This window comes from Pygocentrus nattereri, chromosome 20 (assembly GCF_015220715.1).
Source record: "Pygocentrus nattereri isolate fPygNat1 chromosome 20, fPygNat1.pri, whole genome shotgun sequence".
In the NCBI taxonomy this organism is placed as follows: Eukaryota; Metazoa; Chordata; class Actinopteri; order Characiformes; family Serrasalmidae; genus Pygocentrus; species Pygocentrus nattereri.
The window spans coordinates 31,226,872-31,284,635 of record NC_051230.1 but is presented as its reverse complement, the minus strand read 5'-3'; the positions used below and the strand labels follow the sequence as shown (position 1 = coordinate 31,284,635).

The 57,764-nt window shown below is 37.6% G+C and overlaps 1 protein-coding gene and 1 long non-coding RNA gene across 2 annotated transcripts; one reads left to right on the top strand and one right to left on the bottom strand.

The window, feature by feature from the left end:
- Window positions 1–5,910: 5,910 nt before the first annotated feature.
- On the top strand, window positions 5,911–19,264 carry LOC108434274. The gene is made up of 3 exons (XR_001858356.2): window positions 5,911–6,051; window positions 6,306–6,404; window positions 19,230–19,264. It is a non-coding gene; the product is annotated as an uncharacterized LOC108434274 (long non-coding RNA).
- On the bottom strand, window positions 8,547–52,793 carry LOC108434273. Its single transcript, XM_017709282.2, has 33 exons — window positions 52,738–52,793; window positions 51,210–51,370; window positions 51,000–51,112; window positions 48,799–48,866; window positions 48,481–48,603; window positions 48,110–48,238; window positions 47,674–47,793; window positions 46,836–46,912; window positions 46,352–46,463; window positions 46,185–46,276; window positions 45,922–46,007; window positions 45,316–45,470; window positions 44,313–44,405; window positions 43,447–43,530; window positions 41,279–41,365; window positions 37,702–37,767; window positions 34,954–35,040; window positions 33,517–33,588; window positions 31,154–31,222; window positions 23,230–23,310; window positions 20,839–20,928; window positions 20,139–20,219; window positions 19,626–19,685; window positions 16,259–16,363; window positions 16,040–16,149; window positions 15,761–15,822; window positions 15,298–15,446; window positions 14,914–14,994; window positions 12,509–12,618; window positions 12,014–12,075; window positions 11,488–11,636; window positions 10,857–10,922; window positions 8,547–9,876 (listed from the first exon to the last, which is right to left on the bottom strand). Exons 1-33 carry the CDS (start codon window positions 52,759–52,761, stop codon window positions 9,715–9,717), a joined length of 3,186 nt encoding a protein of 1,061 aa, XP_017564771.2. The 5' UTR covers window positions 52,762–52,793; the 3' UTR covers window positions 8,547–9,714.
- Between the last annotated feature and the right edge of the window lie 4,971 nt (window positions 52,794–57,764).

The following is a 57,764-nucleotide window of genomic DNA, read 5'->3' as shown; positions in this document are numbered from 1 at the left end:
CAGCAGCAGCTGTTAAGTAACATCGGAACACTCCGAGTCTGAATGCTGCCTTTTGTCTGGAGTTTCCACATGGAAACTTTGTGCATAATTGCCTAGTAGTTGGTTTAAATGAACGGAAACCAAGATGCATCCATTCCGAAATGAAACATCTCTTTGAGCTGGATTTTTGGGCTTTTAGAGCGAGCGACTTTGACCTTTGCCAAGTGTTAGAAAACATTCTTCTGTTTTTATCAGAAAACATTCACAAACATGCATATATGAAATATTTTCCCATGTTTTACTTGCACAGATTGAAGACTCGCAACTTTTGGACTTTTCTTAAACGGTTTAGCAAAAGTCTAGGTGGTAGTTTCCCTGCCTCAACTTTGTTTTATAGAAAGGCTTGTGGTCAGAATGTTTGAATATTCAAAAAGCCAGGAAAGCGTTAATATATTTGAATTATCAATACGAAAATCAGCTTTATCTGAGCTCTATGATCCACCAGAGAGCAGTGCAGGACAAGTATCCAGAGTGTGTAATTGTTTAGTCCAATGAAGGATGCATAGAAAGACTACTGCAACCAGCTAAAGGCTGCCACATGCTGGACAAGAAGCTCTGTGCTGTCCCTGAAGAGGGTCTCTAGTGGTGGGTAGCAGATAGTACACAGTGCAGCTATAGCACATACGATGCCGTGCTGAAAAAGCACTGATAAAATTCAGCTCAAATTTATCTTCACACTTTACTTGCGTAGATTTTATGGAATAAAACGTTCAATGTTAATTAGTGCAGTGGTTTCGCAGACGGTTCAGATGGTCCCTGAGGATCGTTTTGAGAACCGCTGTACATATTTGGAAGTTGACAATGTTACTGTTATACTGTTTAGCTGTGTAACACAGCATAATGGAGCTGAAACAAAATAATGACCTCAAAATGCAGACCTTCAGCTTTGATTTGAGGGTATATATTTTGAGGGTATTCATATATAACCCCCCATTTCTGGGGGCAAGTAATATACAATCAGCTACTCAGCTGTTCCATGGCCAGGTGTATGTTATTTCCTCATTATTTCACTTACAAGTAAGCAAATAAACGTCGATCTGTGGCATTTTTGCAAACTCTCAGTATGAAGTCCAAATCATTTTGATGCCATCATTATGCTGAAAAATCAAAACAACCTCATCAGAAACACAGAAAAAAATGATAGGTGTGGCCAAAATCAACAATTTAGTATATTGCTCAAAGGTAAGAACACACCCAGACTCACCGAAATATCCAGAAGACTATCTGGTAAAGAAAAGCCCCTTCACAACAGCTGGCCAGATTAAAAACACCCTCCAGGAAGGTGCCAAAAAACATCTAAAAAAGTCTTATGTACAGATGAGCCAAATATTAACTGGAAAGAGAAAAGTATGGAGAAGAGAAAGAATTGCTTACGACCCAGAACATATCACCTCCTTTGTTGAACATGGTGGAGGTAGTGTTACAGCGTTGGCGTGTGCGGCAGCCAGTGGAACCTGCTCACTTGAGTTCATTCAGTGACTGCAGACAGAAAAATTAAATATATAGGACTATATTTCTTTTAATACATCTTTTCAGATTCAGGCAAATGCGTTAAACTCATTGGATGGTGCTACACAGTCCAGCTGGATGTATATAAATATATTGCAAAAGCAACTCAAGACTTTTTAAAGACAATAGTGTGGATTGTTCTTCAATGGCCAGGTCAATCACCTGCCCTCAGTCCAATCAAGCATGCATTTTACTTACCGAAGGCAGAACTGCAGGTAAAATGAACCAAGAACAAGCAGGAACTGAAGACAGTTGCGGTAAAGGCTTGTAAGAAATGCAGCATCTGGTAACGTCTATGGGTTCCAAACTTCCGGCAGTCAGAGGTATCAAAAATGACTTTGTCGAATTACTTTTAGGCCCCTAAAAATAGGGGGCTGTGTATCTGTAGCCTGTTCTGAGCTCTCTTTGGAAGCACTGACATGTCAAAGAAAGTGTTGTAGTGTCTTTTATATCAGTGATTCATCTACTAGAGTAAACACTTTACCTTAGATCCTCCTTCAGCTCTATATTTTACACCCTTTACCTCAAAATCTCTCTCTGCTAGCTGTAATGGACTGCAAACTTCTGCCATGAAGTAAATGTCAAAAACATATTGATTTATTGTCTCATCCAAAAGGAAAAAAATGATAGAATTGTGTCTTCCTTCAAAAGCCTGGCTGAAAGAGGGATGCCAGCCCAGCGTTCGAGTGAGGAATGTTGTAGTTCACCGGCAGTATGACTTACCGCCTTGATCTTTGCTGAAGACAAAAAAGAACGATGTTGTTTTTGAAAGGCTCTTCTTCATTCACTCGACAGAAATTGAGGCCTTGAATGCCATAAATTCCATCACGCTTTCAGAGTTTAAGAAACTCTCCGACCTCACCACACTTTAGAAGATACAAAACTGTTCTTCCATCTTACTTTGGAGGGATCTAAGGTTGTGTTTTGCCAGAGTTCACTCTGAATGAGCAGGTGAAGTGTTAGCCTCTTATGATGAACCTTCACTGGTTTGCTGGACCTTCTGTGCGAACAGCATCATTAGGACCAGGCCGTTTTTCAGATATGCCAGTTTATTTCTCTTAGCTTTCTGAAGGGATTAACACTCAAAAGTATAATTACTATGACTACCAAACAAAGGTAAGTAAATGTGAATCACCATATCTGTCTTATTTACTCAAATTTGACCCTCAAGAAAGATTTTCTCCACTTCAAAAGCAGTGCAGTTTGTCAACGCTGTATCAAAGGACAAAATAATCTTCATCAGAATGAATCTATTACTTTCAATGATACAGTAACATTGTTTTTTTTTCATCAACATGAAAATCAATTGATTTTTTCAGTTTTAACACAATTAACACCATTTTTAATTTCATCCCAGACATTGAGTGAGAGCACCAGTGGTTATATATTCCAAACAGTGAGTGTATATATCAAACATAAAGTCAATAAGTGTATATATCATATATGTAATATGTCCATTGTGTGTCCAATATGTCCATGAAAGAATGGGTCAAGCCTAAACTTAGCTTAAAAGACTTTCAGTGGTGCTTTGCCATTAGCCGATCCAAGACTAGGCTTAATCCATGTCACTGGCCCAGTAGTATTTATTAAGGCCTCAAATGTGAAAACAGCAAAAAATCAAGCCTAAAAATCTTGTAATTCGCCCCTCTTGCCACTCCAGTTATGAGGTGCTAATTGGGGTGGTCAGTGCCATCCTAGAATTAAGCATGGCCACCTTTCTGGTCACCCCAGTTATGGGATGCTCATGGTTTTCTTTACAGTTGAATACATGCAGGTCTTGTTGGTTTCCTTACACAGTGCTATCTGCATGTACCCTCCAACATGCAGGTGTTTTAAAAAATAAGAAACCTTCTCAAACCTACCGTAAAACAACGTCTCAGGCAATGCATTCATAACCATTTAATGCAATAACTTTCTGCGAGGGAGCTTTTAGAGACATTAAGCTCTTCCGCCCGCCCGAAGACTGCTGGGATAGGCTCCAGCATCCCCCCGCGACCCTGACGGAGAAGCGGCTTAGAAAATGGATGGATGGATGGATGGATAAGCTCTTCCGCTGTCTGGTTCCGATCACCACCAAGTTTCTGTAGTCAATGACTTCATTGTGCTGTCATTCTTTCCTCTGGACCCTTTTTGAAATCTCCTGCTCTGCCTCTGCCAAGGCTTTCAGCCTGGCCTTCAGGGGAAGCATTCACACAATACAAAGTCATTTGATTTGACTGAGCAGCAGAGGAGCTATTGGAATTATGATCATGCAGCCAAATATGGCTGAGAAAATCTGCGAACCTGGGAATCTGGGACCCTGAAGTTATTAATTTAGGCTTTTCTCACTACAGGTTATAATGATAGGAAAGCTAACCAGATAGCACTGTGTAATGTAACATACTACACCTGCATGTATTCAACTGTAACAAGAAAACAATGAGCACCCAATAACTGGGGTGACCAGAAAGGTGGCCATGCTTAATTCTAGGGTGGCACTGGCAACTCCTGGCCACCCCAGTTAGCACCCCATAGCTGGGGTGACCAGCAAGGTGGCCATGCTTAATTCTAGGGTGGCACTGGCAACTCCTGGCCACCCCAGTTAGCACCCCATAACTGAGGTGACCAGCAAGGTGGCCATGCTTAATTCTAGGGTGGCACTGGCAACTCCTGGCCACCCCAGTTAGCACCCCATAACTGGGGTGACCAGCAAGGTGGCCATGCTTAATTCTAGGGTGGCACTGGCAACTCCTCGCCACCCCAGTTAGCACCCCATAACTGGGGTGACCAGCAAGGTAGCCATGCTTAATTCTAGGGTGGCACTGGCAAGCCCTGGCCACCACAATTAGCACCTCAAAACCAGAGTGGTAAGAAGGGCGAATTACAAGAGTTGTATTCTTGATTTTTGTACACATAAGAAAGACCTTAATAAATACTACTGAGCCAGTTTCCTAGGCATGGATTAAGCCTAATCTTGGACCGGCTAATGGCAAAGCACTATTCAAAGTCTTTTAACCTAAGTTTAGGCTTGGATCTGGAACCAGACTGGGTCTGGTAAACTGGCCCAAACTATGTCAAAAACAAAATGACCAGAATTGGGCCTGTACTGGCCCAGTGTCATTTAAAGATATGGTCCGGATCCATAGAATGGACCCGCCCCGATTGACTCAGGCTGGATCTGGGCAGTTATTCAAAACGGGCTTGGGCCAAATCCATGTGCTGGGCTTTTTGCAGACAGGAGGAAAAGAAATAAAACAGTTTAATGAAGTACATAAATACTGCTAAATTTCCAAAACATACCATTCACTCCTCAGTCCATGCAGTCCATATAAGGAAACTGCAAAAACAGTCAGTTTTTAATTAATCTGCTTTGTGATGTCACAAAACCTGACACAAATTTGAACAGTGTTTATGTCACACTCTTAGGGCCTTTTCACGCCGAGTGTGATTTGTGAGATTTATTTGGACGGAAATTAATGGATGATCTATTAACTGACAAGTAAAGAATTGTTCACCCACTGATATTGATTAAAAAATGAATTTTATTTCATTTCCAATAATCACAAGTTCTTGTTTTAGTAGGTAGGTTTATGAAGTTTTAACATTTTTGAATTGTGCATGAGGGCCCTATAAGCAACTAGCTCGAGCCCCCACTGAAAACCGACAAGGTTCTAGATTTAGGTTTTAGATAGTACCTCTCTGTGTTAGAAAACATGACATCACATTTTGCATTGAATTATGTTGGGTCGCTGTGGTGATGCAGGGGCCTAACATTAGAGATTTACAGAGATACAAGGACTCTGAAGAGTGTTTTTGTAAACTTTGAGATATAAATAAAGATTGTTACTGCAAATTTGCTCTTAAATTACATTTGAAGAGGATTTAGAAAGTTTTACATTCCCTTAAAGGAGCCTGCAGACGACTGGTTAGCACATTTTTTTCGACGTCTTGCTTCGCCTGAATCTGAGGCTTTTACAGACGTAGAAAGATTTTTACATCCTCCAAACACGTTGCTTCCAAAACATCAGTGTCCCAGTTATACAGAAGGCATTTCTGGGTTGTTCTCAAAGCATTTATGACAGGAAATCGTTTAGAAACCATCACTTTTACTGTGTTTTTGTTGGCACTATTTTACGCTGGTGGAGGATTTCCTCGGGGTTCTTCGGTCAGTTTCCATGCCAACGACTGCGCGCCCGAAAAAACGTTATTTTCTATTTTCACCCACTCGTATTCCGATAAATCCCGCCTCCTGCATTACGATTGGCTAGTTTTCTCCATCCTGCGCTATGATTGGCTAGAATTTCATATACGCAGCGTTCCTCATATCGCCGGATCTGTCGTAATACGGGTGGGGAAAAAACACTTCATCTAATAGCCAAGCAAGCCACAGAGAATCTCACAGGCGTCCAGGCTGCTCCGCCAATTCTGTAAAGACAGTTTTACTAAAAACGGTTTGATTGTAAATAATTCAGGGTGGAGAAGTGTGTCGTTTTACGGTGTTGCAGTAGCTCTTTCTAAATGACGGTGAGTGAAGCAGTGAGCTGAAGTTCGGTTAATCGGGACGTTGTGTGTAACGTTAGCCTACATGTTAGCTAGGAGCTAAACTAGGTTACATAGTCCACAGAAAAACTGAGTTTGTGTGGATAAATTTTTCTGAGATTTGCTTTGTATAAGAGTTTTACGCTCACTGTCCGCTTTATAAGACGCCTATCTACTGGTTATTTTCTGTTAAATCTGGTATAACTGGGTCATTTTACTGAGATGTACATCTGGATTAGCATCCCAGCCGTTGGGACTGATTTTCCCGCGCGAGAGGAAGCCCACCACAGCAGAGTCGGCTGAGCGGCGGCAGCAGCTGCGGGGACTGAGAGAAACCTGTGAGTGAAAAGTGTTAAAAATGATGTTTTTTGTTGTAAAATCGTAAAAATGTGCAGCAATTTTAATAAGAAACAGAAATATGTTTAGTTTATTAACGTTATAATTGATGTCAAATGCCATTAAAATGTTACATCCAGATTAATATAGTTCATATTTATTTAAAATATATTAATAATTAAAAATATTTCAATGTAATTGATTAACTTGCTATTATTGTGCAGTAGTTCCTGTTTTAATAATTCAATTTGCGTACAATGTACTGTAGATGGTTTTATTTTAAGGAAAGAAACAAATATAGGCAGGATAATTGCTATTAACTATTACAGTCAAAATACCCTTTTTTTAAAAATGTATTTAGTATTTTTTTTATGTATTTACAGTTTATGACCAGTGACCTGCTTTTGTCTGGATATGTTTGGGTGGTGGACCTGGCAATGTCACAGATGTAACTAGCACACAGACTACCATATCAGTGTGACTGGCTTGCTGAGATTTGATTACCACACAAATAATATCTGGACAACAACAATTTTGTAGTGTAGGATGATAAATTGTGCAGCAACAAGTGAACTACTATCTGTACAACGATATAGTGGACCTGTAAGGTAAATGGAGTTTGTAAAGTGGACAGAGAGGAGATACAAGGTGGGTGTTTCTAATGAAGTGGCCAGTGAGTGGAAGTACATGGTAAGTGTTTCTAATAAAGTGGCCAGTGATTGGAAGTACAAGGTAAGTGTTTCTAATGAAGTGGCCAGTGATTGGAAGTACAAGGTAAGTGTTTCTAATAAAGTGGCCAGTGAGTGGAAGTACAAGGTAAGTGTTTCTAATAAAGTGGCCAGTGAGTGGAAGCACAAGGTAGGTGTTTCTAATAAAGTGGCCAGTGAGTGGAAGTACAAGGTAAGTGTTTCTAATAAAGTGGCCAGTGAGTGGAAGCACAAGGTAAGTGTTTCTAATAAAGTGGCCAGTGATTGGAAGCACAAGGTAAGTGTTTCTAATAAAGTGGCCAGTGAGTGGAAGTACAAGGTAAGTGTTTCTAATAAAGTGGCCAGTGAGTGGAAGTACAAAGTAAGTGTTTCTAATGAAATGGCCAGTGAGTGGAAGTACAAGGTAAGTGTTTCTAATAAAGTGGCCAGTGAGTGGAAGTACAAAGTAAGTGTTTCTAATGAAGTGGCCAGTTAGTGGAAGTACAAGGTAGGTGTTTCTAATAAAGTGGCCAGTGAGTGGAAGTACAAGGTAGGTGTTTCTAATAAAGTGGCCAGTGAGTGGAAGTACAAGGTAGGTGTTTCCAGTAAAGTCAGGGTTGTTTGTTGCTATAAGTGGTCTAAGAAGTGATTTACGATCCCTGAGCCACGATATAAAAAAATCAATGTTCAGAAATGTTCTGGAATTAAAAAATTAATTTCAGCACAACATAAAATGTGAAAGCCGTTGGCTCAAAACAAAAAACTGTTAACTATATCATGTTTGCTGTTCAACTTAAAATGAGATATTCGGCGAATAAGCATAACTGAACTGTTTTTCAGTTTTTACTGCATGTACTGCTTGTAATGTAACACACATTTACATGCTTATTTGGACTTTTTTGGGACACTTATCAGCCATGGTATCTTATGTGTCATCAGTAAGTTAACAACAGGCTTGTTTTTGGCAATTTTGACAGGTGCAACATGATCTTGCTGTACAAATAGTAATTACCCTCTTAAGACCCTGTTTTTTTCATTTTTCCAGTGCATGTTAAAGACTATAGGTTTTGGAAAAGTCTAAAAAAAAAACTGACTCCAGGCATATAGTTTTAAAGGTCTCTCTCTGTCTAATTACACGTCTTGTTAATTTTCTAAGTAAAAATAAGTTACCACATCTTCTACAGGGAACACCTAAGCTTAAATATGTTTAGTGCACATTTTATATATATTTACTAAGTTTAACATATTGGAAAAAACAAATAATATATGCCTTTTAGAAAAGGCCACATTTCATCATTTATTTATTTATTTAGGTTGAAGCTGCACTGTGTAAGAGATGGGTTATGAGTTATACTTCCATAATAGAGAGACTGGAGAGTATGATTTTTGTTATATCGTTGTTTCACAGTGCAGACACCCTAGACACTGAAACTTCTGAAACAAAATAAAAAGCTCAAATACATACAGGCATTTGGCATGTTTATTTAATTATAGATCTAAACAAACCCATTCACATAGTCATGTTTCTGTAGACAAATCTGAGATGTTTTCGCTGAAATAGATATAAATCATAAGAATGTTACAGAGACTGAATGCTGTTACAGCAGTGGCCCAATTTTAAAGTTAATCAAAACTGAAGACGTGTTCCAGACAAATCAAATCTCAATATTTTCAGTGCTGTATCTAAACTTTGGTCAGTTAAAGCAGAATTATAAAGCAGATTATTGTGAATCACTACATAAATGACTGAACACATACATAAAGTAATAATTCTCATATATAGAAATAAACCTATAAAATACCAATTTTCCAGCTACTTCATCTAGTAAGCATATAATTGTAATTGTAACAACAGAATAAAGGAAATAAATCATTATATAAAGTAACATTAGTTAGCTGAGCTTAAAACATCCTGGGTTCTAATAACTCTGGAAGGCACTTTGCAACAAGCAGTGTTACAGTTGAATTGATTAAATGGAATAGAGACAATAAAAGTCAGTAACTAGATGATAAGATACCTGTAGCAAAGACAGACAGAGCGGTTACTTTGTTACATAAAACTAAGACACCAATGAAAATTCTAATTTGGTATGAATCACAGATATTTAGCAATGTGCTTCATTTCTCCACCATCAGGAAAATTAGACCCAAAACATCACAAATGACAAACTAAACATTTAATTTCCCTGCTTGTACTTAAAAGCTAACCAGTCTAATCACTCTACTTTGTTGTGGGCTGTTGTGTAATCCAAAAATGTTACAAATGTTTGGTAATATGTCACACATCTGAAGTCTTTTCTATGATCTTAGATATAAGAATAGCACTTAATGCTGGTGTTATAGGCATTTTCCTGCCCACTTGTCTCAAGCTATCTCTGTTAGAGAACTCAGCTTCTTCCAAAATGTCAGTACTTCTTTATTATACAAAAGATTTAACTGTTTCTAAACACATCTAAAAAACAACAAACACCCTTCAGATAAAATGGCACGACCTTGCCATAGGATTTAACATAAATAGCTAATTATAACGTTAGTACACAAAAAAAATAATATATATAGTTGCATATTGTTGCATTCATTCAGTAGCCCTGGTTTAGTGGTAAGACTCCTAGTTTTTCACTATGTCTCAGTTTTCTGTTTTTTTTGGTCTTTTGGAGGGTGGAGCCTCTTGCTGATCTCCTGGAATCTCACACTTTGTCCAGAATTTCTCAGTCTCCTCTTTGTGCAGTCCCTTACAGAAGAGCATGACATTAACAAAATCAGGTCGGCTAGGCAGGGTGTATGAGACCTACAGAAACACAAGATTGAATTCTTTTAATTACAAATTTTTTTTTATAAAGTTTGAAATACATCACATTGATCCTGTGATTATATATAAACTTGTGAGAATAAAATGCTAAATGTGTAGTATTCCATTTGTAAAATAATTACACCCACAATCAAATGAAATAAGGAAAGGAATTAACAGACAACACTCGGATACCAGTTTTAATCTAGAAGCTCTTCTTTGCCCAGTGCTATTGATTTTTCTTTCTTGTAGAAAATTAAATTGTTCTCTGTCATTCTGTAACTCAGTGTGATAGGCTGTAATTATTTTAATTCTAATTAGTGAAAATATAATTAGAGGAAATATATCAGTAAAAACCATTGCTTCAAAGTGAACTAACCTAACTAAACACTTTCTAATATTGTAGTATTTCCTTTTATTTTATGGTTTCCTTGGGAAATGCACTTTTTTTGTAAATATAAATATACACCGATCAGGCATAACATTATGACCACCTCCTTGTTTCTATGCTCATCGTCCTTTTTATCAGCTCCACTTATTATATAGCTGCACTTTGTAGTTCTACAGTTACAGACTGTAGTCCATCTGTTTCTCTGATACTTTGTTAGCTCCCTTTTACCCTGTTCTTCAGTGATCAGGACCCTCATGGACCCTTACAGAGCAGGTACTATTAGGGTGGTGGATCATTCTCGGGACTGCAGTAACACTGATGTGGTGGTGTGTTAGTGTGTTGCGCTGGTCTGAGTGTATAAATTACATATTAATTACTTTATAGTTAGTTATCTGTATTAAAACTACAGTGTGGCAAAGCTGCTAACAGAAGTACTCAAATGTAGATGTTTAGTTTCTGTTCATGTGCATTTCTGGCCCTGACATGGTGCCACACTGTAAGAAACTCAGACATTGTGCGGGAATGATAAAAACTGACTTCAGTTCAGTACAGTAGACCCAAAATCAACCATTTACATTTCTGTACTTACCACTTTAAAGTCTGCTGCATCTACAGCTTTTTTCTGGACATTTTTGAACCAGGCCTTCAGCATCTCCTGGTAACAAGAAGATGGTGAGAAAAGGGCATCATGGCATAGAGTTTACTGATTTGTAAGAGACATAAAACACACCGGATACAAACAAAGTAGATAAAATAGAATTTTACAGACATTTCTACCAATACAGAATTGTTATCTATTGATTACTTTGTTTCATAACTAAGAAGAAAAAAGGCTATATCTTTAAAATTGGCACAGAAATATTAGGAAATATTTTTGGGGGATATCTGAAGCAACGTCAAAAAAAGAGGAGACAATGGCACACAAAAGTTTACGTGAAACTTTTCTTCCACTGAACACATAAAAAAAGAACATAAAAATGTGCTATGCTAGTGATGCGCATGGCCTCCACCAGGAGTCTTTTCCTCTTATGGAACTACAGCATTGCTGTATTTCCAAGTTAAGCCAAGTTTTTAAAACTATCCAGTAACCAGCTATTTATAGATCTAGCTATATGAGCTGTCAGTTGTTCGTGCTATGATGTAATGCTAATCTGAGAAAAAAAACTATAGAAGATGACAATAGATAGTCATACAATCACTGTCAAATAAAAGTATCTAACCTTCCACTGGTCATCACTTTGCAAATGTTTCAGATGCTCAGCTTTGAATATTTTCTCTTCAAAGATAAAAAAGCCCTGTTTTAGGAGTTCCTCAATTATTCCATGTCCTGCTGAGATTAGCAGGCATATGATTGCCATAGGTTTTCCATCTGTGAAACAGAAAAATAGAATAGAAAAATATAAATAAAAAATAAAAACAGGTTCTGCAGTGAACACAAAACAGAGTTTTTATTAAAATATGTAAGTTAATTAGTATCAAGCAGTGCATACAAAAAATTCAAAACAAGCCTGACCCATCTGGGAATATGAGAGATATCTAATTTTCATAATTATTTTTTTCCCTTTCATGTACCAGGGCTCCAGAAAATAGGATCTATAGGTCTCTGTAAAAAGTCATCATACTTTATTTATATAGCTTCAACTCTTACTCAAAATTACAGTTGCTATTTGTATCATTTAATGGATGCTTTTTACAGAGCGCACTGTGTACAGTATATTCCGCTTGAAGGAGAGATAGAAGGAGAACCTATGAGGTTGACATAAGTGATTGTCTTCTTCACTAAAGCAGAGATAAGCTCCTTGTCTTTCCTGGAAACATGAAAGCACAGTGAAAAAACAATTATATAATGATAAAATTAGAATACAGATCAAATATAGTTTTGATACATTATGTTAAAAAAATTAAAACGGCTTGTCAAAATCTAATCTATATCACTTAGTAAGCCCCATGTACTTTTGTAGAAACTACTGTCAGTGATCAAAACTGAGTACATAAAATGTTTTCAAATGTGTGCTACCACATAAAAAAGTCTTCAATGCATTCTTGTTATGTATTTTTAATACACCTCTGATGAGATGAAATTCCAAATGTAGCTGTTTTTTGTTTTAAGTTAATGTTGTTATTGTTGTAATATTTTCATCAGTGTGGTGTCTTATCCAAAAGTTTGAAAAAGGTCCATTTAGTGTTTCAATATGCCTCTCTGCTTTCTTATCATTATTTTGGGAGAAGGGAGTCTCTTACAGATCCTTCAGCACTTCTTCCCAGAATTTTTCAGTATTGTTTTCAGGCAGTCCCTTGTACAAAAGAAGGACCTTAGTTGAATCAGGTTTGTCTGGCAGGGAGTATTTGACCTATAGAGACACAAAACTGAATTATGTCAGCTGCAAAAACAGAAAAAGGAAAGAAAAAAAAGTGATTCACAAGCAATTATTGCACATTTACAAAGAAAATTACACCCACAGTTCTATTTAAAAAATTAGATAATGGGTAACAGAAAACAAAGTTCTTGAATTCAGAACCTCATCTTTGCACAGTGATATTGGTGTATTTGTGCAATCTTTAATGTAGAACTGTACAGATTAAATGTGATAGGTAGAGCAGAAATGTTTATGGAAGACTCTCAAAGGGGAAAATCACTGACAGAAGTTGATAAGGCCACCACCACTCACATTCCAGTATGTTCATGGTTGCCTTGGTTTGACTAGCTAGTTAGCTATCTGATTTGATACAGCTGTGCTACAGTAGTTATCAGTAATATCTGGTATGGTTATTGAAACTTACTGTTACTGTCTACAGTTAATTCCCATTATGATGCATTTTACAGCATCTCAGTCTCATAACAAACTGTTTACATACTTTTTAACACTAAACACAGTTCTTCCTCTTAACAAAAGTCATGATAGTTTCTCATTAATTAATTATTAATAATTAATCCTTAATAACCTTTTCAAAGTTAAAGGCAGGGTTATCCTGTTGGAGTGATTCAGGCTTTATTCCAACTAGGGCTCTGATTTACTGGTTACAGTCTGAATTAACTTTTTACATTCTTGAAAGTGTGGTCTGTATTTTAAATCACTTAGCATACTGAGTTTTTAAGTAAAAACTACAAAATATTATGAATAATTCAGTAAGTTGATATGAAGTTATATTTAGTGCCTGTAGTGTGCAGTTTCTTTAGTACGAAGACAGCAGCAAACTCTCTGAGACAACTGTGTTCTTAGTTTTTCTTTGCAGTGTAAAAACTTGATTTGCTGTGGAAATTAATCTGACAGATGTGATGGGTATTTTGATGTGAATGTTTCATTTTTAGGCGTTCATGGATTTGGAGCCAGAGTTTCATTAGGGAGAATTTGCTGAATGTGTTGTAGATTCAGCATTCAAGAAAAACTGTAGTAATCTGTTCAAATATTTGCTCTATTTTTACTGATGGTTTATGCTGCATAGAATTCAAAGTGAATGGCTCCAGTCTTTTTGAGTGTTCTTCGGAACATTACCATTGTGCCTTGTCTGACTTTGCAGTGCTTCTCAAGTTGAACATATCTGCATTTGTGGTGCAAAATGTGGTGCTAGTGTTGTTATTTTGATGAGTGTTTTCTGCATTTGCAGCTCATTTTGCATTTTGTAGGTCATTGGGTCTTCAAAAGATAGGCTATACTTAATTCAGTAAAAACAGGATACACTGCAGAAATTGGCTTGTCTGCTCGACTTAAAAATGTTGCATAGAGTAAGAACCAATGTAACTGTTTTTATTCAATTAAAATAAATGTAAATAAAATAGTGCAAAGCAAAGTGAGTAAATTAGAATAACAAAACCGATATTTTACATCAGTTGAAACCTTGAAAAGACTTCAGATCAGCTCCTATAACATTGAGTCTGGAAGATGTTTCTCTCATTAAGATCAGCTTAAATAAGAAAAGAACACTCCTACACTCCTGCTCTACGAAGTAAATATGGACCCTGTTGTTTTTTGTTTTTGTTTGTTTGTTTTTTTCAGTAAAATAGAAGTTTAACAGTGAAAAATTTCTTCTGATTTGATCTTACCATTTTGCCATTTGATTTTCATGTGGAATCTATGTGTGTTCTAAACATATACCTATACATGGTAGTTGTAGCTTGTTATGTTTAAAATCTAGATTATTTCTACACTGTTAAAAGTGGGCAGCCTGTCAGTCAGTGAGTATCCCGCCCGATGACTGCTGGGATAGGCTCCCTGAGGGAGAAGCGGCTTAGAAAATGTGTGTGTGTGTGTGTGTGTTAAAAGTGGAAAATGGCAGAAGTTTATTTGAAGTGTTTTTTTTTTTAAAGTTTGATCCGATGTTTGATCTTTCTTCACCTAACCTACTTATTTTGCTTTGCATTGTTTAATTTTTAAAGTTGAGTAAAAGCAGTTAAATGGCTTGCCTCAACTTTAAGTTTCTTTTTGGTTAAACGGACAAACCAGTAATGTAAGCCACTCATACAGAAGTTGTACTTTACTATTGTTCATGTGCTTTATGTAGTAGTACACTATACAAAACTTATGCGTCATGCTATAGTGGTTAAAAAGTGACTTCTGTCCACTACAACGGTCTAAAACTTAACCACAGCATGGCAAAAATGATGTCTTTTGCAGTGTAACAGTGTTACTCTATATTTTATTGCATACCACTTCAAAGTCATCTGCAGTGAATTTCAGCTGATAACCATAAGTTTCTTGGATGCTCTTCAACCAGGCCTCCACCTTCTCCTGGTAGTGAAAAGATGGTAAGAAAATGGCATCATGGCATGTAGTTCACCATTTTGTAAGAGACATAAAACACACTGAACGTAAACAAGTGGACAAACTGGAATGTCATATTGCTGACATTTCTAACAACAAAGAATTGTAATCTATTGAATAATTTTTTTCAAAACTAAAACAAAGAATGTCTTTCATCTTTAGAATTGTGCTGAAAATTAAGCCTTTTCTGTCAGTGTCAATGGCAGTATGGAAATATTTGGAAATATAATATTTAAAAATAATAATTACTGTCAAATAAACTTGTCTAACCTTCCGCTGCTTATCATTGTCCAAATGTTTAACTTCCTCTGTCTTGAATATTTTCTCAGCAATGATCTTGCTAGATCCCTGTTTTGAAAATTTCTTAATGATGTCTTCTGCTGAGTGTCGGAATCTCTGAAGTAAATCAGGTTTGACATCTAGAAAACAAAAAAAGAGAAAACTAAACATACAGTTTTAAATAAGGTACTGCAGTAAACACAATCTCAGCCTCATATCTTATAATGTAAATCTCAAATAATTTATGCAACGTGAGAGCAGGTCTGGTCATCAATAGCTAAATATGAATAACTTTCAGTGACAGAAAATCTTATGAAACCATTGATTATTTATGTTTATTTTTATCTAAATATTCCAGCAGTAGGTGCGGAATGTGTCTTATAATCTGAAATCTCTAAAGGATTACTAGTCCAAAGTGTCCAGTGTACACTAGAAGGAGAGATGGAGGGATGACCTGAGAGATCCATGTAAATGCTGGGATTGTGCACCACTGCAGAGGCAGGTTTCAAGTCATTCCTGGAAGGGGGTGTGGGGTTGGGGGGGGGGGTAATAATGGAATTGTGAAGATAGTATATAGGTCAAAAATACTGTCAATAGAGATACAATATCCACCAAGTGAAACATCACTAATTTAGTGCTTTTAATATGCTTTATCGGTTTTCTCATCCTTATTACAATTTTTTAGAGAGCTGAGCCTCTCACTTAGCCTCTCACCTTCTTCTGTATTTCTTACCAGAATTCTATGATATGCTTTTTGGTGAGGTTTTCGACAGCTGTGTTTAATCCTTTGTAGAAAACCATTACTTTGATTTCAGCAAATTTCTCCGGCAGGAGGTATGAGACCTGCAGACAGAGAAAAACTGAACTTTCTTAAAGTTTTTTTAAGGTTTGTAAAACACTGTGGTAAGTAACACATAAGTGACACAGAAAATATAGTTCTTGAATTTATTACCTCATCTTTGGACAGTTGTACTGGTGTATCTGGATCATTTTTCCTATAGAATCGTAGAGCATCAATTGGATTCTTCTCTTTCATGCCATAGCTGAAATTGATCGGCTGTAATGATGTGGAGGTGCTTTTAGTAACTGCAGTATAGGTAACTCAGGGAAAAACCACCTCTTTTTTACTAAATTTACTAAATGGCTGTGCTGTAATTTTTAAATTGAATCTGTATCACTGCATTTCCAAAATGTATTCCCCAGAAACATTGATGAGGCCAACTTGAGGGGATAGATCCTTCACACTTTGCACTTCGATATTTGATGGAACTTTTGTTATAGTAGGGAAAAGTCTTCCTTTATAATGTCTCATTTATTTTTATTTTTTTATTAAGGTTTTTTTTCTACAATAGACATCATTATTTTTCTTTTTTTTTAAAAGTTGTGCGAAAACAAATTGGTATCACAGGCAGTGATGTTGCTTTGTGCCCTGTCCACCCAAAGTTTGCCCCCCATCATACCAAAAAAGACAGATGAAAACAAAAAGGAAAAAAAGAAAGAAAACATCAGCAATAAGCACAAACAATATCCCTCCCCTCCCTCCCCTTCCACCCCACTTAAGTTTTCACAGGCAGACTGATATTAGATGGATTAAATGGATGTACAGGACAAACAAGACAAACAGACTCGAAGATGCAGATGTTTTTTTATATTTTAATTTGGCAATATTTAATATGCCTAAATTACTCTAAACTACAGCAGCAATGTACAGGATTGATAATTAGCAGGTACTCACATACTAATTCCTCAAAATAGTTAACTGTAATTTTAAATATGTTCACTGCTGTAATGAGTCAGTAAGCAATATCATTATAATAATAATCAGGCTAAGGCCTTACTATTCTCATGCTATATATTACTATGGAGTTTTAAAACACATATCTAACCACAACAAAAATAAATTACACATTTTACCTCAGCAAGCATGTTTAAGGTGGCTTTTCTGTTTCTATAGTTGCCTCCTAGGCAACTATAGTGGTACTCTGATGGGTAGTACTACATTTATGTGTCTCCATAGTTGTCACAATTGGCTCCTCCCAGTCCGGTCCATGTGCGTTTGTTTGGGTCTAGTCCACGTGCTCTTTGTTTTGGTTTCCTAATCCGACCCCTTGTTTTATGACTCCGCCCCTGATTGTCACCACATGGTTTCCACCTGTCCCTTGTTATCCATGTGTTTTATAAGCCCCGTGTTTTCCTTAGTCTAGTGCTGGTCTTTGTTTGTTTGATGTACTGTTTGAATAGTTTGAACTGTTTGTATGTTTGATCGTGTTGATTGTTTATTGTTTGATTCTGGTTTGTCTGTCATGTCTGCCCCTGTTCAATCCATGTTGGTTTAATGAACCTGGACTGTCTAGACTATGGACAAGACCCTGGATTTGCCCTGAATAAAAGTCGCTTATGCATCTGCGTCCTCGCTCCCTGGCATTACAGAAAGATCTGCAACCACACTGGGGAAAACACAGGGCTTAATTACAAGAGGGCTAGCTAGGGATCAGTAGTTAACAGGTGGTGACAATCAGAGGTGGAGTCACAAAACTAGGGGCCAGACTAGGAAACCAATACAAAGAGCACGTGAACTAGACCCAAAGAAATGCACATGGAATGGACTGGGAGAGGCCAATCGTGACAATAGTGTACCAATGTCTTATCACATCTTATAGTGTGTATTTTTAAGGTGCTTCCATGAATTTTTAGTCTTTGAACTTTAATGACCACATGGCAAGTAATGCAGTTTTCCAAGTTCTAAATACCATGTGTCAAACACAAAGCCTGGAGGTCAGATCAGTCCCATGACAAAATCCTATCAGGCATGCAAAAGTATTTTAATTTTCTTTCAGTATTAGCCCATTTCACAGTTTGCTGCACTACAGTACATAGCATGCACTGCAACGTAATGTGACTCTTTTCTAACTGCAGACAACAGTCTAAAGAAGAGCGGTTACACCTCAATTCTACACAATTTCACATCTGTCATATCACCAAACACACAAGCTGCACTTCAACCAACAGAAACACTTAACTTTAGCTCAGCAGCTCAGAAGTTTAGGCCAAGTATTAATAAACTAGGTAGGTTTAAAAGACTGAGTTCTGACTATATTATACTGCTGAAGTTTTTGTGTATTTTGAATGAACAATGGGCAGTCCGGGTTATAGTACATTAATTCAAAATGAAATACAAACATTTTTCCTGATATTAAAGTCTAATGGTAATGTTAGTGTTCAGTGGTATAAATGTCCAGTTTGTACTTAGTGGTCCTTTGTAAGCTAATTGACGAGACAGAGTTTAGAGCCTTCAGTGTCGAGCAGTTATATCACTAATGTAAATGATTACTTAGGAAAAGCATCAAAACAATGTTTCATCAACACAGCCATCAACTCAATCACCACAACTCTGGACCCCTCACAGTTAACTGAATCATCTGCGTACAAACCCAATTCCAAGAAAGTTGAGGCAGTATATAAAATGTAGAAACAAAACAAAATGCAGTGATTTTTTAAACGTATTTTGACCTGTATTTGAATGCAAACAGTACAAAGAAACGGTATGTAATGTTTTACCTTATGATCTTTTTTGTAAATTATGCTCATTCTAGAATTGATGCCTCTTTAAATTCGTACTGCTCACCTGTCCAGCATTGAAGTAGCTGCGGTAGAAGCTACTTTTAAATGTAGACCTTTTTAAGCTAGATGCTCTCTAAAAAAACAATCTTTTTGTGGAAAAATTCTGTAAATAACTTTCTAAAGATGTAAAAATAAGTAATAGTTTCCAACTTTAGAGTAATAGCACACTTTTCAAAGATTGCAAAAATTAGAAATGATTTAACATTTACATTTACGGCATTTGGCTGACGCTCTTATCCAGAGCGACTTACAATTTGATCATTTTACACAATTGGCCTGACTGCATGTCTTTTGGACTGTAGGAGGAAACAGACGCAGACACGGGGAGAACTCCACACAGAGAGGACCCTGGTCGCCCGGCCGGGGAATCGAACCCAGGCCCTCCTTGCTGTGAGGCGACAGCGCTACCCACCACGCCACCGTGCCGCCACATTTAAATTATACTGATGCAAATTTTGCCAGATGAGAAACCTGACACTGTGGCAGTATAGCACTGTATTAAGATTTAAATTTTTGTGACATAAAAGCAAAATGAATTGCTGTTTCACTTTATTTCCCATAATTTTGTAATTTCACACATCATACTGTACATGCTGATCATACAATCAAATATGGTTACATTTTCAGGAAATACACTTCACTCCAAAGTAGGGTGGTTTTCCCCTGTTTACCATAAATGTATATATTACTGCACTTACCACGACTTCAAAATTTTCTGTATTGAGGGACTCACTTTCCTCCACATATTTCAGCCAGGCCTTCAGCATTTTTGGGGAATTGAGAAGATGGTGAGAAAAGAGCATAATAACAAGTAGTTAGTTTAGTTTTGTAACACATAAAAACACAGTGGATGCAATAAAAATTTATTTTACAAAGTAGTTTTCTTTATTTTAATGATTTGTCATGGTTTATCATAATGTAAACTATTTAAATTATGCATTCTGTAAATTACATGACAACAGATGCAAATTTCTACAGATGAGAGCTCTTACCCCTAAAATAGTGGGGCAGTATATCACTTTATAAGATTTTTATTACGTGCTATAAAATTAAATTAACTGCTGCTTCAGTTTTTTTTCCTGTAGCTGTGTGTAGGTTTATGAATCATCATCATCATCCTGTACATGCTGAACCCATAAACAAATATAGTTTACTTTTAAAGAAATACACACCTCACACTAACAGTAAACTGTATATATCACTGTACTTACCACAACATTAACAAACTTTGTATCAAGAGGCTGACTGCCATGCGTTTTCTCATTGTTCTTCAGCCAGGTCTTCAGGATTTTCTGGAATTGAGAGGAGAAGGTGAGAAAAGAGCATAATAAGTTATAAATCATTTTGTAAGAAACATAAAAACACACTGAATGCGATCAAAATGTGGAATAAAATTGAATGTGAAGTTGCAGATATTTCTACAAAAACATACACAGAACTTATGATTCTGAATCAAAATTAAGAAGTAAACGTCCCCAGAGAAAATATTCTGTGGGGAATTTCATCCACTGTTTTTCTCCTGAACACATTGGAAATGTTAAAGAATAGCAAAAGTTTATAATGTTGTTCTAATGATGTTGCTTTCAGGATTAATGCTTTTCTATTGTTGAAGTCGCTTTGTTAGTTTTTGTGTTGTTATGATTTCATGTGTTTTGTGTCTTGATGTGTAGAAACAGGTCATGCTAATCCTGTGTTATAACCTGTGTGTCCTGTGGTTTGTGGGCCCAAATGCGGTTTTGAGTGAGATGTTTTTCAGTTTATTTCCTGTAACTGTTTGTAGGTTCATAAATCATCATCATCCTGTACATGCTGAACTCACAAACAAATATAGTTCACTTTTAAATAAATACACTTATTCTAAATTTGGGTAGTTTCTCCCACTTTTCCCAAACTATATATTACTGCACTCACCACAACTTCTTTTAGCTCTGGGTTGAGAGACTGACGATCAGGCTTTTTCTCATTCTTCAGCCAGGCCTCCAGTGTTTTCTGGAATTGATCCTGGGAACCAAATGCATAATGGCCCTTATTCATCAAAGTTACGTATGGTAAAATCTGACTGTAAAGTGATTGCGCACAAATTTCACAGATAGCTTTTGTTATTCATCAGTTTCATCCTTGGTGTGTCTGAATGATCAAACTCCTGTCTGGTAGGAAAATTTGTAAATGTGAGCATAAACTTTTCACAGCCTTAAAAATGCTAGATTTGTGGTGAACTAACCAAAACTATTATCAGTATCTGTAATACCAATAGTAAGAAAAACATAGAAATTTACAATAATAGTAATCATTTATGCAGTAAAAAGTGGATGTACTTATTTTACATGTATATTGTTAAAAACAACTGTTGCAGCTACACCATATAACTATGTGCTTTTGTTTTACTGACCCCACCCACAAAATAAACAATACAAAATAAAAAAATCTCTTACACTGCAATAACACAGGATCAAATCATACAATCACATCATTCTAACATTTAAAACTATTTTCTTTATTTGAATTATTATTCTGTCATTGTAATTTTAACACCATCAAGAAAATTATCCCAGACAAGAGACCTCCGTTAGTATACGCCCCCAAAAATTAGACTTATTTAGATTAGCATCCTAAAACCAAGTAGATCACTCCCTTGCCTAGTTAGCATTAGCATTATGTACTTTAGTATTAGCATTAGAGCAATTATTAGCATGAATGTACAGCTAGAATTAGCATCTGGAGGAACGTCAAGCAAAATAGCAAGAATAAGTGTTAAAAAGATGAAAAGATGTAGAAAATTTTGATGTAGTGTATGAAAAGATCAGCTAGATTGGTGAACTGAGTATATATAATCTAAATACCTCACAAGCAGCGGCATCTCCACATTAGAAACCTGATGTCGCATATGGCAATGATGGGGCTGTCTGATACACTCCAAATATCTTCCTTTACCTGTTGTGTAAATGCCAGTGGGCTACCTGTTTTTCATAGCAGTCTTGGTTTGGTGAGCATGAGGCTCAGTGCATCAGTGAGACCAAGTGAGCAGTTAAAAAAACACTACATTCAACGTGTTTTCCTATGGGCGTTGCTACGCAGCTAGCCATTGTTTCTCATCAGTTGTGGTAGCCACTCCTAATAGCAAGGCAATATAATGAGTCAAGTAAAAACATTTAATAATGTTCAATTTGCTACCCTGAAATGAGAGCAGAAATGTTTGGGATAAAAACTGTTCCTTCAATCCAGAGAGGTTCAAGAGAAAATGCTGTCTGATACACTCCAAATATCTTCCTTTACCTGTTGTGTAAATGCCAGTGGGCTACCTGTTTTTCATAGCAGTCTTGGTTTGGTGAGCATGAGGCTCAGTGCATCAGTGAGACCAAGTGAGCAGTTAAAAAAACACTACATTCAACGTGTTTTCCTATGGGCGTTGCTACGCAGCTAGCCATTGTTTCTCATCAGTTGTGTTAGCCACTCCTAATAGCAAGGCAATATAATGAGTCAAGTAAAAACATTTAATAATGTTCAATTTGCTACCCTGAAATGAGAGCAGAAATGTTTGGGATAAAAACTGTTCCTTCAATCCAGAGAGGTTCAAGAGAAAATCATGATTACTTGTGAGTGTAGCTAAAAGCACTCTTCTGCTTTCCTTGTCCACCCTGGTTATGCTACAGAATCACTTGAATTCATTCATGCATTGATGGACTTTTGAGAGAAAAGCTTTTGACAAGTTTGCCCAAATAAAAGATTGTCATGCATTCTTGTTTTCATATTTCCCTGCTCTGAAATGCTGGTTTCCATATGTATTTGCAGACCACAATGATTGTGTACTGCTTGATAACTTTGGATTTGTAATGTGATGCTGTATAACAAGGTTTTGTGTGATCTAATGTTGTGATCATATCACTCATATTCCTGTCTTCACTTCCACTAACTCCTCCACCATGTTAATATGTCAATTTGTGATTTCATTCATCTAGTGCATTTGTGATTGGACCAGGTTTTTATGTAGTTTCATTGATGAGTCAGCTGCTGACCATAGAGTTTATTGAGGCCCACCAGGATTTCTGTGCCAGAGACACCACCACTCACAAGCTCACAATATTACAATGTGTGAGATTTTACTAATAAAACCTGCTACCAAAGCTGCTAGAGCAAATAAATAAAAAAGTTGGCTTTTTATTTGTGAAATTTGTCATATATCTTGGTGAAGACGAGTTTAAGTACAGGTTTTGCAGCTCAGTAGAGTTACATCCACACCTACTTTGTTGTATCATGTACATTGAACTACACTCTTATATAAACTGTTTATATTACTGCACTTACCACAACTTCAATGAACTCTGGATTAAGAGACTGACCAACAAACATCTTCTCCTCATTCTTCAGCCAGGCCACCAGTGTTTTCTGGAATTGAGAAAGTGAGAAAAGACTATGAGAACAAGTAGTTTATCATTTGGTAAGAAACATAAAAATGCACTGGATGCAAACAAAAATGTGGAATAAAATCAAATGTCATATTGCAGATATACAACCCCAATTCCAATGAAGTTGGGACGTTGTGTAAAACAAAAACAGTACGATGATTTGCAAATCCTTTTCAACCTATATTGAATTGAATACACTACAAAGACCATCCATCCATCCATCCATCCATTATCTTCCGCTTCTCCGGGGTTCGGGTCGCGGGGCAGCATCCTAAGCAATGAAGCCCAGACCTCCCTTTCCCCAGCCACTTCCACCAGCTCTCCAAGGGGGATTCCGAGGCGCTCCCAGGCCAGCTGGGCGATATAGTCACCCTATCTCTAAGGGAGAGTCCAGACACCCTGCGGAGGAAACTCATTTCGGCCGCTTGTATTCGCGATCTTATTCTTTCGGTCATTACCCAAAGCTCATGACCATAGGTGAGGGTGGGAACGTAGATCGACCGGTAAATCGAGAGCCTTGCCTTATGGCACAGCTCTTTCTTTACCACAACAGACCGGTAAAGAGCCCGCATCACTGCTGACCCAGCACCAATCCGCATGTCAATCTCCCGCTCCCTTGTACCATCACTCGTGACAAGACCCCGAGATACTTGAACTCCTCCACTTGAGGCAAGAGCCTATCCCCGACCCAGAGAGGGCTCTCCACCCTTTTCCGCCTGAGAACCATGGTCTCGGATTTAGAGGTACTGATTCTCATCCCAGCTGCTTCACACTCGGCTGCAAACCGATCCAGCGAAAGCTGAAGTTCGCGGCCTGATGTCCCCAATAGGACCACATCATCTGCAAACAGCAGCGATGTGACCCTGAGGTCACCAAACCGGACACCCTCCATCCCTTGACTGCACCTAGAAATTCTATCCATAAAAATTATGAATAGAATCGGTGACAAAGGGCAGCCCTGACGGAGTCCAACTCTCACTGGGAACGAGTCTGACTTACTGCCGGCCATGCGAACCAAACTCCTGCTTTGTTTGTACAGGGCCTGAATGGCTCGTAGAAAAGAGCCATGTACCCCGTACTCCCGAAGCACCTCCCACAGAATACCCCAGGGAACACAGTCGAATGCCTTCTCCAGATCCACAAAGCACATGTGGACTGGTTGGGCAAACTCCCATGAACCCTCCAGAATCCTGGAGAGGGTGAAGAGTTGGTCCAGTGTTCTACGACCAGGGCGGAACCCGCACTGTTCCTCCTGGATCCGAGGTTCGACTATAAGCCGGACTCTCTTCTCCAGTACCCCTGCATAGACCTTGCCAGGGAGGCTGAGGAGTGTGATTCCCCTGTAGTTGGAACACACCCTCCGGTCCCCTTTTTTAAAAAGAGGCACCACCACCCCAGTCTGCCAATCCAGTGGCACCGCCCCCGATGTCCACGCAATGTTGAAAAGGCGTGTCAGCCAAGACAGCCCCACAACATCCAGAGCCTTGAGGAACTCAGGGCGGATCTCATCCACCCCTGGAGCCTTGCCACCAAGGAGCTTCTTAACTACCTTAGCGACTTCGGCCTCAGTAATGGACAAGCCTATTCCCATGTCCCCAGACTCAGCCTCCTCACTGGAGAACGTGTCGGTGGGATTGAGAAGGTCCTCAAAGTACTCCTTCCACCGCCCAATGACGTCTTCAGTCGAAGTCAGCAGCACACCATCTCCACTATATACAGTGCTAGTGGCACACTGCTTTCCCCTTCTGAGTCGCCTGATGGTTTGCCAGAATCTTTTCGGAGCCGACTTAAAGTCACTTTCCAAGGCCTCACCAAACTCTTCCCATACACAGGTTTTTGCCTTGGCGATAACTGAAGCCGCAGATCGCTTGGCCTGTCGATACCTGCCAGCTGCCTCTGGTGTCCCACAGGCCAACCATGCCCGGTAGGCACCACCACCGGGTTCGAGGATTACCGCCCCGACAGGCACCAACTACCTTACGGCCACAGCTACAGTCAGCCGCTTCAGCAATGGAGGAACGGAACATGGCCCATTCTGAGTCAATGTCCCCCACCTCCCCCGATATCTGGTCAAAGTTCTGATGGAGGTGTGAGTTGAAGATCAATCTGACAGGTTCTTCTGCTAGACGTTCCCAGCAAACCCTCACTATACGTTTGGGCTTGCCTGGTCTGACCGGCATCTTCCCCCACCACCTGATCCAACTCACCACCAGGTGGTGATCAGGTGACAGCTCAGCTCCTCTCTTTACCCGAGTGTCCAAAACACATGGCCGCAAGTCCGATGACACAACTACAAAGTCAATCATTGAACTGCGGCCTAGGGTGTCCTGGTGCCATGTGCACTTATGGACATCCTTGTGTTCAAACATGGTGTTCGTGATGGACAAACTGTGGTTTGCGCAGAAGTCCAAAAACTGAACACCACTCGGGTTCAGATCAGAGAGGCCATTCCTCCCAATCACACCCCTCCAGGTCTCACTGTCATTGCCCACGTGAGCGTTGAAGTCCCCCAGTAGGACAATAGAGTCTCCAGGAGGAGCACTTTCAAGCACCCTTCCCAAGGACTCTAAGAAGGCTGGGTACTCTGAACTGCTGTTCGGTGCATAAGCACAGACAACAGTCAGGACCCGTTCCCCAACCCGAAGGCGTAGGGAAGCTACCCTCTCGTCCACCGGAGAAAACCCCAACATACAGGCACCGAGTCGAGGGGCTATGAGAAAGCCCACACCTGCCCGCCGCCTCTCACCATGGGCAACTCCAGAAAAGAATAAAGTCCAGCCCCTCTCAAGGAGATTGGATCCAGAGCCCAAGCTGTGTATTGAGGTGAGCCCGACTATATCTAGCCGGTATCTCTCAACCTCGCGCACCAACTCAGGCTCCTTCCCCGCCAGTGAGGTAACGTTCCAAGTTCCAAAAGCCAGTTTCAGCAACCGAGGATCAGAACGCCAAGGCCCACGCCTTCGGACACTGCCCGATCCACAACGCACCGAACCCCTACTACTGCCCCTCCCATTGGTGGTGGGTCGATGGGAGGGGGGACTCATGTAACTCCTTCGGGCTGGGCCCGGCCGGGCACCATGAGTAAATGCCTGGCCACCAGACGCTCGCTGGCGAGCCCCTCCCCCAGGCCTGGCTCCAGGGTGGGGCCCCGGTAACCCTGTTCCGGGCAGGGTACACAAGTCCCGTTTTTGTGTCTTCATAGGGGTTATTATGGATCACACTTTGTCTGACCTGTCACCTAGGACCAGTTTGCCATGGGAGACCCTACCAGGAGCTTTTGCTCCAGACAACATAGCTCCTAAGATCATTCAAGCACGCAAACCCCTCCACCACGATAAGGTGGTGATCCAAGGAGAGGCACTACAAAGACAAGATATTTAATGTTCATACAGACCAGCTTTATTGTTTTTTGCAAATATTCACTCATTTTGAATTTGATGCCTGCAACACATTACAAAGAAGTTGGGACAGGGGCCATAAACTGGGAAAGTTGAGGAATGCTCAAAAAACACCTGTTTGGAACATTCCACAGGTGAACATGTTCATTGGAAACAGGTAAGTGCCATGATTCGGTATAAAGGGAGCATCCCTGAAAGGCTCAGTTGTTCACAATCAAGGATGGGGTGAGGTTCACAACTTTGCGAACAACTGCGTGAGCAAATAGTCCAACAGTTTAAGAACAACGTTTCTCAACGTGCAACTGCAAGGAATTTAGGGATTTCATCATCTACAGTCCATAATATCATCAAAAGATTCAGAGAATCTGGAGAAATCTCTGTAAGTAAGCGACAAGGTAGAACACTGAATGCCCGTGACCTTCGATCCCTCAGGCGGCACTGCATTAAAAACCCACATCATTCTGTAACGGATATTCCCACATGGGCTCAGGAACACTTCAGAAAACCACTGTCAGTGAACTCAGTTCGTTGCTCCATCTACAAGTGCAAGTTAAAACTCTGCCATGCAAAGCGAAGCCACATATCAACACCACCCAGAAGCGCCCTCGGCTTCTCTGGGCCCGAGCTCATCTGAGATGGACTGACGCAGAGTGGAAAAGTGTCCTGTGGTCTGACGAGTCCACATTTCAAATTGTTTTTGGAAATCATGGACGTCGTGTCCTCCGGGCCAAAGAGGAAAAGGACTGTCCGGATTGTTATCAGCGCAAAGTTCAAAAGCCAGCATCTCTGATGGTGTGGGGGTGTGTTAGTGCCCATGGCAGGGGGTAACCTGCACATCTGTGAAGGCACCATTAATGCTGAAAGGTACATACAGGTTTTGGAGCAACATATGCTGCCATCCAAGCAACGTCTTTTTCAGGGACGTATTGCTTATTTCAGCAAGACAATTCCAAGCCACATTCTGCACGTGTTACAACAGCGTGGCTTCGTAGAAAAAGAGTGCAGGTACTAGACTGGCCTGCCTGCAGTCCAGACCCATCTCCCATTGAAAATGTGTGGAGCATTATGAAGAGCAAAATACAACACGGAGACCCCTGACTGTTGAGCAACTGAAGTTGTACATCAAGCAAGAATGGGAAAGAATTCCACCTACAAAGCTTCAACAATTAGTGTCCTCAGTTCCCAAACGCTTATTGAGTGCTGTTAAAAGGAAAGGTGATGTAACACAGCGGTAAACGCGCCCCTGTCCCAACTTCTTTGTAATGTGTTGCAGGCATCAAATTCAAAATGAGTGAATATTTGCAAAAACCAATAAAGTTGATCTGTTTGAACATTAAATATCTTGTCTTTGTAGTGTATTAAATTGAATATACGTTGAAAAGGATTTGCAAATCATTGTATTCTGTTTTTTTTTTTATGTTTTATACAATGTCCCAACTTCACTGGAATTGGGGTTGTAACTACATGGAACTTATGACTTAAATTATCATTTTCTCTGAGAATGTATTCAATGGGGAATTTTCAGCTACTGTAACATTTTATTTTGTCAGTACATTAGCAGTTGTGAACCATCTGAATACACAGAGGTAAGTATCTTAAAGTTGTGCTTTTGGTGAATTGCTTACATTAAAAGTAGATGTGTTGTTGATGTAGTACATGAGGTAGACTTAATATTTTACTTCCATTGAGCAAAACCATCTTTAAACATCTTTACCCACCCTTACCCAAAAACTGAAACTTTTGTTTTTTGAAGAATAATCTTATTTATATATATATATATATAAATAAACAGACATGATTCTGTAGTGGAAATCACTGTCTGTGAAAACGGTTCGTCACTCCATCCACAAATGCTAATTAAAACTCTAAAATACAAAGAAGAAATATATATATTATATATATACACACTGGAAGCAGAAACACTGCCAGCTTTTCTGGGCTTGAGTTCATTTAAAATGGACTGAGGGGAAGTGGAAAAGTGTCCTGTGGTCCAACAAAGCAACTTTTGGAATCATGTGTCCTCCAAGCTAAAGACCACTCAGCTTGTTATCAGAGCAGTTCAAAAGCCTGTATGGGTGACTTGCACCATTAATGCTAATTAATATATACATGTTTGGCAACATATGCTGCCTTCCAGATGACGTCTTTTTCAAGGATGGCCTTGATTATTTTAGTAAGACAATGTCAAACCACATTCTGCATGACTCTGTATTAAGTCTAGACGCTAAACTGATCTGCCTGTAGTCTAGACTTGTCACCAATGAAAACATTAGGTGCATAAGATGAAAAATAAAACAACAAATGACACCCTGAACTGGTGAGAAGCTAAAATCCTATGTTAAGCAAAAATGGGAAAACTTTCCATTTTCAAAACTAAAGCAGTATCTCCTCAGTTCCCAAACGCTTACAGAGTGTTGTTAAAAGAAGAGGTGATGAAACACAGTGGTAAACATCCACCCATCACAACTTTTTTGGAATGTATTGTTGGCACCAAATTCAAAATGGGCATATATGTTTCAAAAAACAATAAAATTTCTCAGTTTCAACACTTGATATGCTGTGTTTGTACTTTTTTCAATAAAATATAGGGCTTAGTTTCATCTACATTCTGTACAGCATTCCATCTTTTTTGGAAATGGGGTTATAAAAGTCTCTTGATAATCTGCTGAATGTATGATGTATGAATGTTCAGATGCTTCACTGCTGCTGCGTCATATGCTTGATATGTTGTTGATATGATCTATAGCAAAGTCATAAATGATAATGTAAGTTTCACTGCAACAAATCTAATCGGTTAATGGCAGTTCACTCAAATTTATTGGTTAATATGATTTAAAGAGGAGTTTTAAAGTGTAGATTACTTTTTTGTAAAAAAAAAAGGTTGTGGTATTATTAATTCATAACATATCAAAAGCACAGCTATCACAGAATACAGCATTTAATTATGGTTATTACACATACACATCTTTCTACTATCTTTAAAAAAAATTGTTTATTTTGCATTTTATTCTATCGTTGAAATTTTAACACTAGAAAGTTTGGTTAGTAAGGGGAGCACTGCACTCATTGAGCAATCTCTAACTCTTATAAGTGTAACCATTGGTTTGTGAGCTGTTGAATTCTGTTGTTTATTGGCTCTTTACTGAAAAATTGTGCTTTATATGAATATGTAAATGAGGTAGTGCTAGGTAAATAATTTTATGAAAATGTAAAAACAATCAGATATTATAAAGAAGTTTGTCTACATTCTCATTCGTAAACACTGCTGCTGCTGTAATGTATCATACACAAGTGTGGTCTGCTGTAGAGAAAGTGATTCATTTGGTTTTGAGAGTAAAAAAGATTTGTTTCTTTTTGAATGAAAATGTAAAGTTAGATCTCTGGGATAGCGTATTAACATATTTAGCAATATATTGCATAGTTTGATTAATATCTTAAAACACAAAGTTGTTCACTTTAGTTTTTTTTGGCTAGCATTAGCATTATGTGCTATTAAGAGCACTTATCAACACTGGTAAGATGTTTGGCTTGAAGTAAAGATTTTTTCTAGCTATCGTGCTGTAGATGAGCTTGTGTACTAGTATTGCAGCTCGGCATTGTTACCTCCACACCTGATTTATTGTATTGTGTATTGCACTTCTCAATATAATTTTCTATGTTATTATTAATGGATCATTAGGATTTGTTTAATTTAATTTTATTTAATTTTTGTCATCACATCATGAAATGAAAACATTAAGGCGTGACTTAATTGAAAAGTATTGAGTATTATTGTGTACTTTGGAATAATAACAATTTTTAAAAATGATTAGAAATCTAAATTGTACATTCTATAATTAATATGAGAACTGATATAAATTTCACTAGTTGAGCTCTCTTATGCCTTACAATAGGGCAGTTTGACACTCTATAAAACGGATACTTCCAGTCCTAAAAACCCATTGGCTGAGCTCCATTCAAAGGAGTTGTAAAATCCATGATGTACCACTCCTATGAATGTCTCAATATATAATTGAACTGTGTATTACTACCAAAAAAAAAAAAAAAAACAACCTTGTGTTGTTAATGGAATTATCTTTGATTTTAATGTTGCTGGAATAGACCACTAAGCATATTGATGAAGTAAGAAGCCATTTTTTGTTTAAACTGAGGGGCTGACAACTTATGCTCTTAACTAGAACCAGGCTGGTCAGCTAGCTAACACAATATATATAAATAAAATTCCTTTAATATACATTATTTTTTGTGTTATAAAAACAAAATTAACTGCTCTTTCAGATTATCTCCTGTAACTGTGTGTAGGTTTAGTTATCATCATCCTGTACATCCTGAAATTACAAACAGATATATAAAAAACATTTTAAAGAAATACAGTTCCCCCTGTTTCCCCCAGTTTTCTCTAACTGTGTGTTTTACTGCACTTACCACAACTTTAACATAGTCTGCATCACTCTGCCTTTTTCCCTCGTTTTCTAGCCAGGTCTCCAGCATTTTCTGGTGTTAAGATGGTGAGAAAAGAGCATTATGACGCAGAGATCATTGTTTTGTAGGAGACATTGGATGCACTTGATGCAAAGAAGATGTGGATGAAAATCAAATGTTATATTGTAGATATTTGTACCAAAACATACATGCAACTTATTATTTTGTTTCAAACCTAAGCCATAAATATTCCCTAGGAAAAAAGCTGCTATATTTCACCTACTACAATGTTAAGTGTGCTCTGCATTACTTTTTCCATACCACTTGGTGTGTGTAGAATCCACTGTTGTAATAATGTCCTAATAATGTAAAAACTCCAAAAAGTAAAAATTTAATTCAAATACTTTTACAACAGTAAATACAATGTATTCGCCGGTTCGATCCCCAGCGCCGACAGTCCATGACTGAGGTGTCCTTGAGCAAGACACCTAACCCCCAATTGCTCCCCGGGCGCCATGGATAGGGCTGCCCACCGCTCCGGGTAAGTGTGCTCACTGCCCCTTAGTGTGTGTGTATTCACTAGTGTGTATGTGGTGTTTCACTTCATGGATGGGTTAAATGCAGAGGTGGAATTTCCCCCGTTTGTGGGATTTAAAAAGTATCACTTAACTTAAAGGTAATACACTCACACATATTGGTTAATATGTTTAAAAAAAAGTTAAATATTCAATAAAAGTGTTGAATTGTTTAATCACATAATATATCAACTGAAAGAATTTGTAGTTGCCTACCAAGACGGTAGCTGTAAACCTGTAAAATGGAAGGCAAGTTAAGGATGACAAGTAACCCAGTGAGGATATAAATACATTATAGGAGGGAGTGAATCAAATACTTAGTTAAATTATAGTTAAAAGTTTCATTTAAATAAGACAGTTCAAACTTAACAGTTAATCTATTAATGGTGGTTTTCTTAATTCCATTAATGGAATGAGATTAGGTGTAAGTGGTGGGGTATTAGTTCACAGATTATGCTAAAGATTTAATGATTGAATTCCAAGGATTACTAATCTGCGTTTCTAATGAAATGTAGTCTGTTAGGAGAAGTATTACCTGCTTATGAAGGTTAATTAAGGATCTCATGACAAGTAACCCACTGAGGTCAAATAACGTTAGCGGCTAATGTTTACGAGAGTATCAGTCAGTCAATATTGTGCAGGATGGGAGTGAAGTTACCTTAATGACTTCTACCTACCTCACTGTGTTTTTGTGTAGTTTCCTGTGCCTAATGTTAATGTCTAATGGTAATGTTAGTGTCCAAATGTTGTAAATGGCCAGATTGTACACTAAAATTGTGCATGAAAAAGGTTTGGGCAATTTAAGAATGTTATGTTGTGAAATGTTCAGAAAACACCCTTAACAGGTATTGCAATCATGCTTGGGTATACATGGAGCATCCAGGAAAGGCCCAGACCTGTAAATGGTCAGGTTGTACTCAGTGTTACTAACTGACCTGACAGTGTTTAATACCTTTAATACTTGAGCAGTAATATCATTAATGGTTACTGTGGAAAAGCATCAAAACAACGTTAGTGATCAGCACAATGACCACAACTCTGCAGCAAGTCCTCACAGTTCACTGACTCATCTACCTACAAACCTAATTCCAATAAACAAATACATAAAACAAAAAGCAGTTATTTATAAACCCATTTTTACCTGTTTTTGCAAACTGTCTAAAGACAGGATATTTAATGGTTTATCTTATTACCATGTTTTTTCTTGTTGTTTTATTTTGTAAACATATCCTCATTCTAAAAAGATGCATGAAAAATGCATTAGTAAAAGATCCAATAGTACAACACTAATGTTCTTCAGTGAGTGACAAAGTTTTTAGGTATTTCATCCTCTGTGTTACATACAAACTTTAAAAGACTCAGGGAATCAGCAGAAATCTTTGTGAAATGTTTGTGTCCCATAACTTAAGGCTCTTAAAATTTGTCCCCTCAGATGACACTGCTTTCAAAACTGGCATGTTTCTAAACTGGATATCATCACATGGGCTCAGACATACTTTTTGACCGACATTGTCAATATACACTGTGGCTTGATCCAAAAATGCAATGAAAGACTGTCTATGAACAATATCTAGAAATATCGCCGACTTCTCTGGACTTGAGCTCATTTGAAATGAACTGATGTATCTTTGTAAGACTTATTTTTGTGCCATTAAAACGAAATTGACTTCTCTTTCAGTTTATTTCCTGTAACTGTGTGTGGGTTTATGCATAATCATCCTGTTCATGCTGAACAAATATATTTTACTTTTTTGCCCAGTTTCCCCTAAGTGTAAATATCACTGTGCTTACCACAACTTTAGCAAGTTCTGGATTGAGAGACTGACGACTGGGCATTTCCTCCATAGTTTTCTGGAATTCATCCTGGTGTGAAGAGAAAAGAGCATGATGGCACAGAGTGAATCATTTTGTAAGAAACATAAAAACACACTTGATGCAATCAAATGTAGAATAAAGATCAAATGTCATGTGGCAGATACTTCTACCAAAACATACATGGAACTTATTATTCTGTTTCAAAACTAGGAAGTAAATGTCCCCTGAGAAAGTGTTCTATGGGGAATGTCATCTACTGTTCATCTCCTCAACACATTAAAAATGTAAAAGGTAAGGATCTCACTTAATGCCATTAATATTCATCCCCTGAGATGGCACTGCTTTGGATGGAGATCATCACATGGGCTCAGATATACATAATGAGTTCTACTTACCTCATTGTCTTTTTGTTAAAGTTTTCTGTGCCTAATGTTAATGTCTAATGGTAATGTTAATGTCCATTGTTGTAAATGGTCAGGTTGTACAGGTTGTAGTATTCCTGGTCAAATATGCTCTCTAGGGGTGCTGGAGCCTATCCCAGCAGTCATCGGGCGAAAGGCAGGATACACCCTAGACAGGTCGCCAATCCATCGCAGGGCAATTTAGGTCTTTGGGGTAAGAAATCCCTCACAGACAAGAGGCAAGAGGCCTCCTTTAGCATATTGCCCCAAAATATTATTTAATTATAATCCTAAAAACACAAAGCTGTTCGCTTTGTTGGCTAGCTAGGATTAGTACTTTGTGCTAGCTAGAGCAGTGATCTGCATTGCTAAGATGTTTGGCTAGAATTAGTAAAGATTTTTTCAGCTGAGATTCAGTTGAGATGAGTTTGTATACAAGTTTTACAGCTCAGCAGAGTTACATTCACACCTGATTTGTTGTATCATGGACATTGAACTATTCAATCAGTTGCAGCTCTCAACAAAATATCCAATGTTATTTTTAGAGGATCATTAGAGTTTAATTTGCAAATTTGATATTTTCTGTTTCACAAAGTAGATTTCTCTTTCATCAATTTGTCATGACTTATCACATTATACAGTAAAATCATTAGGACATTCAATTTAATTTAATTTAAAACAGAGTTGAACTTTAGAGTAATAACATGCTTTTGACATTTTAATTACAAATTCTGTACATTCATGAAATAATTGATGCACATTTCTCCAGTTGAGACCTCTTACACCTGATAGTGGAGCAATATACCAGTTCATATGATTTTTATTTTTGTGCTGTAAAAACCAAATGAACTGCTGTTTCAGTTTTTTTCCTGTAATTGTGCATAGGTTTATGAATTATCATCTTGTTAATGCTGAGCTCACACACAAATATAATTTACTTGTAAAGAAACACTTCAATGTATAGTGAGGTAGTTTTGCCCAGCTGCCCCTAACCATTTATTACTGCACTTACCCCAGCTTTAACGAACTTTGGGTCAAGAGACAGCTTGTTATACTTCAGTGACTCAAGCCAGGTCTTCAGTTTTTCCTGGTAAGAATCCTGGTTTGGTGAGAAAAGAGCATGATGGCTCAGAGTTAATCATTTTGTAAGAAACATAAAAACACACTGAATGCGATCAAAATGTGCAACCAAAACAAACACTAAACTTATGATTCTGTTTCAAAATTAAGAAGTAAATGTCTTCAGAAAATAGAACATATTCAGAAAATATTCTGTGGGGAATTGTCATGTACTGTTTTTCTCCTGAACACATTAGAAATGTAAAAGAATAGCAAAAGTTTATAATGTTATAATGGTTTGTGGCGTGGAGACACTTAGTGGAGTATCAGTAAAACGAACAACATGTCAGTGAATTAGCAGCTGTGAAGCATCTAAATACATTAAAGTACATATCTTAAAGATGTACTTTTGATGAATTACCTTCATTAAGTCGATGTATTGTTGATATAGTACAGTAAGTAGACTTAATGTGCAACTTCCATTGAGCAAAACCTAACCTTACCCAACCTTACCCAAAACCTAACCCTTACTCTGGCCCTCATCCTCACCCTAATCTTACCCTCCACCCAAAACCTGATCCTAACCCTCACCCTCCCCTAATTGTAACCCTAACCTTAACCTCAAAACCAAACCAAATTCTAATTTTTAACTTTAAAAAATAAATAACCTGACTTTTATCAAATATTGAGTTTTTTGACCTTCAAATAGCAAGTTCAGAGAATGAAAGGCACAGATTACAAGTTGTTCTTTTTAAATTCCTGTTTATTATTCAAACAGCCAGGTTTTTAACTATGTAAAGTTAAAATAAATCTATTTTACACTGGCCCTGCTATGGAGTGTTGACCTGTCCTGGTGTTTCCTGCTTTCTGCCCAGTGACTGCTGGGATAGGCTCCAGCTCCCCCCATGACCCAGAAGGATAAGCGACTTAGAAAACGTGTGTGTGTTTGTTTTACAGTGTGGTAACTGGACAAACAAAAACTACTTAAAAAACACTGCTGTATAATAATACGCACAGGTGATGCATTTTCAGGATTGTATGATTTTATTTTTTTGTTTCCTAGTTTTTGCTTTTCTAGTAAAGTATTTTAGAATCCATGGAAAGTCATGCATAGTTTGTTATTGTTCAGACAGTTCTATTTTTTGGTCTTTAAAAAGCCATATTGCTTGATTAACTGTAAAATACTGGGTGGATTTTTTGATTGGTAATATAATTGTGGCTATAAAAGGTAGCCACAGGGCAATTTTTTATTGTTCTATTTATCATAATAATTTACATCACAAGATGTTTTTCTGAGCATATTTTGGATATCATCAGTACTCAAATAACACTCAGACACTGCTCAGCTGCATTCACCATTACAAAGACTTTTTTTTTTTTTTAACCAGGTTAACTTGATTTAATACAGCACAATTTGTAAAATATCAAATAAACATAAATCTTCTCAGTTTTTGATAGTATTTTTTAATGTGGCACAATATGCACTTGGTGCATTTTACCTGTTAAAGAATTTTTTTTTCTGTAATTCGCTCATAAAATGACTGTCACAATTGCTTTTGAAATGCTAGCTACTGTTTTCCATACTAATCTTTCAGGTCTGTAGTTACTTTATTATATTTTTATTAAATGTGATTTACGTTCTTTTAAAAAATGTTTTTTGTGTGAGGTAAATTAGACAAATTAGATCTATTTGAATCAGTTTAACTCCTATATATTGGTCTTGGTGTTTCCACTAATAACTAAGCTTTTGAACTATTCCTTCCAAAGCTACTCCTTCCAAAGCTTGCACACTTGAGAGAAGCTCAAGACAATAAGAGTTTTATCAGTAGATATACCAGGATCTGTGTTAAATAAAGTGTATTGATGGTGAAATTTAAGAAATCCATTCAGTGGCTAACCTGCATGGAGTTTTGGTAAATGTAAGATTAAGAGGTGTTGTTAGGCATGAGCAAGTATGTAATAGTTTGTTCAGGAAACCACTACTTTGGCATGAAGATTGTTCTTATTCACTGTTATCGATATCGATATGTTTTTGCAAAAAATACCAAACTAAAGCTTTTTATTCCTGTGTCATTGTAATGTTAAAAAATTGTGTAATATTTATGTATGCTTAAGGTATGTAAAAATCTATGTGAATAAAATAGAACTAGTACAGTATATTTAATAAATACATTTTAAAAAAATTTAATATATGAATTAAATACTTGGCAATCAACTTTATCTCTAAATTCATATTTAATATTCAAAATTGTAAAAAAAATAAAGATAATATAGAAATTGTGGATAAATCCTCCTTGTTTCATGACAAAAACATTTTTAAAATGTACATTTCACTAGAATCTTGTGTTAGTACATATTGCTGAAATGTAATGCAAAAAACAATATTTTTTATAATATTCATATTTGTAATTAGCTTGAGTTCCTTATATGTTGTTTTTTTTTAGTATGAATGCGGCCATAATCTCACAAGAAAACACACTGATATGTAATGAACATAGAAGAAAATAGAATTATGTATTAATATTAATTAATTAAGAAATACTCTTGCTAACCATATAGCAACATACAGTTTATTTAATGGGCATGCTGAAGTCACAAACAAAACTGGTTTATTTTTAAAGAAATACGCCTTACTATAAAGTGGCGCAGTTTCCCCCAGTTTTCCCCAGGTAACTCTACACTTACTTTAACAAGTACTTACTTTAATGATAGACTGACCACCATCCTTTTTCTCCAGCAAGATTTTCAGGTTTTTCTGGAAGTGATTCTGGTATGGAGAGAAAGGAACATGATGGCTCAGAGTGCACAATTGTGTAAAAATTGCACCAGATTAAAAAAGTGTAAAATGATGAAATCAAATGATGCAGATGTTTCTTCTGCTCTGGCAGTGCTCCTCCTGTTCCTCCTTGCACAAAGGTGGATATAGCGGTCCTGCTGCTGGGTTGTTGCCCTCCTACGGCCTCCTCCACGTCTCCTGGTGTACTGGCCTGTCTCCTGGTAGCGCCTCCAGCCTCTGGACACTACGCTGACAGACACAGCAATCCTTCTTGCCACAGCTCGCATTGATGTGCCATCCTGGATGAGCTGCACTACCTGAGCCACTTGTGTGGGTTGTAGAGTCCGTCTCCTGCTACCACGAGTGTGAAAGCACCACCAACATTCAAAAGTGACCAAAACATCAGCCAGAAAGCAGAAAGGTACTGAGAAGTGGTCTGTGGTCCCCACCTGCAGAACCACTCCTTCACTGAGTGTGTCTTGCTAATTGCCAGTAATTTCCACCTGTTGTCTGTTCCATTTGCACAACAGCTGTGAAATTGATTGTCAGTGTTGCTTCCTAAGTGGACAGTTTTATTTCTCAGAAGTTTGATTTACTTGGAGTTATATTGTGTTGTTTAAGTGTTCCCTTTATTTTTTTGAGCAGTGTATATTATGTGAACACCTCACAAGTTCAGAATATTCCAATATGTGAGATTTTAGCTCTTAAATAATAAACATGCATGGATATATGAATTTGGCTAATTGTTGTCACCTGTGCTGCAGATAGATCCCCTCCTTGCTCATGTAGGTCACTCTAGCCAGAATACTAGATATTTTGCTCCCTGTTGCCTGCTTTTGTGTGTAGGGGTGTGGGGAAAACTCGACTCTTAAATGCAATGCAATGTGGCTGTAAATGATTCTGAATCGATTCATAAATGTCAAAAATGTATTTTCTAAATTGTTCATTTATACTGTAATTTTGATGGAACGCAAAGGGCGAAACTTGGAAGTGGGTAGGTGCGGAGCCCGGATAGTCACAATGTGCATTAAACCCAGGTTAGATCAGGAATCGACAACCCAAATGTTAAGAAGAGCTATTTTGTGCTTTGTGGGTGTTGATGTCCTAGTGTAGGCTAAAAAAATGAACAAAAACGCAGATTTACCTTACTCTTAACAGCGCAGCTTATTGTAGATTAATGGCAGCAGCATCTCAAACAAATTTAATTTGATTTATTAATAAAAGATATTGGAAATAAATGCATTATGGATCATTACAAATACTTTGCTTTAAAAGTACCAAGTTTCTTCACACAGTGAGAAAATAAAAATCACTTTCTGCTACTTGTATCCACACTCTCATTATTTTGGTCATTACCCAAAGCTCATGACCATAGGTGACGGTTGGGATGTAGACCAATCAGTAAACAGAGAGCTTTGCTTTATGGCTCAGCTCCCTTCCACCACTACAGTCCAATACAATGGCCATATTATCGGTGCTTTACTGAGAACAGAGACCGAATGGAATGGAATGGCCCCAGCACCTCATATTCCCACAGGACCTCCTATAGAATATCTCAGGAGAACACAGTCATATGTTTTCTCTAAGTCTACAAAACACATATAGACTGGGTTGGCAAACTCCCATACATCCTCAACAATTCACATGAGGGTGAAAGGCTGGTCCATTGTTCCATGACCAGAATAAGATCCACATTGTTCCTCCACATTGTACGCCTCAAAATCTCCTTTCTTGCAACTTGGCATGAATTTTCCCATGAGGCTGAGCAGTGTGATACCTCAGTAGTTGCCACATATCCCCCGGTCCCCTTTCTCAAAAACAAAGGTCATCACCTGCTAGTCCAAGGGTACTGTTCCTGAGGCCACACAACACTGCAAAGCTTCTTGGGTTTAAGAGTTCCATAAACAGGGCTCCACTGACCAACAATATCCTCATTCAAAATCAGAATTTCTCCAATTGTACTGAGTAGAGTTTTAACAAAGCTACTCCGACACATCCTAAATCCATTGTCCAGAACCTCCTTGATGCCAACCAAAAGTCTCTCTAAAGACTCTCCAAACTCCTTTTTTTGCTTCAGCCACCACTGCAACTGCTGCTTTTTTCATCCATCAGTACCTATCTGCTGAGTCCTCCAGGCCAACGAGTCCCTAAGGGGCTCTGTCTTCGGCTTGACGGGTTTCCTCAATACCAGTATCCACAAGGGTGTTCTTGGGTTGCTGCCCTGATGAGCACCAACAAGCTTTTGGCCACAGGGATAAGTACTTTGGGATTTTGTTCCAATGGCCTGGCTTCTGTAGTTAGATCAAAGCACCAGCAGAGCTGTCCAGGCAGTTGGAACAAAATCCTGGAAAGGATATTTACTTTCTGGACCTGAATTTTACATATCTGCTAACTGCATATTTTACTTCATTCCACATCCCAGAGTCCTTTGGAGTCTCACCTGACTTCCTACTCTTCACTGCACTCCTGGTGGAGATCTCAGTCTCCTGATTACTAAAGACACACACCTGCGATAGAAGTCATGGGACTCTTAGGTTGGGCTATTTAAGCCCAGACTTTTACCAGCTAGTATTGTTGCGCTGAACCTTACCGAGCGTTTCTCATTGTGGCATTTGTTTTCATGTATTTTGACTTCCGTGTTGGTTTGCTGATTTTTGTTTTTTGCCTTGCCCTTATTTTGGATACCTCTGCCTCTGTCTTTGGTATCTGTACCTTTTTGACCCTAGCCTGGACTGTGACTACCCTTTCGTCGATTGGTATTTTTGCCTTCATTAAAATTCCGCTTATTTCCGATCTGCGTTTGTCTGCGACTCTCATCACAATGTCACGGAGTGAGTCATTTTGTTAGAGACATAAAAACACACTGGATGCAATCAGAATGTGGAATAAAATTAAATATCATGTGGCAGATGTTTCTGCCAAAACATACATGAAATGTATTATTTTATTTCAAAACTAGGAAGACAGAAGGCAGGGGTAGGCCTCCTTTAGCACCTTACCCCCCAAATATTATTAAGTTAAATTAAGTTATTCACTTCCTTGGCTAGAGTGCATTAGTATTTTTTGCTAGCTTGAGCAGTGATCTACATTGCTAAGAGATGTGGCTAGAATTGGTAAAGATTTTTTCAGCCAACTTGCTGGAGATTAATTAGTATACAAGTTTTACAGCTCAGCAGAGACACATTCACACTGACTTGTTGTATCATGTGCATTGATCATATGCATTCAATCAGTTACACTTCTCAGTAAAATAATCATTATTATTATATTATTCTACCAACATATTATATTATTATTAGAAGACTATTAAGATTAATATGCAGAAATTCTATTTTTTATTTTACAAAGTAGATTTCTTTATTTTACTGATTTGTCATGGCTTATAACAATGTAAACTATTCTAATTTAAAAGTGTTTTGGGAAAATGGTTATGGTATTGGTTTACGTGAATACACATTGAAGTTTGACAGTTTCCTCTAACTGTATATTTTACTACACTTACCAGAGCTTCAGACTCCTTTAGACCAAGAGACTTAAGTTTTTTCTTCTCATTTTTTAGCCAGACCTCCAGCTTTTTCTGGTATTGATACTGGTGTGATGAGAAAAGAGCATGATGTCCACAGAGTGAGTCATTTTGTCAGAGACATAAAAACACACTTGATGCAATCAGAATGTGGAATAAAATCAAATGTCATGTGGCAGATATTTCTACATAAACATACATGGAACTTATTATTTTGCTTTAGTGTAAATGTCTAATGGTAATGTTTGTGTCTAGTGTTGTAAATGGTCAGGTTGTACTGACAACATTTAAAGCCTTTAGTGTTTAAGCTGTAATCTAACTAATGCTAATGTTCACTGCAGGAACACTTCAAAACACAATGTTAGCCATCAACACAATTACCACAACTCTACAGCAAGACCTCACAGTTCTTCTACTTACAAAGCACTTCCAAAATAGTTGGGACAATGTATGATATGCAGACATAAAACAGAAGGCATTGATTTGTGAACCTACCCTGTCAACTGGTCTTTGAACACAGAACATAAAGATATGCAATTGTAATGGCTTGTCTGGTTTCCTGTTTCTTATTAAATTATTTTCTATCGCCAACAAAAGGAGTCTTAACTGCTTTGACTGAAGTTTTTACTTGCTCAACTCACTTGCTTTCTTTTAAAGTCTTTTGCTTTCTTTTAAAGTCTTTTCAGAGTAACATATGCTGCCATCCAGTTGACGTCTTTTTCAGGGAAGGTCTTGGTTATTTCAGCAAGACAATGGGATAAATTTGGGATTTTTAATGATCAGCTAACAAGCAGTACAGCCGAGCTAAAAACAGCTGCTGTTGAACTCATCTCTCTGGCTGATCTAACACTATCCCCCAAACCATGCACTTCTACACTTTATCTAATGTAGAATTAACTGTACTTCTAATGATACTGCAGTGTTTTGTTTTTAATAATACTTAATGTGAGTAGAACATGATAGTAATAATTTCCCAGTGATCAAATTAAAAATTGCACTTGTTCAAAAATGTAATAAAATCTAAATAAATGTTAGTGTCTTAACTGACGAAGTAATAATACAGCAGCACATCAAATAAATTAAAAGTAATACTCTGAAATCTATTGGTTAAAATGAGATTTTAAATAAATATTCTACAAAAATGTTCTACAAAAACTGTGTGACTTTTTGGAAGGTATATTAAGGATTTTACGACAAGTGACCCAATGAGGTCAGCTAATGTTACCTGCTAATGTTTATGAGAATATCTGTCCAGTCAGTCAATGTTGTTCAGCATGGGAGTGAAGTTAACTTAATAAGTTCTACCTCATTGTTTTCTATGCTTAATGTAAATGTCTAATGGTAATGTTAGTGTCCAGTGTTGTACATGTCCAGGTTATACTTTGTAAGCTAACTAACATGACAGTGTTTAAAGCCATCATTTTGAGGAGTAATATTACTTTCACTGTGGAAAAACACAATCATCACAACTCTGCAGTCTACCCTACAAACCCAATTCCTGGACAAGAGGCATGACGCCTCCTTTAGCTTGTTGCTCCAGAAATATTTCTCAAAATTTCATCATAAAATCACACAGGTTTTACAGCACAGCAGAGTTACATTCACTCCTAATTTTTTTGTGCAATGTGCATTGCAGTTGTAGTTCTAAGTAATATATTGAATATTATTATTATGGGATCATTAAGTTTTATTTAATATCCCAAAATGGGTATTTTCTGTTTTACAAACTAGATTTCTGTGTTTCTCTTTTTTGTCATGGATTATGATAAAGTATATTCATTGACTGTAATTTTAATTTAAAATGGTGTACTAAAGTATTTATATATATATATATATATATATATATATATATATATATATATATATATATATATATATATATATATATATATAAAATTATTTATCATTTAAATGATAGATTCTATGAATTTGATGAGCATTGATACAATTTCCACCAGTTGAGATCTCTTACACCTGATAGCGAGGCAGTAAACCACTTTATAAGACTTTTATTTTTGTTCAATAAAACAAAACTGACTGCTGTTTCAGTTTATTTCCTGTAACTGTGTGTAGGTTTATGAATATTTTTAAAGAACTACACTTTACACTAAAGTGGGGTAGTTTCCCCCAGTTTCCCCTGTACTTACCAGAGCTTTTTTGTGAAGAGCCAGATCACTAGGCATTTCCCCCGTTTTTGTCAGCCAGGTCTTCAGTGTTTTCTGGAAATTATCCTGATATCATGAAAGGAGAGCAGGATAGCATGTATTTAATCATTTTGTAGCAGATATATAAAAGCACTGGATGCAATCAAAATCAAACTTCAATATTGCAGATAATTTCTACCAAATCAAACATTGAACTTATTACTTTGTTTTAAAACTAGGAAGTAAATGTCCCCTGAGAATTTTTTTCTGTGTTTTGTATCTGGATGTGTTTTGTCAAAGAAGGAAATCATGCTAATGCTGTGTCAATTAAGAAAAAGAGAAAGAGATTCATTTGGTTCTTTCTTTCATTCTTTTGGGAATTTTTTTTTCTTTATGTGAAGTTTATTCCTTATGGGTACGAAGGGCAAGAGGCTTCCTTTAGCACACTGCCCCAAAAATATTACTCAGATTTTTTATCATAAAACCACAATTTTGTTCACTTCCTTGGCTTGGCAGCATTAGCATTATGTGCTATTTAGAACATTCATCTGGACTGCTAAGATGTTTGGCTAAAATTAGTAAAGATTTTGCAAGTTTTACCACTCAGCAGTTACGTCCATATCTGATTTGTTGTATTATATGCTTTGAACTATTCATTCATTGGCATTTCTCAATAATATACTGAATAATAAAACTAAAAATAAAAAGTTGACTGCTGTTTCAGTTTATTTCCTACAACTCTGTGTAGGCTTTAAGCGTCATCATCCTGTGCATGCTAAACTCACAAAAATGTTCATGTGAATACACATTACTTTTAAGTGGGGCTGCTTCCACCAGTTTCCTGTAACTGCATATTTTACTGCACTTACCAGAGCTTCAAAGTTCTCTAGATCACGAGACTGATCACCAAGTCTTTTCTCCACATTTTTCAGCCAGACCTCCACTGTTTTCTGGTCTTGATCCTGGTACGACGAGAAAAGAGCATGATGGCACAGAGTCAATCATTTTGTAGCAAAGTGGAAGAAAATCAAATGTCATGTGGCAGATATTTGCATGGAAACTATTTTTTTTATATCAAAAATAGGAAGTCAATGTCCCTTAGAAAATGTTCTATAGGGAACTTTCATGTACTGTTTTTCTCAAGAACACATTAGAAATGTAAAAAAGGCCAAAATTTTGTGTTCTAATGTTGTGTTCAGGTTTAATGTTTTTATATTGTTTCTTAAAGTTACTGTTACTGATTTAATGCTTGTGTTATGTGTCTTGTAAATTTTACAATTAGGCCATGTTAATCCTGTGTTAATAACCTGTTTGTCCTGTGTTTTGTGGGCCAAAATGCTGGTTTGAGTGAGGTGGTTACTAAATAACTCATTATGAACACCAAATACATCTATACTTTACCTACTATAGTATTAATTGCACTTGTAATAGTACTGCACTGTTTTTTACATACTACGTAGCAGTAGAGTTAGTAGAACTCACACTATAAAAATAATAAAACAATAGCAGAACATTTAATTTTAATCTTTGATTTATTTAATAATTTACAGCAATTACAGCAACAAATATGAAATATACTAAAATAGATTTGTTCATAAGCTTTAGAAATTAGTTTTAAACTATATATTTGCTGCCTTTGCTGCATTGGTTATGGCTTTGTTATCTCATGACAAGCTGCCATTGCACTGTCAAAAGAACTTGGAATTGCCCACCAATATGGTAGCTGCTCAACTCAATGATGTTATTGTAGTACTATAAATTACATAATTAAAAATAGTACACAGTCGTATAATAACAAAGTGTATCATAAAGTGTATCATCACAGTCGTATAATAACAAAGTGTAGAATAACTATAAAAAGTATCAACTAACCTTTGTACCTAAGTGTTTCAGATCCTCAGGCTCAAATATTTTCGCTCCAATGAACTTGTAAAATTTACGTTCTGATATTCTGTCAATGATTTCTTGTGCTTCTTTAAGATCTGAGTCTGTTGATTCTGAGCATTGGATTTGCTGAAGAATGTCATCTGTATAACAAAAGAAGAGAAAACTAACTATAACATTGAGCTCATGCAGTATATAAAAAGTACTAAAATACTTAAAGGTGAATTCCACTGATTTTTTTTCAACATTTTTGGAACTTTAAACAAAGTCATTGTGACTGATGAGAAAAGTTTCATGTTAAATAGTGATTTTGGTCTGGGTTTCTCTACAGTGAACCATCTCTGAATGAATTTGTGTACTTTGCAATAATTTAGTCATTTAAAAAATATTTGGAATTTAAGTCTGTCACTGTGTATAAACAATGCTATTATGCTTCCATTGTTCATTTTGACTTAAATACCAAGAACTTTTTATACGTGCTTCTGTATACTTTAGTTTCATTTCAAGTCATGTTTATTACTGGTGTTTTTTCCTAATTTTGTTCATAGTGATCAGTGTACAGTATATTCTGTTTCTAAGGGAGACAGGGAGAACCTGTGAGAGTCACATATTTTTGGAGGTTATTGACTTGAGAAGAGATTTTGAATGTATTTTCAGCTTTTTTGAGCGCATCCACTATCCTGAAAACACACACACACACACACACACACACACACACACACACACACACACACACAAAGTGAGTTCAAATGAACTAATACAAATAGTTAAATTGCATGTAATATGCTGATTAAGTAAGTAGAATAAATAAAAGGTAAAATCTAATTTAATCACATTTTGTAGGCTCATAAACTTACATGAGTTCCACTGCCTTTACAACCCTGTGTTGGTAGGCATTATGGTGAAGGAGGTTGCGAATGTGAAACAGTTCATACATGTTAATTGCTTCCTGATGGAGATAAAAAACAGAACTGTTTATAAACGTCATTCTAAGATTCTATATTTTCTGTGCATTTAAAATCACCTTGTCTCTCATGCAGATCTGCGGTTCTTCATTCTTATCAGTGCAGACTCGTGCAAATTTCATGTAACGTTCATGGGAGAAGTTACATTTCATACCCAGATGGTGGCAATCCCTGAATAAAGAGCAAAAGGTTAGATATAATATATAGAATATAGTATGTACATCTTGTACATCTTTTAACCCTTGTATGGTGTCCAGGGTTAGGGGTTTGTGTCTGTGTGTATGTGTTTGTATATGTGTGCATGTGGACAGGCTGCTGACTGGCTATAGCTGCTAAAGGAGAATCCTACGCTGGACACTTCTGATAATTTAAACATCTGATATTTTTATATAAATTGTTATGGTTATTATTTAAATGACAAATAATGTGGTGGGTCCACCAGACCCACTGAGTGACCATGAACACCACACAAGGGTTAAATACTTGAAATCAACCTTGAATATTTCATTTCACGTGTAGAAAATACATACAAATAAAACTCACCTGCTGAAGTAGTCCATTTTGTCAACATCAATGCCGGTTCTAGAATTGGCCACAATCTCATACAAGTAACGGTCTGTCTACAAGGTAAAGCAATGGTGTATTTCAGTCTTCCACATATCAGGACATTTAAACTTTCTAGTTAACTCTGGTTGTGTAGTTTAATGCTGGTTTAATTGAAAATCTGACTTTTTATTAGGACCTTTCTCAAGAACAAATTTAAGAAAAAATGTTGTCCATTGCTCTTGTTTACTGATTGCAGGGTTTCCTATAACTGTTACACATGAAGTTTTGTTAAAAATATTTTATACATTTTTGTTTTCTAAGACTAAATTCAGTAAAAGTTATTTTCCAGTGATAGTTCTTATAAGCTTTGCAAACATTTTTTAAGCTATTATCAATGCCAGTACTATCAAATCAGTGACAATGGCAGCTAATTAGGGCCCTGTGACTGATTTAGATAGTATTTAGATTTGTGATTCAGATTTAGATAGTAAGACTATGATTAATCCAGGTTTAGATACTCTGACTGTGATGAATTCAGGTTTAGAGACACAGACTATGATTAGTCTGATTTTAGATACTCAGACTGTGATTAATCCAGATTTAGATATCCCCGGGCGCCATGGATGGGGCTGCCCACTGCTCTGGGCAAGTCTGCTCACTGCCCCCTAGTGTGTGCGTTCACTAGTGTGCATGTATGTGGGTGTTTCACTGCATGGATGGATTAAAGTTGCTGCTAAGATACTGCATTAGTTCTGAAAGTACATTCATTACAATGATGCCTCATCATGCCATTATTATTACTTCAGTAAACATTATTGTAGACTTTCCTGTTTACCTGGAATGGAATGATTAGGTCCTTAATCAAGCTGAAGCATTCATCTGTTAATGCGTCATCTTTTAGGTCATTCTTCATTTGTTTCTTGAGTTCTTCGAACATTTTGGCTGATTGTTCATACTATAACATGAAAAAAGGGCGAGTTACTATTTTAATGAGATTACTTTAAGGTGTAGATTTGATTATCTGGCCCTTTTAATGATCTTTGCACATTTTTGAACATGTTTTATGCTATTACACATTTTTCTACTGCTACTGTACTTTGAACTACAAACCTTATTCATATTTTGATCATTTATCAGTTGCTGCTCTGATACTGAATCATTACGGAAAACACATTCATTATGCCTCATTATATTATTATTATCTCATCACTTGGATTGACAAGAGCCTCAATCAAGGTGAACTGGTCATTATTGTAGACATTCCTGTTTACCTTGGGGATTTCACTTGGAATTATTAGGTCCGCAATCAAGCTGAAGTATTCATCTGTTAATGTGTCATCTTTTATGTCATTCTTCATTTGTTTCTTGAGGTCTTCGAACATTTTGGCTGATTGTTCATGCTACAACATGAAAAAAGGGTGTTACTATTTTAATGAAAACAGATTTGATTATCTTTGCATATGTATTATACTGTTACTGTACTTTGAAAAGCGTACTTTATTTTTTGCTTTGATACTGCATCATTACTGAAGGTACATTCATTATGATGATGTTGGCCCATTGTATTATTATTGTTGTTGTTATTATTATTATTATTTTAAAATTGCTTCTACAGTAAACATAATTGTAGGGCTTTTTTTACCTGAGGAACTTCCTTGGCACTTGAATTGATAAGATCTGCAATCAAGTTGACATCTTCCATTCCTAATCCCAGTTGATGTTTTGTATTGAGGTGCTTAAATATTTTCACTGATTGCTGTTCATGCTACAACATGAAAAAAGGTTGAGTTACTATTTTATGAGATTAGTTTAAAGTGAAGATTAGATTATCTGAGAAATTATTTATCTGTAACTGTACAGGAAATTCACAGTTTGCCTGTACTATACAAATAAAAAAATAATGAGTGAAAAGCTGTTTTTGTGTTTAACCTTTTTAAAACAAGAAAGTTTAATTCAGTACCTTCCACTGTGAATGTGGGTTCAGTTCTTTCATGAATTTCTCAAAAGCATGAGAGAATGGACCATGACCTTCATTTGAGAAATATACAACGGTCTTGGTTAATTATTAGAATCTTTATATTTCATACAAAAATAAAAGATCTAGCAAAAAATATCAGACAGTAATCACTAACAGATTAACATATGTAAATACACACTATTTATAATTTTATATAATTTATAATATTTATGTCACTCTTAAAATAAAGAACAATTTTTGGTTCCTTAAAGAACCTTTACAAAGAGCCAATGAAGGATTTGATTCACCTGTAACAGTATGACAGGCAGTTTTCCAGTTGCCTCTGGATTAGTCTTGTGGATCTAGGCATGACTGCATACCAAGTATACACATCTGACCAAAAGGTTTACAGGTCCCCAACTTTTGGTGCTCAATTGCAGTGAAATCTACCAAAATAAGTCTATGCTCCCTCTACAATCCACTCCAAAACATGTCTAGTCCATGCTCTTTTAATATCTGCAGTAATACCAATAACAAAAGCAAAGTAGGCTAACTAGTGAGACGCTTTTAAAGACATTAACTCAGAAGAAAATATCTTGGCTTGCTTGCCTTCAGCCTATGGTAAAGGTTTAGTCTACCAAAACTACCAAAACAGGCCTAACCATGGACAGATTTATATAATTTCTCAGTGGAGAGTACATGTATTTAAGTATTTATCACATCATTGTTCTTTGCTGCAAATAACAGGTGTCTCAGGGTTGTTGTCCAATAGACAATATTAATGAGTATTTACATGCAACCATGTAATCAAAATTGCTTTAAAATATAGGTTAGTTAGCTAGACAGTTACTATATAAAAACTACTACTACTATAAAAAATGCTACTATATAAAAAAAATGCCCAAACAAAACTGTTAATCAATGTATCACCAGTTTCAGTTTACATTTCTCAAAGCTTTAGCAGGTGTGCAAGCCACACTAACATAATAATAAACAATCAGGCTAAACTAGGCTAATAAACTAGGCCAGCAAAATGGAGGCAAAAAAGTGAACATGTACTAACAAACGTTATATATGCAGACTTTACTGTTTTACTGAATACAATTTTGACTGAATAGAATGTGATAATACATTGATTTTTAAATTATGTTTGCAAAATAGTCTGTAAATATACCATATTGATATATATATATATATATATATATATATATATATAAATATCACTGCCTGCTTTAAGTGTAGGTTTACACAGTGGTCTATTAAAATGTACAGTATGCCAGAAAGACTTCAACAACACAAAATATGAACTTCTTAGATTCATTAGTCTTGGATCCTTGGATTCCTGCTGTCATTGTGCTATAGAGACTGCAGTTGAGACAGATGATGATCAAAACTATGAAACATATTGGTATTTGGTTATTACATATAACTCCTACCTGATTGACATTGATTTTAAAAATGGTATCTGAAATAATGAGATAAGTTGAAGCCATTGTGTTTGCTTCAGGCTTCAGATTACATTTTCAAAAACACATATTACATGTTAGAACTTCAATAAGATTGTGAAAAAATATAACTTAAATAAAGTGAATTAAATATCTAGCTAGAAATTAATTGAACTAAAGATGTCTAAGAAATTACAACAATAACAAATAATGAATTTATTTAAATGACAATAAATACTGAAATTAAAGCTGATATAATTGCAGTTTAGCATTTTAACAGGTTTCATTCAACTTTAATAAATTCTTTCAGTGAAATGATGCAAAGCTAAATAAGAAGGATAGATGAAAAAAGCTATATTTTCCTGTTCAAACCTGTATCTAGCTTACCAAAATAATTTTAAAAAGTGTATGGGAAAGTAATGTGACACCTTTATTTGAACATATTGCGTGCAAAAGTTTGAACATTCTCAGTCAAATTTAATATTTTGTTGATTTTTCAAGTGAAAAAAAGGGAAAACATCCTTTACAGGGAACACATTATATATGGAATTCTTCTACAAACTTACAACACGTACAAAAATAAATCAGTGACTCATGCAGGGGCAACATTTTATGTTATTTCCCCTAACATGTTAAATTTAGCAAATAAATGGTAGTAAAATGTGCAGATGAAATATAAAAGGAAACAGAATATGTATTATTTGCTTGTGTTACACCACAGAATACAAATTGCAGTATAATGAATGGTGAATATCTCACCCAGATCGTGACAAAGTCCTGCGATCTGCACACAGACTTCATCTTGTTTAGTTATATTCAAACCCTGGTGAGCTTTCAGACTCTTTACAAGCTGTCCTGCCAGATGAGCCACACTGTTCACAACAGTCAGAGAGGCACATCATTATGACCTGATTAACATATTCTGTCATAAACATATATAAAAAAATCTCTTGAGGATCATAACTTTACCCAATGGAGTGCTCAAAGCGATTGTGAGAAGCTCCTGGATAAACATAATAACCTCCTCCGAGTTGCTTGATGTTCCTCAAGCGCTGAAACTCTGGAGTATCGATTATTTTCACCAGTAAAGGAGGCATCTCAATGTGACCATGAACAGAGTCATTGAAGATCTGTACAAAAAATCTGCTGTTAATTTCACATAATGTATATAAACTTTTACAACTGTAAGAGCTGCAGTTATTTTACTGAACCCAGAGTGTTTATCTGAATGATGGATCAGAAGAATATTCAAGACTATTCATATTGTCATAAGAATATTAACTTAAGTTACAACTATACTGAAAAACTGTCAATAAGGCTCAAAATTTGAATGTAACACAATGCATTAAGTTTTTTGAGTTTTCTCAAGAGCTGCATTTGTGGTCATACTTAAGGGTCATTTATTTATCCAACTTAGATTTCTTTGTTCACCCAACATTAAGCTGTCAATAAAATATAACATCTTTCAGAAGGGGAAACAGATCATATTTACAGTCATCCAGAACTCCTTTACAGCCTAAGCATGTTACTGAGGTTAATAATGGAGCATTAGGAGTTACTGAAACCTTAGGCTTCTAGGTAGAGGTCAGTGATACTAAACACTACACCATAGCAACTGTAGCCTAATGGCAGGAATTTATTTGTTAAATACTTGTTAAGACATGGTGGGTGTTCAATAGAACTGACAGTAAAACCTTTCTGGTCTTTGGACTGTGGTTAGTATGGCATATCAAAGAACACCTCTGTCCTCCACCCAGCAGACTGAGGCTCAGTTGCCCCCGAACAAGCAAATCAAACTGTACCTATAAGCTTCCATGAGCATCCAGTGTAAATGCATTAAGTGCTAGTTTACCTATTATATATAAGTAGTGTATTGGAAAACTAAGTGATTGAGTTACTTTTTGTATATATGCACAGTCTGGAAATTTTTGTAAGTTAAACAATATTATTGTTAATAAACTGCATAGATAAAATTAAAGTAAAACAATTTATGTGAAAAAATAGGTTCTGAATCCTGAGACTCATCACAGTGTGCTCTGCTATTGCACATTTATTATTCATTTCTAATTCCCTGCTTAGACAGTAAACGTCAGCCTGTACCAATGAGCATCCCTAAACAAGATTTTAATGCTGCATTATCTGATTTCTGTATCATAGTTAGACTGGAAGCCGTTCTGAATAAATGTGTCTGCTAAAGCTGTAATAGTTTCTTCTTTTCTGATAATTATTATATTTTGCTGGCAGCCTATTTTTCAATGAACAAACAAACCTAAATAAGCATGACTACAGAGAAAACAATGCTGGGCCACTTTCTCCAAGCACCTCAGTGTTAAGATCATCTTAACTGGTAGAGAGAGGGTCCACTGCAATGCTTACATTACAATGGTTTTCATTAAACTCAGCCATGATAAGCTATAAAAGTGACTCATATTGCTCAGTTAATTCAAAATTAGTAACAGATCATTTTCTGTCAATATTATAGACACAGCCATCTCACCTTTGAGCTTGTATTGTCCTCCATTCTTGTTGTCTCTTTTGCCTGCTGGCTGCAGTGTTCTGGCTCAGGTGTGGTGTGATGCAGGCTGGAGGTTTCTTATTTATAGTGTTCCCTAGCTGCAGACTTGCATGGCAACAGACCAACCGGTCCCACCAGTCTTAATCAAGGTAATAGTGTGCCTCACTCATTAATTGTGATCTTCACATACTAATCCTTCCACAAACAGACAGTGTGTTTGTGGAAAGCCTCCTGCCTTTGTTGTGGAGAAGCTTTCCAGAGGTACTGAGTTTTTGCTAACCTTTTTATAATTAATGGCATAATTATTGGTGCCCCTTCGTGAAGACAATTGTAAAGAACTCATGATATTTATGTCATAATATTTATTTATTTATTATCATAATATTTTTATTCATGTCTCATTGACATGACACACATCCACATCACTTGTGAGTGCACACTTGTTATGTTTTGTACATTATTCATCCTACAAGGGAAATGTGTCATTTCGCTGTCTAACTATGCTTAGCAGCACATCACTGCCAGCAAACCAGCCCTACTTGGGCCAGAGGGGATTTATACTGAGTGAACTGATAAACTTCTAACACTTCTTAGTTTAAAATAATTATTTCAGGCTTTACAGGGTGACACAGAGCAGTGCATGTACATCATATTTTAGCCTGCTATTATTCCTCCGACCATCTCTCCTAAATGATTTGAAATGCAAAACATTTCCCTGTTTTGGAAGAAACATGCAAATTTTGCATGGTAACACTACAATACTGTTTCATAGTCAATAAATAACTTATCAGGAACTAAGCAGGAATGAATGAGTAGTGCTGCACTGACACTTAAATGACTACTCTTAACTACCAAGGACTAATAGTTAACTACTTAGTAGGGTAGTTCAGTATTAACTAAACAATAACTACTGAGTCTCATAGAGAATTACGCAGTAACTGGGTTCTTTCTTAAAATAACTACTCATAAATTACAGATCAGTTCAGCAATAATTGCTCAATAGCTGAGTCTGCCAAGGTTACTCCTGAACTACTAAGCGATGCAGTGTATTCCAACATGTCTAACAGTAGTGAAATACACTACACAGTGTGCAGTCTCTACAACATAATGGATTATATCCTCCATTTCTATTCACAGAAACAGGTATTCTCAGAGAAGGCTGGGGGCATCACACCAGACTATACTGACTGGTGTTCCTAATGTGTTTGTTTTGATCAGAAACCTAAGAAGGCTAATGCCCATCTTCATATTTGGCAGTGTGAACCAATTTGCACATCAGCCCACAAATTGCTAAAATACTACAGTATTCAGTAGACTGCAGTAGTCTGTTTACCTCTCATTTTTAAAGAAGAAAACACCATTTTTTTCTGCAGGAGCACATATGTCTATGTTTCTTCTGAGGGCATGGTCAGTTGAAGAGACGGCTCATGGAAATGTCTGAATGTGTATGTGTCCTGCTTTCAAACTCGTTTCAAACTTGTTTCTACATATTAACAGGTGATTATATAATTACTGTCTGTTAGATAATGAATGAAGTACTGCTGTTCTTCATTAGGAGCTAATGATGATCAGGAACAAGATAAAATGAAAGAATGGTAATTTATTTTTAATGAACTACGAGTTAATGATGATAAGAAACAGTATAAAGTGAAACGTTGTAATTTATTACTAATGAACTAGGACTTAATGATCAGCATTATAAAATGAAACACATGGTAACTTATCATTAATGAAGTAGGAATTAATGATGATCAGGTACAGTATCATAAAATGAAATATATAGAAAGTCCATCCATCCATCCATCCATCCATCCATCCATCCATCCATCCATCCATCCATCCATCCATCATCTTCCGCTTCTCCGGGGTTCGGGTCGCGGGGGCAGCATCCTAAGCAATGAGGCCCAGACGTCCCTTTCCCTAGCCACTTCCACTAGCTCCCAGGGGGGATTCTGAGGCGCTCCCAGGCCAGCTGGGCTATATAGTCATGTCAGCGTGTCCTGGGTCTTCCCCGGGGTCTCCTCCCGGGTGGACTTGCCTGTGACGCCTCCCGAGGGAAGCGTCCAGGAGGCATCCTAACCCGATGCCCGAACCACCTCAGCTGGCTCCTCTTGACGTGGAGAAGCAGCAGCTCTACTCCGAGTCCCTCCCAGATGACTGAACTTCTCACCCTATCTCTAAGGGAGAATCCAGACACCCTGCGGAGGAAACTCATTTCGGCCACTTGTATTCGCGATCTCATTCTTTTGGTCATTACCCAAAGCTCATGACCATAGGTGAGGGTGGGAATGTAGATCGACCGGTAAATGTAGAGCCTTGCTTTATGGCTCAGCTCTTTCTTTGCCACAACAGATCGGTAAAGAGCCCGCATAACTGCTGACCCAGCACCAATCCGCCTGTCAATCTCACGCTCCTTTTTACCATCACTCGTGAACAAGACCCCGAGATACTTCTCCACTTGAGGCAAGAGCTTATCCCCAACCCAGAGAGGGCTCTCCACCCTTTTCCGCCTGAGAACCATGGCCTCAGATTTGGAGGTACTGATTCTCATCCCGGTCTCTTCACACTCTGCAAACCGATCCAGCGAAAGCTGAAGTTCACGGCCTGATGTCCCCAATAGGACCACATCATCTGCAAACAGCGATGTGACCTTGAAGTCACCAAACCGGACACTCTCCATCCCCTGACTGCGCTTAGAAATTCTAGAAACACCCATGAACCCTCCAGAATCCTGGAGAGGGTGAAGAGTTGGTCCAGTGTTCCACGACCAGGGCGGAACCCGCACTGCTCCTCCTGAATCTGAGGTTCGACTATAAGCCGGACTCTCTTCTCCAGTACCCCTGCATAGACCTTACCAGGGATGCTGAGGAGTGTGATTCCCCTGTAGTTGGAACACACCCTCCGGTCCCCCTTTTTAAAAAGAGGCACCACCACCCCAGTCTGCCAATCCAATGGCACTGCCCCCGATGTCCACGCAATGTTGAAAAGACGTGTCAGCCAAGTTTGAGAAACTCCGGATGGCTCTCATCCGCCCCTGGAGCTTTGCCACCGAGGAGCTTTTTAACTACCTTAGCAACTTCGGCCTCAGTAATGGACAAGCCTATTCCCGCGTCCCCAGAATCTGCCTCCTCACTGGAGAACGTGTCGGTGGGATTGAGAAGGTCCTTAAAGTATTCCTTCCACTGCCCAATGATGTTTTCAGTCGAAGTCAACAGTACACCATCTCCACTTCATACAGTGCTAGTGACACACTGCTTTCACCTTCTGAGTTGCCTGACAGTTTGCCAGAATCTTTTCAGAGCCAACTTAAAGTCACTTTACAAGGCCTCACCAAACTCCTCCCAGGTTTTTGCCTTGGTGATGACTGAAGCCGCAGATCACTTTGCCAGCTGCCTCTGGTGTCCCACAGGCCAACCATGCCCAGTAGGAATCCTTCTTCAGCTTGACGGCGTCTCTCACCTGGGCTGTCCACTACCAGGTTTGAGGAATACACAGCTACAGCCAGCCGCTTCAACAATGGAGGAGCGGAACATGACCCATTCTGAGTCAATGTCCCTCACCTCCCCCGATATCTGATCAAAGTTCTGACGGAGGTGTGAGTTAAAGATCAATCTGAAAGGTTCTTCTGCCAGGCGTCTATATGTTTGGGTTTGCCTGGTCTGACCGGCATCTTCCCCCACCACCTGATCCAAATTACCACCAGGTGGTGATCAGTTGACAGTTCAGCTCCTCTCTTTACTCGAGTGTCCAAAACCCATGGCTGCAAGTCCGATGTCACGACTACAAAGTCAATCATCGAACTGCGGCCTATGGTGTCCTGGTGCCATGTGCACTTATGGACATCCTTGTGTTCAAACATGGTGTTTGTGATGGACAAACTGTGGTTTGCACAGAAGTCCAAAAACTGAACACAACTCAGGTTCAGATTTCATTGATGCCATTCCTTCCAATCACACCCCTCCAGGTCTCACTGTCATTGCTCACGTGAGCATTGAAGTCCCCCAGTAGGACAATAGAGTCTCCAGGAGGAGCCCTGTCAAGCACCCTTCCCAAGGGCTCTAGGAATGCTGGGTACTCTGAACTGCTATTCGGTGCATAAGCACAGACAACTGAAGGCGTAGGGAAGCTACCCTCTCTTCCACCGGAGAAAACCCCAACATACAGGCGCCCCTCTCAAGTCTAGCCCCTCTCAAGGAGATTGGAACCAAAGCCCAAGCTGTGTGTTGAGGTGAGCCAGACTATATCTAGCCGGTATCTCTCAACCTCGCGCACCAACTCAGGCTCCTTCCCTGCCAGTGATGTAACGTTCCAAGTTCCAAAAGCCAGTTTCAGCAACCGAGGATCAGAACGCCAAGGCCCACGCCTTCGGACACTGCCCGATCCACAAAGCACCGAACCCCTAATACTGCCCCTCCTATTGGTGGTGGGTCGATGGGAGGGGGGACTCATGTAACTCGTTCGGGCTGGGCCCGGCTGGGCACCATGAATAAATGCCCGGCCACCAGACGCTCACTGGCGAGCCCCTCCCCCAGGCCTGGCTCCAGGCCTAATCCAGGCAGGGTACTTAAGCGATAAAACTTTCAGTTTTTGCAGGGATAGTGGTGGCTTCGACTGAAATCCTGAGCTTGAAAAGCTGTTGCAGTTACCCACTGTGTTATTTCATCAAGATGCGGTTCCTGTTTAGTTTGACATTTGTAAATGTTTAATTCAGTATCTTCCACTCTGGGTTCACCTTCTTCATGAACACCTCAAATACATGAGAGAATGGTCCATGACCTTTGTTTGAGAAAAATATAACGGTCATATTACTTATTCGCATGCTTACTCACACAAACAAGCACAAACATTTGGTTTGTGTGATATACCAATTTTTGATTGCTTTAAGACTCTAGAATGTGCTCTTTCTATTTGCTCTAGTTCATTTTACTTGTAAATTGTTTTTCTAAGAACACCTGCAAACATTACAGTGTTGTGTTTGTCATGTCTGTATACTCAGTGCCAGAAGCTGT

Excerpts from the sequence above, each read along its gene's own strand:
- LOC108434273 (XM_017709282.2), bottom strand. The coding sequence starts at position 52,761 with ATGGAGGACAATACAAGCTCAAAG. Across the intron at positions 41,366-43,446 it reads CTCTTCACAAAAAAGCTCTG|TATCAATACCAGAAAAAGCT; the intron begins GTAAGTACAGGG and ends TCATCACACCAG. Across the intron at positions 20,220-20,838 it reads CAGAGCTAAAAGAAGTTGTG|AAAATCCTGAAGACCTGGCT; the intron begins GTGAGTGCAGTA and ends TCTCAATTCCAG.